Source organism: Ascidiella aspersa, chromosome 7 (genome assembly GCF_963924565.1).
Source record: "Ascidiella aspersa chromosome 7, kaAscAspe10.2, whole genome shotgun sequence".
NCBI classification, from domain to species: Eukaryota; Metazoa; Chordata; class Ascidiacea; order Phlebobranchia; family Ascidiidae; genus Ascidiella; species Ascidiella aspersa.
Window position 1 is genome coordinate 13687120 of NC_139453.1, and position 60948 is coordinate 13748067.

Below are 60948 nucleotides of genomic sequence, written 5' to 3' on the forward strand. Positions count from 1 at the left end.
GAAGGGGAGCGTAACGGCGTGAAAGAAAATCGCGGCAATGATTTGAAGCTGTCAGTTAAAACCGAAAGCCACCTTGGCCGCTATGACCGCACCGTGGTTCCCAAGCTTTGGTGCCATCGGACAACTTGCCTTGCGCCCATTTGAGGTTTGCCTTATTCGGTCAAATCGAGCTCGGTGTCGCCTCGAAAGTCACTCCGTTCTGGCAGTGCGTCACCGCGAAGAAGCGCTTGCGTATTTTGGCACCGCGCGTACGCGTGCTTGACCCCGTTTCTATTGTTTCCCGCGCGGAAATAGAAACACTATTTTTCCCGCACTTAATCTGTCAGGGCCTTTTAGCAACACGTTACGGAGATTTTGAAAATAGTAGTATTGCAAATCATGCTTCTCGCAATATACCATTTCGGAAATACAGGAATCTGAAACTAGGCCTAAACAAACCTGCATGTTGAAAACTACAATTTAACTATTTTTCACTTGCATCTAATGCCAGTAATTTTTTTTTGTGAATAATTTGCGTGAAAACTATATTTTGTGACTAATTCACTTTAAAATTTAAGAGCAATATATAGTATGTATATTGTATATACTCATCGAACAAAAAATAAATAAAATAAACTCTACCGTTTTGGCAATTTGCGCCAAACCACGCTGTCACCTTTACAACAAACTACATGTTTTCCCATGTTTATTGACATTTAAACGCAAATGACTTAGGAGAAAATCACTTCGCAAGTACCAGGCCTGATTGATGACCGCGACTTTGCGCACAAGCCGCTTGTGCTGGAAACTGTTCGATTTTTATCTTTCGGTCAGCGCCGTCTTTGGCGTCTTGGGTGTTCTGGCCGGGGAAATATTTTTAGTCCCTTCGTAATTATTTACAAATCACGTCCGTCAAAAGAGATGCCTTATTTTGAAAGCTGACTCGATCGCTTGAACGTCTCGTTACAGATTGCTATATTAGAATCGGGAAACGTTCGCTGAACATTGTGTCTCGGTTGTATCCCGGTAGCCCTAATTAGTGTGGCTCCGTGGAGTTCGAAATGTTGTATCAGACACCATTATTTAATGCTCTCAGATATGGATCTTAAATTATTTTAAACAAATATCGTAAGAAGTGACCTTCTAAAGATCTCGTTAAACGGCAATATGGTCCTTTGGTATAATCGATGCATTGGCGTAAAAACCTATTTTAAAAATCGCCATAATACATAAGTTGAAAAAAGGGTAAAAATTTACATGTAGAATTCAACTTGTGCCAAGTATTGTAAGTATAATCTAATAAATATTGCATAACACAAATAAAGATGTGTTTTCTCGAGATTGTCCCTTCAATAGGTTTCCTGTTGTGTTTGGATTTAGCCTACAAAATATAACATTTTCATGAACGTGTGACTGCTGAAATTGGCAGTAATCAAGTCTGCGTAAGACGGACATCAAAATCCTTTAAAAAGAGGAATACTTCACCAATGAGCTAACAAAAAAGAACAAATAGGTAAAATAAATTGTAAAATTACATTATCTTCACACAAAATCTTTTCAACCCACATGATCCCGCCAGGATTTTTCGAATCGCAAAATCTCGACGCGGTGCGGCGTGTTTCTCACGGGGCGCGAAGGCGAAGATATTTGCCCATCAACGCATTCGTACACAGGAGCGGTTGCTCGCCTCTGCTTCTAAATGCATTCCTGGCAGCCGCGCGGTCGGTAAGGTTCGGTGCGTTTGGCAGAGATTATCAGGTGCTGTGCAAAACCGAGTCGACTTCGCAAGCCACCTGTGACTGATATTAGCCACACCAGCACGAGCCGATAAGTTTATTGTTGTTTTCAGCAAAATAGAAGCATATCAGCAAATTAGAAGCTGGCATATGGCAAAAAAAGATTTTTATGTATGTGTTCAAGGGGTGAGGTCGCGGGCGGGTGTGCATAAAGAAATGAAGTGCCCCAGTGTGTTGAAGATGGCTCCTTCTGTCTTACTTATTTTGTCTTCATGGGAATTTACTTTGTTTAAGTTTAGGACGTCAAAGAGGTTTTTTGTTTTAGGTAAAGGTGTTTTGTTGTAAATAAAGTTTAAGCTAAAAGACCCTTTGTGAAAATTTAATTGTGGCCTATATGGTTAACTTCATCTTTATCTACTTTGAGGTAACAGCCTCGAAATACAAGTTTAACCGAAATCAAATCTTCAACGCTACTAAAGCGACCAACGTGGCACAACGTTTAACGTCATAGAGTTAAACAACAATCGAAACCTTATATGTTCTTTACAACAGACTGCCGTCTTCTTGCGTATCAGACGAGACGGGTGGTTACGTGCACACGTGGTCTATTGCCAAAATAGTCGTGGTTCCCGTTTGACTGGGTTCAAGGGCAGAGGGTAACGCTCTTTCCCCATCATGGTCGCTTTCTTACGTCAAACGTCCACCGCACAAACGTGTGCAAAAATACGTTCAGCTTATCCCGTCTTCAAATTTAGCAACCGTAAGTAGCGAGGAATATTTTGGCAGATGTGTAATGTTCATCCAAGGACTCAGAAACCAAAATCGTTAAAGATTATTACAAGGGCATTGCCTTTATGAAGAACTATGTCACCGTAACGATGTTAGACAAACCTTAATTAATAGAAAAATACATTCGCTTTTCTTATATAAATACATAATATATTTTAAAGCAAAAAGAAGCTCTTGTTTATTGCTTATCGTGACAAGACTAAAGGACTCGGACTAAGACGAGACTGAACACTCTGCTTTCGTTTGAACAGGTGGGATATTAAATCAAAACTATATCACCGCAAATTATCTCCAGATGCCAATTAAGCAACGGCATGAGTAAGGAATGTTGTCACACTTCGAAACCTAAAGGCTATATAATGGGGGCGTGTTTGGGGTGTTGTGGGCGGGGTGTTACCCTGGCTGAGTAGACCAATCGAGGAAGTGGGCGAGAATGAAATAACTTCGCGATTCGCTGGGCTTACCCAAGTAAGGCGGCACCTTATTCGCGTATTTTGCTGGGGCACTTTTGGTGCGAAGAAATCGGCGCGAATTCACACAAGTGATGGTTTCTTAATGAGTAAGAATGAACAAAACAATTAAATTGGGAGAAAATACCAAGTTAAACAAACTGGTCATATACCGTAAAAAATGACATCCCTAAACGATCATATGTCAAGTAATTTAAACATTTAACTATATTGTTGTTGGTTCACAATAATAAAGCATATTCACCAAAAAATAAATTAAAGGAAGTGCAGATAAGTATTGCACTTCATCAACAAGCTCAGTAGGGTTGTAAAGCTCAACATACCAGTTTAAATGGAGACAAATAAAATACCCCTTATTCAAAATGAAATACAAATGCTTCTCTATGCTAAAATTACGTGGACCGTGATTGTTTTTATATAATACTCATTGTCAGTTATGTACAATTAAATTAAGCTTTTAACTAATTTGATCAGGCCGAAGTGAAAAAAAAACACCGAAAGCGGCTTATTATTTTGGACAAAACTATTTTACGGTGATTCCATTTTCTTTTAACATTGTACCTAGAATAATATTTCTTTAAACCAAGTAATTTTATCGGTGGCCTTGCATGGTAGACTTACTTCGTGTGACATTCAACAAAGCTTGAACTCGACTTAAAAAAACACTAAAAATGAAACGAGGAATTGACCTTTTAATCTTAAAAAACTTATAGCTAAATCCTTATTACTACTACACACCTACATTGATTAAGTACGGACAAAAGAAACCAGGCTTTAAAACGCAAGCGACGGCCGAAAAACGGAACAGCGCCAAGCCAAATTTCGGGCAGTCGGGCCTCCGTCATGCGAACTTGTTTACAGGTGAAATAAGGACTCGCGCTTTAATTGTGTTGTCCATTCCAAAGGCGTGATCGTTTCGTTTACGCCTATTGTTACGAAGGGCATTTTCGGCCTGAAGTCTGCGAGGAATAGCGTTGCTATCTACATTCGCCGACAGTAACATTTACGGGTTCTCTCTACGCAAAGCGACAGAGCTGTGTAAATGCCAAAACGAGTTGACTTCTCGTTTATTACACATCTCCCGCTCGTCGTTGTAACTTTCCAGACTGCAAAACAACCGACGTCTGTGATTGGTAAGTGGTGAATCTTTTACGGCCGTATTGTATCTAAGGGGGATGTTTTGCCGGTGGCTTGGCATTTAATGGTTGACTACCGCAAACGAAATGAAATCGGTTGTCAAAACTTGATTGGTAGAAATGTAATTAAACCAAGCGACAAAATAAAGTCGTTATCTTACACGACCTACTTTAAACTTTGTCCCATTTTTGTATTTCGTACGCAAAATACATCCGAACCAAAATATTGACCAATAACACGTGAAAGTAAGGAATTGTTTTACATAACAAGGCTTAAATTACGATCTGTTTCTCAATTCGGCCATATACACACCAAAAACGGTATATTTTAAGTGTCGAAGGGCAAAAACAAAAACGCATAGTGTTGTACAATGCTCAATGGGTTCCCAGTAATCTCAAGGAAGCCCTTTGTTGTACGGATCTCGGTTTTTCATTGCAAATTTTCCAGCCATAAAATATAACCGGGATGTGAGTCGAAAAATCGGGAAACTATAAAACAAGAAATTGAGTGCTTAATGACCGAATTTTTACACGTTGACTAGAAAAAGGATGCTCCAGCGGTTTAACGTTCACGCTTTCGAATCCCGACGCCATTAATGTTTTTAAAACCGGGATTATTAAAAATTTTAATGCTAGGTCAGGGCATTTAATGTTTTAGCAAAATGACATATACCGGTAATAAGACGTCAATTTATCGTACCAACATGCTGATCTAACTATAGATGACGGTTTACTTTTTACTACTTTACCTGACCGCGTGTAGCCCGTATATAAACAAATAAAAAGAAATAAAGTTGTTTAAGATCTTTTTTAACCTTTGTGGTTCATTTAGATTTAAGCAGAACTGATGATGCCATTTTTTGCCGTAACTGCGGTGATCTGTGTTTTAAATAAGTTGTTTTAGATTTTGTTTAACCTTTGTGATTTTTGTTTAGATACAAAATCTTTTCAAAAACAAACGGAGCTTGACTCGACCGACAAATCGCATAATTCGTCGGTTTATAGGCACTTTTCCTGGTGCACTAATCTGAACTTGTTCAAAATTAAATTCTCAGCACCGGCGCGCTGATCAGTCATCAGACAAAATCACTTAATTGTATCAATTTGATTCAAACGATTTAATTCCCGGAATCAGACCAGTCGAAACACGCAATCACCTAAAAAAGGCACCGGAATATTGAATACAAATATGCGCGCCATACTAGGCCTTGGGCGTGAGGCCCGTGCTCAGAAACCACTTAAAGCTGTCATTTTCGGACTTAACGTTTTGTTTTTTACGTTCGCTCGCATACCCTAATAGGCTGTATCGCAAGACAGCAGCAAACACGTTCATTTTTTATTATTGATGACCAACCAACTAACTAAGTCATCTCCTTTAGGTACGTTTTGTCGTTTTGTCGGGGTGTGACCTTGTAAAGAACTTCGTGCAATGACGCCAACTTTGAAAAAATACCTTACATTACGTGATAGATATGTTATTAGAAATTTTACGATAAGGCATATAGCTACAGGTACAAAACAAAGCTGTATGTGCTTCATTGATTCAGCTAGTTAAGTTCATTCTCCTTGAAAATAAAGCCTTCCTTGTTTAAGTTACCGAAAAGCTTAGGTTATAGACGCTCGGTTTCCTACAATAGGATTAATTGAAACTACAGCACTACACCTGTGTTGTATTCTTTTACAATTGTTACCGCGAGGAGCGATGTCAGTATATATAATTAGTTGTATTGTTTGGTGGTTCCGTGTTCTCGACAACTCATTTTTTTTCCAAACGCTGATGTATTCTCTTGGAGGCCAAAATGTCAAAAAAAGCTCCGTAAAATCGATAAATGCTATTAAGATCAAGGCGATTCTGATAGACTATAACTTAAATTTAGTAAAACAATTTGTAGGAATTTTTGATATCATAATCCGATATCCTAAACCATCTGTGATCTGCTCTTTAAAATATCTGTGTTCTGTTTAGGTTAATTCAAAAATGCAATTTAAAAAAACAATTGAACTTGTTTGTAGCAGATACTAGACGAACGATAGAAAGATATTTTGATGCCAGCTGTGTAAAATTGTATTGTATCAAGTACAATTTGGCAGATTTGGTCGATACCAATCGTCCTTGAATAAACACAACAATTTAGAAGACACTGAAACTGTAAAGGTCCGGTCAAATATTTTTCAAGGCATTATTTAACGCGAAAAATTTGTCAATTTTGGGCAATTTATAGCTCACAAGCTCTATTTATAGCTCGGAAATATATAGGACCTATACCAACGTCTTATAACGGGGTAAAATGCGCATTTTATAGTTATACGAAAAATTCCGTTCTATACCTGGAAATACGCTTTAACCTTATGTAAACACCTATGTCTAAAACGATGCGGACCACTTTCGGTCGAAAGACAGACCAAAAATACCGTTCCACGCAATTGGGTAGCTGCTACGTTATTCTATCGGGATCGCGTATCAGTTGCTTTGCGATACCATCGCACAGGATTATGTGCGCTCCTGGGACGAAAGGATTATATCTACCGGGGTTGATATCCAGCGCCCTAATATTGCCGCGTAAACAGAGTCGATCGAAGGTCGCTGCCAAAACCGCTCGTTCGCACAGCCAGTTACACAGACATGGTTTTAAGCACCAGGTCAAGCCTAGGAAAACCTTGTAGGCTTAAGGTTATACAATCATCATTAAGGCCCGTGTCCCATCATTAGAGCTCTACAAGTGCCATGCGCGGCTTTGGTATTGAGGTGTGAGCTACAAGAGTTTTCGCAGAATAGCGGCAATTTGCGGTGGCGTATCCTTTTAACTTCAGAGTTTAACAAATCAATTTTCGAGGTATCGCCATTGTTTGACGACCTACGTTAACACAAAAGACCAAACATGTCAAGTTTCAAAACGTTTCCTGCCATTTCGGTCCATTAACGGGCAAAATTGAGGCGGGTGCTAGTTGGGATTTGGAAACAAAGTCACTCGTGATGTAATTAGCGAATTACCCTAGAAAGCAAATCTAAATTCGTGACAGAATGTAACTGCTGGTAATTCGGTATGCAAATGACAGACATAATTGCCACACAGGCTGTCGCGTTATTTTTAGTTCCGAAAACAAGCCCATCATGTCCGTAGTTCTGTGAACAGTGTGATGAATTTGATTTATGAAGGTCCTGCACTTGCATTGCATATTACAGTTTCTCTGTCCCTGCTAATGTCTATATTTCTATTTATCAACAAATTGTTTATAACAAATCAACTTTAATACATTAGTAGAAATCGACTGCTGTGTAACGGTTTACATAATAAACAATTTATTAAAGAGACATAAAAATCACGAAATTTAGGTAAACTCTTTTTTTAATCAAACGATAAATAAGTCAGCAACATATCGTTTACGAAATATATCACAGAATTTGTTATTGGACATTTTACAGATTTTACCTCTGTAACATTTTTGCCTAGTAACTTCAGAACAATCTAGTTTATTATTTTTTTTTTATTGAACAACTAAACATTTTAATGTTTCAAACAATATTATTTTTCCCGTTCGGGTATTTCAATGTTGCATGAATTTTACAGTATCAGTCTAAATAAATTTCTCAATTGTCGGCCGGTCAGAGAGAAGGCAAAAACCCGGAAAACGTCGAATTTCATCCACACGTTTTCTGCCAAGAGCGCAGACGGTCGTCAGTAGTTTATTAATACGTGAACTTTTGCACTTAACCGTCAGAGTTGGGACGAATGATCGCTCGATGAGTTTTCTCGACAGGCGGGGTCGTGAACCGTCCAAGGCGGGGGATTAACTTCGCAATCAACGGCGCGAACCGAAAATAGAAAAAAATGGGAGCTAATTGTCTGGCTCTGCTACACAGCCTTAGTCGGTTCCACACCCGAAGTTCGGTAAACTTTAGCTGGGTCATCGTTTAGGGAGTACAGATGATTTGATTTTTGGTATGGTGCTTCGGAGTATGGAGAACGAAGCAATCGCGCTTTGGAAACGCAGCGGAGCTTATGTGGTATGTATAAGCCTGTCATCGGAAGACGGACTGCGGCGACGCCTCACACGAATGCAATCGATCAGCTCGGGCAAAAAGCGACGCGTCAAAACAGTCTCGCTTCGCGGTGTGAACGACCTTTCGCCAGCCGGGAGCCGGGTCGGGCCCGGGCCACATTGCGCCCGCGTCTGCCTCCTCTGAACGGGCTGTTTATTTACGCGGATGTTCTGAAAACCGTCCAGGCTCCAGTCTTGAAAAACGACCATGCTTTCTTTGGTTTTCTTTCACTTTATAACAAGCTTTTGTGCGCCGCAGAAGATTTACGCTTTTCAGCCCACATTTTGTGCCAGTTAAGCACAGAGGGCTCCTTTCACGTGGCATGTAAGCCTGGTCTAACACTCTCAGAGACGTGCCGCGGTCACTTTCTTTCCAGTAAGATGGAGTAAGAACAACCTAAAGCGCTTGACATAGAGGTCATCTACCTCTTCGCGGAATCTCCCTTCTAGAGTTTCTATTCTTTGTAGAGTATTGTATTAAATTTTCATAATCGATGGTTCTACAGAGTTGATTTCATGTTAAAGGTTGTTTTACCAAGACCTGCATTCCCAATTTTAACTGGTAAAAATTTGTGATTACTGTGTAAATATCTATAGGTACCTCTATGCCCCCATTCTCTAACGCCTATGCTCCCATTCTGTAGCAAAAACATCAATCTTTTTTGTGGAAAATTCCGTGAAGGCACGAGGTGTACGCTTCCTCTAATCTCATTATTTTTTTAAAGATGCCAAGTTATCGTTATTTCTGTCGCTTGAAAGCCCGTTGGAGTAGTTCACCAGAGAAGACGCGATCTCTGCGGGAGAGCATTCCTTCGGCTTGGGACGTGGCCTTTGGCACGCGCCGTCTCGAAACAGCGGGGAAACCGATCGAAATGCGCAAAAAACTTGTGCTAAAAACCTCAGTCGACACCCGTGAACGCTGGTGGTGAATTGGGAGAAGGCCACTGGCCATAGTTGCACGCGACACTTTCACTTCATATCGTGCGTGTGTTTTACAAGACTAAACCGCTGCCTGCTCATTCTGCTGACTGACGAAAGGCACTTGCCCGCCTGGTCGACCCGATAACCCGGCCGCCGCCAATGTTTTCCAACTTGGTTGGAATGCGACAAGATGGTGCTTGTGTACAACTCGCGCCCGCAACTGCGCAATCATCATGCCTCGAAGGGACGGGGATTTCTTCGGTCTCTGACTCGTTTTTTGTCAAAAGGCAGATAATAAAAAAACAACGAAAGCAACAACTGTTAGGATGACAATCAAGCGCCAATTATTACTCTATCATTTATTGCGGTATTGCGAACCAGGGTGGTCCAAAATGGAAAACATTGAGCGCCTGAGCTTGCGTGGCGTTCGCGGAACGAGTCCAGTTAAATGTGAAATTGATGCCACAAACACTTCAGTTTATTTGATGATATGACACGAATAAAAAATCGTTCGCCATAACCGAACATTTGAAATAAATTTGCTGTTTAATATACACTTTTTTTATTATTCACTCTAGTGGTAAATTGAATTCCTTTCGAACATTTGTTTAGACCACCCAAGTTCTAAACAATTAAATGAGATTGGATTAGGCCTATTTAATAATTCTTATCAGTGACACCTTAAGATAAACAAAATGATCAACAGACAAACGACTAAAATAGAGACACAATACCATCATATGTGTAGTTAAAAATTTAGAAAAGCTCATTTTTATAGAAGGAAAAAATCGCTCTGAAATATGCAGCGTCAAGTGCTAACAGTTATTCCGACTTGATCTCTTCCCTTGTATTAATCCAAATAGCGCACCCTACAAATATTCCTACGAGTGTCTCGTTGAATTGGATAATCTAAAGGAATTCACTTAAGGAATTTGTACTAAGACCTGTGTAAATACCCATCATAGCACTCAAAACGTAACCCGCGGCGCCAATGGCCGAGAAAATACCAAGACGTATATATACGGCAAACGCGCTCAAAAAAACAAATTGACAGGGTAAATATGCGGCGACCGATAGGTTTCTATATAATCCTTATATGCTAATTGCATGAACGCTATTCCTATCATCACCAGACACCGGGGGCTATCGCTGGTTGCATCTTCGACAGCAACGGAGGCAATACGCCACGTTTTGTCGTGTTTTACAGGCAAGTTCTTGTCGTAAACACCTGCTTGCAGGCGCGATGTTTCAAATCGCGTCTGAAAACAAGCGACGGTCGAAAGGGCAGTCTGCAACAACTGTAGCAAACTTGACCGAACGCCAAAGTCAAGTCGCCACAACGTGTACAGCCGTATAGCCTTTTCTCAATCGCCCTGAAAGCTGCTTTTGCCAGATCGGCGAGTTCGTCGGTCGAGTGCCTTTCTTCTTTTCTCGTTCTCTTTCCTCTCTCGCCGGCTGGCCGCCGTTCGACGTTACATTTTTTGGGCCGGTCGTCTGAGCGCGTGTCTATTGTCAGCGGCCCGGAGCGGTGCATCGCGCATTGGCAACTATTTAAGGCCGGTGCTGCAATGAGCCGTTGCCAGTGAGCGTGCGACTCCCGCGGGTATCGGGTGAACCTGACCGGGAAAACGGCAAGGTGCCCCATAATTAAAGTAGGCGCATTCAGTCAGGACCAGTGTTCGCCCGCAAACCTTTTGTACCTACAGGAAAAATACAATTTACATGTGTTGAGATTAGATATGCTGCCTTGTTTTAAAAAGCTGTGAATATTAGTAGAAGTCCACATCGTACGGCGAGGTCACGTAATTCAGGCACGCGATGTAACAAGCAACAAGGAAATTACCGAAAGGTGCCAGTTCCTTAACAGTGCAGAAGCGCCTGTTTGAGACACGGCTACCGCGTCCAATCGGATACGTATATATGGCGCCTTAATGAACAGACAGCCAGAAATCAAGCAAGTGCCGCTTTGAGTGTGCGCGCGTTCGTTTAAAAGAGAACGGGAGCAACCACGTTTCGGAAATAGTCAAGATCGTAATTAGCGAGGCAATTCGAACGAGGATCGCACTGTAAACACGCGTACAGTCGGAAGGCAAGTTTGGTATTTCGGTAACTTGGGGACGAGCCCTTACGTGCAATCGCTGAAAGACAGGAGCCAGATAGTGGTTTTCAAGACAAAATGCAGCTGCTTTTACTGGCGGGATGTTAAATCGTGCTCGCCCTCCAACCGTAAACTTCCGCGACACGCAGCCGCCTTTATAGCGAGCTGGTGCGGCGAAACCGTGCCGAGACGCAGCATAAACGGTTTGCTAAGCCGCATACCGGTGGCAAAGAGGTTGCTGTTTGCTGCACTCGTTAAAACCGCTTTACGGGAATCGCTGACGGCGCCCTGAGAGCTACCTCTCTGTCTTTCTCAACTGGGCTAGTCACCGCTGCAAAGCCGATCTGATTTGCCCTTTCGTTAATGCGCTGCCTTTGTGTTTGTCTGTGCAGAAATAAGAGCCGTTGCTGAATAGGCCGTTGTCGGAACGCTAAACGAGCTGATTAACCAACTAACTGACAAGCAGCAACAAGGCAACCAAAGATACAGAAAGCAAGATGAACGCAAGATACCAAGCAGCTGCGACCGCTACTATTCTAATCGGTAAGTACACCAGGGTCTAAAATTAGGCAGTGACGCCGTGCGTCTGTTGAAGGTATGTGCGTAATCTGAGAAGGCAACGGCCGTGACAGCGCGATAAGCGTTTTCGGCGGACTTCTGACCTTATAATTCACAAGTTCTTCCTCTTGAGCTCGTTGATGAGAAACGTAACACGTGTAAGAACAATGCATACAGCTGAACAGGACGTGCCTTGCTGAATCACCAGCCTCGTCTGTATTGTCTTTTAAACGAAAAGTGTCCACACGTGTACTTCACTGCCAAGTTCTTATGTATCTAGTCATAGTACGGCCATGGCACTATAATTTTTTGTGTGCCTAAGCTCTGCTCAGTCAACAAAGATCCGTGTTCTGTGAACCGCAAAACTCCAGGCGAAATATCTCCAATTTTAGACACCTTTATAGGCTAAAATCTTACAGAACCTAACTGTTTTACAGGCCTTGTATTTCTGGTCCACCAAACGATGGCGGCCAGGCCGTGCGACGAAAAAGGACAGTGCAAGTACGGCGGCTGGTGCGACAAGAATTCCAACACCTGCCTTTGCAGCTTCCGGTGCTCTAAAGAGCTCTGGGGAAACGAGTGGCACTGCACCACGGCGCAAAAGGTACGCAAACTTTCCAATATTTCTTGAACCGTCAAAACGCTGACTGTGCACGTTGTTGTGTAAAATGTTGAAAAGGGTCTGAAGCGAATTAAGAATAAGGCCCCCGTTTTGACTTTCTATATATGCCATTATTGATGTCCTTCGAGGACAGCAAATGGGAGTGCTCTGGAAACTGTTTGTAACACCGAAATCTGATGTGTGGTGTATATACGGCTTTCAGTCGATGCAAACCGTTTTATAAAAAAGCGATCGTGTGCCTCGCAGTCGCAGGGCACTTTGTTAGATACCACCCAGCTCATTCATAATTCACCATAAGATATGGCTTGTGGTGTTTCTGTTATGTCCAAGAGTGCCGCTTTCGATTTTTCTTACGATTTTCGCGTTTCGCCTTGCAGAACGGCCGCAGGAAATACTTTGCCAACCTGTGTATGGTGCGCGCCCATGCGTGCGAGCGACAGGAAGAAGTGCCGATCATGAAAATCGACTTCACAGACTCGGAATCGAAAAAATGCCGAGGTAAGCGTTAAACCACCTTGTTAGACTTTTGAGAAAAGTTAACAAATTTTTATTGGTTATATTAGGATCTAAGCCTGTTCCAACACTTTCAGTTGTTGTTTTATCTTTTCTCCATATCGTAACTAAGACGTTGAAGGAAACACTATTTGTACGCCATATATTTACAAACTAACAACAAGTATATACTGTACATTCCTGAAGAGTTCCTGAAACATCTAGTGATATTTGATAACGCAATGGAAAACCCAGCAATTTGTTTTGCGAAATACGTGTCAGGGTATTTTAAAACGTTTGGAAACTCGTAGTCAGACAAAATATTCCAAAAACACACTAGTCGGACAAAACACAAAGCTTTATTGCGTTTAGCAGAAGATTTTTATACTTGCGAATGTTCAAAGTTGTTCGGTTCTACAGGAAAAATAGTTTTTTCGTTTAGACGAATCGCAAGATTTAATTTTTTTGAGAAGTCATCCAAAATATAAAGAGCATTTAGAAAAGTGAAAGAATGTATAGAATATAGCGTCAGGGCGTCATTTAAGAAACTACCTGTAGCTTCTATGGCGAAAATAGGTCAAACAAGCACATCTAAAGCTTGAGATTTTTCCAGGAATCAAAGAGGAGCCGATGAGACTTTGTCCTCAAGCTGAGGACTTCCACGGACGTTGCGGAAGCAGCAACGGCAGAGGAGGAAATACAAATGCCGGGATCTGCTTGCAAGATCGATCCACGTTCGCGACTAGCTGCCGGTAAGCAACTCTTTCCCCGACTTTTGAGAGTGTCTGCTGGCGCGTTACATTGTATATCTTACGGGTTGCAGAATATACAAAGCGCAGCGGTTGAAGGCTGTAGTTATTATAGACAGCGAATCAATTGTGTGACTTGCCTTTGTACAGCAAACTTCGGGGTCCGGTTGAGGCGAAGGCATATTAAAATTCATTTAAAACGTTGACACAATGTTTCCTACTTCCGTATTGACTTTTTCCCCGCAATAGCCTGGGCACTTATTTTAGGAAAGTTTTTTTTTAATAAAACGTGTGTTTTTAAGACGTTTGTAAGAAACTAGGCGATTGCCGTGGACCTATCTTTGGATTTTTGTATCATTTTCTAAACTGTACGACGGTTTTAACCAAACACTGCACCCAATCATGTTGTGTGCCGTTAAACCATAATAATTAATTTGTTGCCTAAAGCAGTTTAACATGTTAACCAGGTCGCAAAGCTTAGAAATTTATAAAATAAAATCGATAATTTCCTGAGATCGTTTTTCCTCATCACCTAAAAATTCATATAACGCCAAAAATTAACTCGCGCCATAATAATCACTCGTCGGACAGGACGCTTATGGAGGGTCAGACAAGTCTCTACGCTTAGAGAGGTCTCTGAGTCAGCTCCTAAACCACTACAAATGTCGGCAGTATGGTACACTGAGAGCATATCGAGTTAAAAATTTGGAAGAATATCAAAGCGGCTTTGTCTGTACAAGTCGCTGCTGGGGGCAGCTATAAAACAACATGCCAGTATTTAAATCACGCACCAAATAGCCTGTGTTTAACTTCTAGATAGCTACACCCGTGGTGTCCTGCTTAAATCATAGGTTGTTTCAAACGCCCACTGTCCTATACTATAGAAGATGACTAAAGTAGTATTAGAATAGGGAATGCAAACCATTTTTCTAAAAACTAAAACTCGAAATAACAATTGACCTGATCAAGACAAACAAAACGGTGTTCATTTCTTTGCCATTTAATAGATAAAGTAACTCATACAGACCATAAATTATTACATGCATTTTAAACACTAAACTTAAATTCCGTTAAAATCCTTATTGGAATACCGGCCTTAATCGACCTTCGGTTATCTGTACAGCTGTCCATCGGACACTTTCGGAGTGAACTGCGAACGCCGCAAGATTAGCGTTAGATCTGTGATCGGTGAAAATTCGTCGGGCGAGTTGGGATTGGAAGAGCGGGCGCCACGAGAGGAGGCCCAGGAAGCTTCCAGACAGACCCAGATTGCTGTCTTTGTGGCAACAGCCTGCCTGGCCGCCGTCATCTGCGTCGTTTTGTTTGTGCGCAGGTGGGTTGAAGTTAAAATTTATAATGTGAAACACGATGTCACCCATTATTCGGTTAAAGGTGTCGCTTTATACGAGAACCTTTCGAAACTTGTCAATCTGATGAACAAATTGGCGGCCGTTACCACCGACAAATTCATGTTAAAAATAGCAGTAAAAACGTTGTTTCACTTCGTGTATTTATTTGCTACAAAGGTTGGCATCTAGTGAGAAATCAGCAAAGAAAAACAAAAAAGTTTTTGCTGTAATATTTTTTATGCGCTATTAGCTCTCTACGGGTTTGTCACCAAATTCACCAAATAACAAACTATTGCTCGAAAACGCAAGCCCGCCAATCATCCAAAAAAAGTTCTTACACAATTTAAAACAATTTTTATCAATTAAGACGAATTGCACCACGTAAAAAGATACCTTGGCATTTTTTAAACCTTATCTTTCGGTGATTTACGGCCGGTTGACATTCTTGCTTTCTTAATCAGGCGCAAGGGCAACAAGCAGCATCCGCTCAGTGACGAAACAATCGACAACGAAATTCAAACCACAACAAGAATGGCGGCCAAGGCAAGAACTGTGCCTTATTCGGACTCGGCGGTTCGAGTGGAACCGGAAAAGGACTCTTCGCCAACTCAGCAGCGACGTCTGGCGGCCGAAATAAGGGACGCCAAACCTGTGACGTCATCGATTAATTCGCGTTCGGACAATTACTTGCAGTTGCGGCGGTTCGAAATCGAGGAAGCGAATACAAACAATAACAACAACACAAGTTCCATTACGACGCCACAAGACGCCAGTTTTGTGTTTGTCGAAAGTAATCTCGAAAAGAAAAAACTTAGAAGGGGAGCTGTCAGTTCGTGATTTTACCTTCAAAGCGCGCATTTCTTTTTTATCTTCAAAGTTCTTTTGTTTCCACGATTATTTCATGACTGTGCTTTCGCGCTTGCGTCTCTACCGTATACACATTTATTTATTTAAACAGTTCGTTCCTATTTTTTATTTATTTCGGTTATTGCAAGAGTTTATTATCGTTGTGCGACTTCAGCATTATATTTATTCTGGTGCTTTCTTCTGCTCGGACTGGGTTGCAATCCTATCCCCACTGCCAAGGCTATTTATTATCTGTGAAGAGCCTAAAGAACTTCATACGTACAGTGCAACTAACCATGGATTCCGGTAAACGAATTATCCTTTCAGATATTAATTACATGGTTCTATTATTTAAAATATTCTCAAGTTTTGGCAGTTTTCTTTCCGGCTGATAAGACTACGACTAACTATTTTAGTCGAATACCTGCTTGGCGCCTTGAAACAACTTAAAATTTAACGAATTAACGTTTTAAAATAATGATTCTATACAAGCTTTTAACTAATAACTGTTCTGTCTACTGATTTTTTATAGTTTTGGTGCTTATTTGCCGTATCAGTGTTTTCGTTATTTTACGCGCTGAATAAGAAGTATTAAAATGGAAACACCGACTTCATTTTTAAAGAGAAACCATCTATAAGCACAATAACAGAGAAATGTGGACAATAGAGAGATAAATAATGTTCGCGTTTAACATAGAAATGTAAAAACTACTTTGTAGAGCAACCCACGTATGGAGGGGTGGTCGGAATGCAATGGTACATGTAAAGATAGACACAAACTTAAACATATGTAAGGATAGACACAAACGGAAGCTCAGCACACATTTATGCTATAGGTTGAAATACAATGAGATTTTACGAAGATAACATATAGTTACGTTGAAATAAAACTATAATAAAATGAAACCACACGCAGGACGCTAAAGTTTCAAAAGCTATTCAACCATCCAAATAATTCTGCTAAATTTGTATGCATCTGACCATAGAACAGTAAGATAAACTACACCATAGCTAAGTATATCATAACTTCTATTTATAAATTATAACTGATGCATGCGGTCATATCTGATAAAGTGTATGGTCGACGAAATACCGATGCACTTATTTAATGAAAGGCTAAAACGTTACCGCAGCCCAAAGGTGGCCTAAAATTTTAACGGTTCTCAACGCAATGCCTTTCTCTAAATGCCATTCTGGAAACGCCATTACACGTTATTTTATCAAGTAGATGAAAAGAACTTTCGGATTAGGCTCATTTGCGACACCTACCGATTAATATATGTTATTAAGAAATAATCAAATTGCGATTTCTAAAAACACACTGGGAATTTCGCTAAAAAATATATTGCACCTTTTAATAAATTAAGTTGTTTTTAACCTAATTTATTTTGTAAGGGATCTAGCCTCCAGAAATCTCCCCAGCGTAGAACTTATATTGGGATTGAAATCGCCTTTAATTTTCTAAATTAATTTTTAAACCGAGTTTCTAGTGACAGCTAACGTGGCGTACTAATAAAAACATAATAAAAAACCACAAGTAAATGCATGGCTACAAAGAGCAAATCATATGACACCGAGATATCTAAAAATAATCCCAATGATTATTCGCCAGAAAAAAAACATTTTCTCCGTTGGCAAAAAACAGACACATTGAATGACGAATACGAATAAATGTAAAAACTGGAAAATTTGACGAACAACTTAATAAAACTTTAAACATGGTTTAAATGAATTAACACTAACAGATATAACTAATATCACAGAACATAACTTTGTTAAAACAAGAAAAATAGTATTGTAAAATATTTTTAATAGCATGGTACAGACCAGGAGAGCGCAAACAGCGTTTGTTATGTTTACATTTTTTTGGCTATGCTTGCGAGCATTACACATTTACAAATAAGGTAGCTTTGAGTAACACGACATTTAAAATAACACTGTAATAGTTACTTGAACGTAAAGTATGGTATTTCGATCGCAACGTGGGCAAACGTTTACGTATGACGCAAAGCGTGGTTGCAATCATGACGTTATCGTCGTGCCAGGATTTCCCATGCGTGTCCATGACGCAAAGGTCTGTACTTGTTATAAACTCGAAATATATCAACTGATTGGAAATTCCCTTGTTTTGTTTTTCATTGCTACAGGCACACTTGAATTTAACAAACCGCGTTTTCGATAATAATAACACAACTTCGAAATACACCTGGGTTGCACAATATTGAATTTCGCGTATTACAAACTAGTGATTATTGTCGTTTGCCGTAAAGCGTTAAAAGCATTAATTATACAAGACAGTCGCATACCAACAATATAGATTGCGCCAAACAAACAGGATTCACTATGAAAGATTTGTAATTTTTTTCGCACCTTATCTTTGTAAACGATGCTTTATGTAATAATAAATTTTCTACAATTGAAAATTAAATACAACACAAGAGAACAAATAATATATATGGGTGTCTGACAATTATTTCTTGTGCCGATACCAAATTACGTCACTACTATACGCTCAAAAATAATAAAAAGATGAAATTCAAACTACAAGACAGTCGCATACCAACATTATAGATTGCGCCAAACAAACAGGATTCACTATGAAAGATTTGTAATTTTTTTCGCACCTTATCTTTGTAAACGATGCTTTATGTAATGCCTCACAATGCCAAAAACCAAGACTGCCTATACGCCCTCCGGGTTGTCTAATTCGTCTGCTTAACAAAATGAGAATGTTCCCTCAGGAAACAAACGCGCAAACAATGAGTGATTACTAGAGGAAACGTAAAAGTGGAGAGGCAAAAACAAGCTGAGATGTAGGAAAGTCAAATCAAAGAAAATTCAGAAAGATAGCCAAAGCAAATAAAGACAACGATTCAATGCATAATAAGTTTGTGCAACATAACCACTCAACTTTAGGCAGCATATCACTCTAAACAACATTTAGCAGCTTTTAATTTGAAACACATTAATGCTGAACTCCACAATACTGCATGGGAAAATTAAAAATGTCGAAACAAAAAACTAATCAGCCTAAGTAAATCTAAAATACAATAAGTTGCCTAATCTCAGATGTACGATTCTAACAACTTAAAGATTACCTGACAGCTAATTAGATTCGTTTCCACACGTTAAATCAACTGGAAACAACATATAAGTAGCTGTCCGTAATATGAAGTTATTTCTTTAAAGTGAAAAAAACTCGTATTGTCTGCATCTAATTTTTGTAAAATATATGCACTTCTGATGGCAAGGTACAACCACAGTCTACAGATGTACCTATAAGCGAATGGTGTAATAGTATAGCATGTAACTTTGGTGCTTGTATCCGTGAAAAATACAGCAACTTTTATATATATTTTCTGAATTCAGTGAAAGACTCGAAAATTTTGCAATCAAACACACAAGGGATACATTTTAATGGGTAGCGTGTTGGAAAAGAAGTGGTTTGAATGCAATTTAACACACGGTTACCAATTGAGACTTGAAGTCTTTAAAGGAGCGCTTGGATGAGTGCCCCGTCGAGCAATTACTGGGCGATTCTTCCCTGCTTAGTAAGTCACAGTCCGTCGCCACGTTTTTTTTCTTACTTAAGCACCAAAATGGAAAGACGGACGAGAAATAAAAAATAGCACCTGTCAAGAAGCGACAGGTTGGGCTAAAGGCCAACCCACTTAACTTTATGTATTGCAAGATTATCAGAATTTAAGCACAGATATACTCCGAGTGTTTTAGCAACTTTATCATAAAAATAAGCATAGAAAGCGTCGATAATGTCTTTGCATACTTACAACGATATATAACGAACCAAGCATATAAACAAGCGGACTTGAATTGGTCCGCGGAAACGCGCGCCAGCAGCAGAGCCATTCAGGCAACCAGCGACCGGCGGAAATGCCCCCTGACGTCAAAATCCAACAACTTCTGGTCGAAGGCGCGCGAAGTTGAATCGTTTCGCAGCTACTTGCGACGCGCGATGGGGTGCAATTGTTGTTGACTGCTCGTGTGACGCACGCTCCCCCCTTGTATTGGCGAATGCGTTTTGTGAGCGGCATGCTTCGGTCATTTGGAACGCGTCAGGTAAAATGCCCAGGGATTTTTGCCTGACCATCCCGATAGTGTGTCCGCAGAATTCTGTACAGTGGGAAAAAATAAGCAGGTGTAGGTAAAACTCGTCGGGAAACTGTGTTTTGTCAGACGCGTTATCTCATCGTGTGAAAGATGGTCAACAATTTAGAGCAGTTAAGGCGAACAGGTCGCTTGATTTAAACAGTGGCTCCAAACTGGGATTCTGCGACGTCCTGGGGGTGTTTCAAATGCTCAAGGGGTACAAGATCTTATTTTGGCGTTATGTCTAAACGTTATGGCAAATTTGTCTGTGAACGATTAGAGTGGAATAAATGTGAGAAATAGTAGCCTACTTAGTGCACAGTTAATGTGTGATTTTCGACTCTTCCATTGTGTGTTTGCAGTATACCACTAGTAGAACAGCTAGTAAGGTTTTTTTCTTATCTTTTCTATGTGGTACCGTAAGCCTAAAAGGTTGGGGACCACTGATTGAAACACTGCGTCACTCGAAGAATTGTTTTTCGCAGGTTTTGTCACGAAAAAAGGTCCTTTTAACGCCAGACAAACTGACCGTTTGCAAAGGTAATAAAAGCTTCAAGGGATATAAGTTGCCCCTTGTAAAATGTAAGTGAACTAGAGAAAAGAAACAGGACCAACAGCGTTAAGTTTATATACTGTTGTTTGGTGGCGCAGGTGATTGTTTGGGTTTGATAGACGAAACGCTTTTAGAATATTGCTCCAAACGTAGTTCTTTAATAAATGCAAGATATTTAGACTGCAAAGGTAAAACAGGAATAATATTATAAAACAGAAATAACATTTTTCGCGTACAAAAAGATGCTCTCAGTTGCTGTACAAAAAACAAACATGCAGAAAAATTGGTTAAAATGTAAAATAAGTGAAAACTCATATTTGCATTGTCTGCGGGAGGTTTCTTGTAGACGAAAGTGTTTCAGCAAAGTAAATATAAATATACTTGCGAGTGTTTAAATATTAAACAAAACGCATGAGAAACGCTTAATATCTAATTGAAGTGTAGGTTGTAAATTAACTCTGTGCAGTTTAGAAAAATGAAAAATGTCAAAAAATTGCGTAAAACGGCGAAGGATCGTAAACACTCCGTGCAACCAGACGTTACGTATTCATTTGCCAAGGAGTAAGAATACGTCAAACGACACAGAGTTGACGTAATGTAGTGCAATTGTGTTTTTCTGCCTCCGCACGTGACCCAACATGGCGCATCGGCTGGTATTTAATCAAATCCGCCGAGCCATAAAGGGATAATATTAAACTGTGGCTGAGTTAACTTGTGATATTATAGTAAAACGTATTAGCGTTATTTGAGATCTAGCATTTGGTTGAGGTATAGACTGAAATCGTCGCACTAATAAAAATAAGTGCGTTTGGTGAGGGTTAATTTTTTTAAAACAGCCCCTCAGGTTAATTTTTTTTAAAGCAGATTACTTTAATTGAAAAATAAAACTGCGTTTTTAACTTTTTTTGACCTATGAAACAATTGATTTAGGTCTATAAGTGTCACTCTACTTTTATAGTGCACTGTTAATTTTTTAAATCGGAGCAAAGTGGTTAAATTCCTACGTTTGTTTTACAGCAAGTGAATCAATTCCTTATTTTATTCATTTAAAAACTATACGTGAAAGGCAAACATGCATCTGCTCTGGATTTTTTCCCTCTTGGCTTTGCATTTTCTTGTTGTGGATGCGATCGAACAATATCAACGTAAGTTGCAATTATTTGAACTTTTTTTTATTAGGTCCTATTCATTGCGTACCGCGAATGGCAAACTTAACCTTAGGGACTTTTCCGATAAACGAGTTAGATTTTTACCTATTCACGACTATGTATAAATATATCCCATTTTAGTTAACCGTATAGGCAAGACAATTATGTCAACCTTTGCACTTCCAGAAGCAATTTTTTAAATGTCAAGACAACCTAAATTGAGTGAATAAAATACAACCGCGAACACAAACTATGCGCGATATAAAGAAGTGGTTCGTAAACTGGGATTTGTGAGGTGGTTTGAAGTGGTCCGGGCAACCTCTCTTATTTGGCTGAAAAGTTTTATAAGCTGGGAGAATATATTTCATGTTTAAATTTAATTACAGTTTATGAAAAAAAATATAACAACTAATCCTGAAAGTATAGTTATATTTCGAGTACCAATGTTTTTGTTAAAGTAATTATTATAGGCCTATACCGAGCAATTGCAAGTTGCAACCTTCACTGTTTCGAACATTGAAGCGATCCTCTTTTATTTTTAAGAATCATAAAGGGCCCGCAAGGTAAACGTTTGAAAACCACTGCTATAAAGAAACTATATCTACAGAATAAAGAAGCCCGTTGTTGGTGTTAGGGGTAGGAAATGGGTGGGGTAAAACTTGGGCTACGGGGAAAATAATTTTGAAGGGAAGGGTTGTGGGGGAATTAGAAAATGGGCTTTTTAAGTTTTATTGCAGTTTAGATTATTTTCTAGTGTATTTTCTGTTCCGAATTTTAGTTTATGTATTTTTTGTTTTAATTCCGGATAGGTTTGTTCCGACGTTTATGGTATTTTATTTCTGTATGATTGCTCTAGTCCATAAACATTCTAATAGCTTTATAACGAGGTATTTTTTCTTAGTTATTTCATGATAGTTCATTTAAGTGCTTTACAATCGTGTTAAACTCAACGAAGTATACAGAAGCATGCAAAAAATTTATTGGCGTAAATATCATCTCAGATTTTTTTGATTAGGTATGTTTTTGGTATTATTATGTAAATGACAGGCGCAGAAGAAACACAAAGCTTACAGCGTTTGCTTTTTCCCACGACACGCTGTGACGTAATGCCGTAGGGATATGACATCACACCACGAGTACTAGTTTGGGGTTTTAGCAATAATATGCTAGACAAAAAAGTAAAAGAAACAATATGCAAATGTAAGATAAACGACGTGTGAGAGTCCCTTTAAATACCAAACCGTCGACAAATTAGACGACCAATATTTCGAGCCCGGTTGCGCAGATGTTTGCACGAAGTTCCGTTTTGAAATAAGATTAACCGATCCCGCACGATTCGGTCTGAGTAACGCCTTCGATGAGGTAACATCACTGGCTTTTTTTCGCTCGGTCAACGAGAGAGAAAAGTCACGAAATTTAACCAGTCGATGTGGGCCTCCGGTTTGTGCGTGTCAGGAAAAAGACATGACTGGCCGGTAGCATTAGGCGGCTCAAGTCACAACTCCTAGAGACGCCGGGCACGTTTTTTCCCGCGCCTTTTCAAGCTTGCTGTACGAGCGCCTGCTGCGCGTGAAGGGAGCAACGCCCTGAGCTTCTTTAGGGCGTTTCTCTGGAAGTTCCCGACCCCTTCGGACAGGAGTCGCTGGCGTTCTGCGTTTCGAAATGCAGCGCTTGTCCGACACGCGTGTTTAGCTTTTGGCACGACCTCAAACTTTATATACTATAACAGTGTGGTACAGTGTAGTGTGGAAAGTATGTTGACTATACACATCTAAATTGAAAAAAAACACAACAAACTTAAAAATTATACGGATTTATTTCAAACGCAACGTTCACTTTTTCTGTACAGACCCGTTGCCGTTATTTCGATTTTTGTCAGATAAAAATTAAGATATATTTAATACGATAATTTACGATTTGTTTTAACAGTGCAATGAGTGCATATCTTAAATACAAATCTTAAATTATCTTAGTGCGGTAAAAATATATCGGCTTGCTCGCTTCAGACGTAGCGCACATTACGTCCTTTAGGTCTAGATCAGTGGTTTTCACCCGGGGTCGCCCCAGGTGTCCACAGAAATATTTTGTTTCGTCAGATTTGTATGCCTAAAATCACCAGAAAATGATAAAAAATAAATTATCCACGTGCGTATAGTTTAGTTGGCTCAAGATCAAAGTTCAATGCAATTTAAAAACTATTGATAGTATAAGATAGAGCATGAAAAAAACATGTCGACTTAAAGCAATTTTGCAAATGACTTTAGTAAAAACATTTTGCCAAGAAGATTACCTCAAAAGTTTTACACGTAAAACGCTTTCCTGACTTATGTTTAGTTCATTTATGCTCCCCTTGCAAACCAAAGAGTTTGGAATCTTTAGGTATTTATTGTTGTTTGATGCAAGTGACTTGACTTGCTATTTGTTGAAAACGACTTGACTGGATTTAAGTTATTAAGCAGATGACCTGACTTGGACTTGGGATAAAGGTCATTTATTAGAAATATTTTCATATTACTGGATTATTTTCTCTTCTATAAAAATTGCTTACCTATAAACAGCAATCTTATTTCGCTTTGTTGGTTCTTGAAACCTGTTTTGAGTTTTTTTATAACAAACTATACCTGTACAATAGCATTTTTCGAAAAAGTTTTACCTATTTATTCTATTTAATTGGACATTTCAACGTTGTTTTCTGTGGTTTAAATATAAAGATTAAAAATTTAAGCCGTAGCCTATATATATATTGCTAATATTGGCGCGTGAAATTTTTAAAATGCTTATGAAGAAGTCTAATTTGTACAGCTATTGTGCCATTTTTAGAGCTTCGCGCAAACTTTAGCTTATATTCAGTTTAATATTTAACTCAAGTTTTACAGACAATATGGACTTTCCTAAGGGTTTATGCTTAATTCCATGTTATGACGCAAATTTGTGACGTCATTCTTGAACTATTACATGCCCCCCAAACAAAATCTTGCAGTTTAACTTGTTTCGTTAACAGACCAACTTCTTTCAGTCTAGCCATGAAATAAGTTCATCATACTAAAAAGGGTTGGCAACCACTGGTCTAAACTCTAAAGGGCTTATGTTTGTTTCAACTTTCAAGGCTCAAATTAACCACAGTTACTTGCGCTTTTTCAGGCCACATTTTTCTCAGACTGAACAGGTCGATAGAGACGGGTGATTTTATCGTGCTCCAAGGGCAGTTCGGCAAACGTCCGATGATGACTCGCTTCTTCAGCAGTTCGAAAACGTGCAGCAGGGACCTACCTCGCTCAGTTATACCCGAGTCCCGCTGCCAACCGCTTACTTTAAAGTTCAAGCCCTTTCGACATGCGGTATGTGCTGCAAACCTCGTAATTTTCTGAGGAATTTTATACAGTGAACGTAAACTGAGGTTCCATATCAAGGCACATCCTGTTTTTTAGAGAAGTGTATTCTGTTAAGCGTTTTGTAGAACGTATTTTTGTACTGTTTTAATCGTTTTGTCTTTCGTCACATTTTGCACCTTTGTAAAATGTCGTGGTATTTTCTCTAAAGACATATATAAGTAACGTTTTATGAAGCTCTTGGATGTTGGATTCTGACAGTTATGCGTTACATGCCACCTTTAGGCTACTACGTTATCAGAAAAAATTGTTTCACTCGTTTCCCAGATTGGTTACTAAATTTTCAGACTTTATACATGAACAAAATTGCATTTGCTCCCAATTGAAAAATTCCAATTTTCCAAGGAAAGCAAATTCAAAATTTGCGCTGAAAAAAGCTTGATTACTTACGTTTTTAATAACCTTTCAAAACCTTTGTAAAATCGGATCATGCTGCTGAACTACGTTTACAATACATAATAGGTTAAAGAATTGAATTGAATAAATCATGATACAGCAAATTAAAAGCTACTGAGTTGACGGTTAAACGGTTTTTTTTCTTTATAGGTGTCGGCCATGTACAAAAGCGCCGACAACAAGTACCGTGACACACTACTTGGTGAAATTCGAAACGACATGATTGGCACATGGAAAAAATTTGTTCTCACAGTTGTTGGTATGAATGTTGCGGTAGTCGTGCGATAAAATAAAAAATCGTGTTTTGCTATTATTACTCAACCCTGTAACTTTTGCCACACAGTTCAACCGAAAGGGTACATCATCAAACTTAACGGGGAGAGACTTATGGAAGTTGAGGACCACGTCGGTCACGAGGAAATCAATTTAATCCGTGCCTACAGCGGATACTTCACAGAATACTTTGTCTCTCCACACGACACGGAACAAGACCTACGATGTAAGAATTTCCATGTTTGTTCTGTAAAAGTTTTAAAATCTATCGTCCAAACACTTTAAGTGAATACTTTCCAATTAATACGAGCAACATAAACCAAACTTAAAATTCTGCTTGAATTTGTTTTTTCTTCGGAGATTTATACTCCAAATGTCTTTTACCCGTCAACATTTTAAACTTTTTGTTGATCAGAGAACTCGAATAATCCCTGTTACAAATGTATTCTTTGCATAACATACAAAAAACAATTGTGACAGAAAATATTACGAAAGTTAGCCCACTATTAATTAAGGTGATGTTGGTATTACAAAGAAAGCAGAAATATTTAGAAACACGCCCAGATATATTAATCTAAAATATCCTGTCGCTTAACCTTACTTACATAGTTGTACCTGATAAAGATTCCTTTGAAACTGTTTTAACAAGATCATGTGTATACTATGCAAACCACAATTCCTATTTCGGCTATAGTTATGCCAAAATGAGGCACACAGTATTACAAACTTGTAAGATCTAACGATGGTTCTTTCTCAACATGGGAAAATATATTGACAATTCATGGTGTTTCAACATAAACAGATCATAAAAAAAACAATATTAAAAACATTACAACTTGAAACTATTTTTTTTTATTTCGTTACAGCAACGTGCGGCCTTCGCCCGGCTTTGACGGACATTTCCGTTCGAATTGTGGGCGGCAGCAACGCCAGGACCGGAGAATTTCCTTGGCAGGTATGCCATTCACTAATTGTGCGTCCGTAAGAATAGTAGCGCGTTCTTCATATCGGCATTTAGTAGTAACTAGAGGACTTTCTTTGCAACGAATTTGCCAGGAAAGGAAAATTTTGGTTGATTTTGCTAAATGGCACCGAAAGTTTCCCAGCAATGTTGTATCGCCTTTTCCACATTTGACCGTCTTTAACTATAATCCGTCAAACGCAACTGGTTTTCCGTTTGTCGAGTGTAAATTGAAACCTTGCATAATCGTGTTGTCAAAATTGAAATTGCAAGGAAGAAATAAATATGGAAATAAATAATAAATCCAATAATAATACTTGATTCACCCAATTTAAACGCTAACTTGCATCGTAACCCAAATAATGTTAGGAACATAACGCCCCCCTCCCCCCCGGTAAACTGCAACATGTGGTAGGATTCTAGACCGCCTTCTTGAACTCTAAGTACATTATCAGTCGCAAGGTTGACCGTGTTGAACGCACGTTTTAAGCAATGTGCCTTTTCTCAATTTTAGGAAAGTGCCTTTTCTCATTGCAGGCCGCACTCCGGCGCACGACCACGCGGGTTTGGGCCCGGTTTAAGCATCTGTGCGGGGGAACCATTATCCATCGCTCCTGGATACTGACGGCTGCTCATTGTATGACCCAAATGTAAGTGCAAAGTGAACACGTAGTAGTATAAACAGGGTTATCATATGATAAGACCAAAAACTAATCACGCTACTAATAACTCAGGGAGTATCCAGGATTTTTTGGGGGGAGACTTGACGCTCAGGGTTTAACCGCCTTACACATGGACGCCCAAATCGTTGAGTGAAAAATATTTTTTTCGACAGAAATTAAAAAAAAAAAGTTTATAGTTCGTAATCCGTTTTGAAACTTCTTATGGCAATGGAATTTTGTGATGACTTTCGCTTGTAAATCTGTTGCCAATCAAAGTTTCGTCATGCTTTTCAGTCAAGGAAGAAAAGACAGCTACGTTTTCCGGGTTGGCGACTACGACAACAGTGACGACAATACTGCCTACGAGTATGCTGAAGATCAACAGGTAAGAGTGCATATGCATTATGCAGTATATATCATGCACTCAAAACGAACACAAAATATATTTAGGACCAAGAAGTTTTTCTACTAGTTTTTCAAAATTATGGTTAGGCTTGATTTTGTGGAAAATAATCAGCAGAGTCGGGCGATCGTTTTAAATGTTAACTTGGTCGGGACTAAAGCGTACTTTTTTTAAATGGGTGGCAAGTTTGTTTTTATATGTGCACATATTTCAGAAAACATGCACTTCTTAATATATAGTACAGATCACGTATACAGAGACTATCAATTACAGAGACGCCCTTTTAGACGAGGCCAGGGCGTTTTAAACTTTTCAGTTTGTGTACCTCTCAAATCTATAAAAAATTTGCCATACCATTTTGATTGATGAGTTAGACTCATATTTAGCTTACACCTACACCTGTCCTACACACATGTTAAACTATTGTAAAAGACGTTTTTGTTTTAAAGAGTCTGATATTTAAACTTTAACATTAAAAAAATTACAGTTCTTTAGATGGCACGGTTTTCGTGCAATAGATGGTGCGCAGTTCGCGATCTCCAGTTTAGAATGCTCTGTAATTTCATTATAAAAATTCAATGTTTATTGGCAGCGAAAGTATGCAAAAAATCTTTAATACAAATTCAAAGTATTATAGTTCAGTAACTGAAGTATTCATTTTACTTTGCTGTTAATAGCAAGTAGTTCATCTCATATTATACATTCAAAGTTGCCCAAACCATCCACTTCTTGAGCTTTGACCGGTTACCACATCTGTAAAATGCGCTTGTTTTATATATTTATACTAGACGAAATGCCTGGCGTTGCCCAGGTTAAAAAGAATATTTACCGATTATTCGTAAGATCTTCGTAAATAACATAAATAATGCAAACATATTTTTTTAAATGTCATAACAAATTTCCTTATGCCTAATCGTTTAAACTGAGTGTCACTAAATAGAAATTTCAAATCATTTGATGTGAAGTCGGTTAACTATAGCGCACAACACTTGGCTAAGCATGCAATACATCTTTTAAGTAACGAAAACCCGTGACATTTGTCAAGTGAGAATAACTCCCAAACGTAAAACTTTAGGTTGCAGCACCAATTGCTTAGACTTGCTTGATAGCGTCATGTTTAAGCAAATACGCAATCCCGGTGCTAAACTGCGTCAAACGTGAGAAAAATCCTCATTGAAAAATCGCATTGAGTGTGACGTAACATTTCCATTGTGATGTAACACAAATATATTATAAAATGACTGGGCGAACATCTTGCCACACGCACGCACGCACGCACGCACGCACGCACGCACGCACGCACGCACGCACGCACGCACACACACACACACACACACACACCTCACAAACTTTCTCTTTTATTATGTAGATATATATATATTATTTCGTTTCATTTTAGGGTAGCCTATGTTAACATAAATATTCAAAAATAAATGTCGCACAGAATAATCAAGGTTACTCTTCGAATTACTTTTACTGGTGTTGTCGAATAGCCATCTACAAAAAAACAAGTTTAACTACAAATGTGATGCTGGTATTTTATACTATATGCCCAGTAATTAAAACGCACCAATGTAGCCTATTAACCTTTTTTGTGGCACAAAAGCAAGGGGGGAAGTATATCTATAAGATCGCCTTGTGATGCACACCGTTTTCGTGGTAACGACTCCCATTTTCATCGAGTTGACCGTTTTGCTGTTTTCCAGGACCTCAGAATAGCACAGATCATCGTAAACCAGCAATACAGCGCATCACCGACTCCGCGTAACGATATAGCGCTTGCTAAAGTGTGGGGCCCGGATGGCACCAGCTACATGCAGTTCAGGTAATTCGACTTGATTTAGTTTTCATTTCAAAAGAAAATACATCTATCTGTCGTTCATCTGGTAAACATAGAAACAAACGTTTCTTTACAAAGTCATTTACAAAGCACAAATGAGTTGTTAACGTTTAATGCTTTTAAACATGCTTTTTAAGGAACTAATCTACACCCCAAACCCTGAACAATATTTTGGTATAAACGTTTTTTTTACTCTTCTTACAGTGACTTGGTTCGACCGATTTGTTTACCAATGCCTGACGAAAGCTACAAGGCTGGAGTGGAATGCTCTATTTCGGGATGGGGCGCTCTGAACTGGACCGACAGTAAGTATTAGCATTTATTGAAAATCATAGTCCAAAAATTAGATATTAGGCCGCTCTTCGTACCAAGGATACATCGAAAAGCGATCGCTGACTTACCGAATCTTTCCATCAATGATGCAAGCAAGGTAGGTAAGAAAAACAACTAGCCTGCTGTGAGGTTCGAACTTACGACCTCCGGTCATACCACGAACTCTGATCATACGAGTATGACCGGAGGACCGTAGGTCGTGAGTTCGAACCTTACTGCAGGCTAATTGTTTTTCAAGCCTGCCTTGCTTACATCATTAATCGACAGATTCGGTGAGCCATAGCTTTTGGTAGACTATAATGACACGGAAGCTACAATCGTTGGTCATAAGGCAAAGGCCTAGATCACAGTTGTTATTAAAGACATATGTGTGGACGTGTCCTTCACTCGTATACCAATGGGTCTCAAAGTGAAAAGGAAAAGAGGATTCATACTTCGCTAATATAAACTGTGTAGCTTGAAAATGAATTGCAAAGCCAAAAAGGTAGAGTATAGATGGACACCATCTTGATTAGGACGTTTCTATACAAGCTTGTTAATGTTCAGTTAATTTGTTAAAACTTCAAACGTTTTTGGCTTTGCAATTCATTATCAAGCTAAATTTTAGATCCGTGCATGGTGTACCCAAAAACTATGTATTCTTCCATACTTCGTTAAGTGAATCTCTAAATTTAACTAACTTTTATAGAAGTCAATTAATATAATAGTGTCGTATCAGTCTGAATTAACCCCTTTCAATGTTTGATGCTGTTGGACATCAGGATATTTGTAGCGTTGAATGGGATAAATTTTTATAATATTAAATTGAAGAAAATACTTTGAAGACATTATTAATGCTCCAATTGAGAAAAAACAAATTTTTGACCGTGTATTTATGTTCAAGGTCCCTCGCAATTCCCGTACATTTTGCAAAAGGCCAAGGTCACCATTAAGGATCACGCAAAATGCGCGACAAACTACGGTTTGGACAGGACCTCCGATCCCCGACCGAAGGTGGTCAACAAAACGGTGTGCGCGGCGGTAAGTGCATAAAGAAAGGCCGACTATCATTTAGTTAAATAATTGGATCAATTAACTAAAGTCTTTATCAGTGTACAGCAGTGGTAGTCAGCCGCAACGGCCTGTAAAACAATTGCTGCCGGAACGGAGTTCCGCTAAATATTTTTTTAACGAACGCCGTACCAGTAACAACTTATTCTTGTTTGCCCAGCCCATGGTCCTTTTTCCCTCAGGTCAATCCAATTCGCCAAAGTCATAAAACTAAGATTTAGCTGCATATTTGTACGTTACATCTAACGATAACTTCAGTTTTCTTAAGACTAAGTTACTTGTTTGTTTGTATTCTACGTTTGCCCCTGGTGTGCCGTAAGTACTATACTTAGTGCCTAATTTAAGCGGTTTTGAAATTGATTATAAACGCACGCAAAAAGCAATTTAACTTAGGGTAAAGATGTCCATACTTTTAGGTTATTGTGCCAAAATTTATTTGGTGTTAAAAATCGAAGTTACTTTCGACGGTTTATTAACTTCATTTTCTGATTTAATCGTTTGGAAGGTATAACGTTGCGCTGGATCGCAATCGAGGAGTGAATACACAAATATGTTTGGGTAACGGCTCGGCAACCACTCTAGTATCGTCTTAGAACCGATATTACCACGAGTAAATGTAATCAGTTATGATCCGATATTATCGAACATTAAAGTACAATATCAAGATATTACGCGTGCTTAGTGACATTCGACCTTGACCCTCTGCTTAATTACAAAAAAAATCTTTAAATACTTACACCGAAACAGTTGAAGATTTATACGAGAAACTTGTAACATGGTGCTGGATGAATCGGTATTAAAATATATTTTAGTATGTTGTGCGGTTGTAACTATTGTGCAACGCATTCCTATTTAATTAAACGACCTTTACATTAACGGAAATTTTGCAAAAAGCTTCAGGATTGCGCAACCGTGTAACTTTTTTATTTCAAAATTGTAAACACATTTATATAAAATTGGTCTTGTACCACCCGTGTTTTAGAAAACCTTAAAGAAAACTATTTATCCTACGAAATACTTTATTTTGCATCTACTTTGTAACTGCGACAAAAAATATAAGTCCATGCATTTAAAAAACCTCGTTTGCCCAGCTGTTTAATAAAATCACTTTGGAATTAAGCTATACAGACAAAAAAATATATTTTGCAGCAACTTGGTGTTTTATAAAATGGGGAGGGAATAACACCTTAGAGAAAAACAAGATAGTGATGAATAACAGAGAAGAACAAAGCGAAATTAAAAAAACACGGCTGTTTTTTAATGCTTGCGTTTACGCTTTCCAATTTGCAATTTGTCCAGGGTGTTGGGATCGATTCCTGCCAAGGCGACAGTGGTGGTCCGCTAGCCTGCAAGCACACGGGTGCAGGGGCGGGTACCCACTTCACGCTTTGGGGGGTCACAAGTTGGGGCGAAAGCTGTGCGAAGAAAGACAGGCCTGGAATATACACCAAAGTCATCGACTTCATGCCCTGGATACGCCAGGAGACGGGCGTAAACTTTTAACGGAATCAGGCCGGCAAAGAAAAGGATTTTGACAAAAAATGGATGGATTTTTTTATACTTTTATCTTCCGCCAGATGGAACTGTACTGTCTAAGTTGTTTTTCTACACGAATCAAACGCTGTTATTCTTTGATTACTGCCGCCAAGTTTTATATACCATTTGTTTTTCCGCCTCGTGTAAACCTGACTTTGACTTTTGGGGAATTTTTCCACTTGTGCCACTGTAAATATTGCTTCGTTGCGTTTTGTTTTCTTGGGCAAAGGTCGTGTCGAGAAAACTCTTCGCCGTTACTCTTCAAGTTTTGCTCGTTGCATAGTGTTTACATTTGTTCAAAACTAGTAATACCTAATGCATGCCGAACCTTGTTTTATTTGGTTTATAACTAACTACATCGTCGTCCATAAGACTGAAGCAACTGCATTAAAAACAAATAAATACTTTTAAAACAGCAGGGAATGGAATCTAAATGCAATAAATTGCCAAACAAAACTTTCTCTCTCTTTGTGGTATGATTAGAAAGCACAACAGTAACAAAGCAATATTAATATGCCAATTTCTTTAACTGTTTCACGTTTTTTACTGCAAATATGTAATACAATGCTATTGCCATGTGTTTCTGCAGCTGTATATATATATATACGCATTGTTTCACACAGGTCCGCAACATTCAAGTGATGGAAAATTGGTTTGTTTCACTGACGAACTTGGTGTCCAAGGCGACCATGTTTTATTTTGTGTAAATAGATGACGCGCCCTGTTAAGCCCACACCATTGTAGGAAAATAGCATTTTTCTGTGTCTAACGACCGATGGAAGGACTTATACCACTCTGTAGGCGTCCGTAAGAAGGGTGTCACTTGTACACTTTTCTGGGGATTACGCGACGAGAATTAAACCTTGTATTTTAGTTTACTTATATTAATTGTACACAGTGTTATTTATTGCCTTTCTTCAAGCTTTTTGTGAAACTCGTTTTGGTGAATTTTAATTTTTTTAACTGGAGTTTTGTTGTCAAATACATTTCAGTACACCTCGATCAATTTATTTATATTATAGTCCATCCCGGATAATTTTATTCGCTGTTTTATACCTGGGAGTATTTTCAACCGCGGACAATCAAATGTAGTCCACATGTACGTTCGCCAGTTACAACCTACAGTCTTTCTTTTTTTTCTTGGTCATTGTTCCGTTCTTATTACTTTAATTTAACCTCGCCCCTCAATACCACGAATTTCAAAACAATTCCGGGCAGAACTATAGTTGCCAGTCTTATAACTGAAATACTGCTGCTACCGTGTGCGTGCGAGTATAAGTGTAAATATTCCACCGCTTTTTTTGTATCGACGAAGTGGTGCGGCCGCCAATAAACTTACGACAAATCCTAACCAGACTGTTTTGTAAGTTACCGGAACTTGAGTGTCGGGCCACCCACGGGGTCGCGATTGGATTTGTTTTGGTGCATTTACGGAAACCGAGCGAGCAGGTCAGGCAGGTATTGGCATAGTTAATGTTTGTCTAACGCTGGGATAAAGCCCCCTGGTCGAACGTCATCATCGCACAGTTATCAGTCGTGTGGCTTGGCTGATGGAGTCGTGAACAAGCGGGAGTTCGGTTGGACAGAGGCCTGGTGTTTTCGTGCCATAAGTGGTTGCATACTGTGTCTATGTAATAGGCGCGTTTTGTATCCGGTCGTCATGAAACTTTCATTGAATTTCGAATGCATAAAAGGCAACAGCCAATTTGTGGCAGCTGTATGTGACTTATGTAACAATGAGTTGGGCTCGTGTCAGGTCCAAATGCAATGCGGTAGAATAGGAATCTGTAGATCTGCAGTCACTCAAGTCAATCGGATAAAACTGTCTGTCAGCCCTTGGAATGCCGGTTTGTTATTTCAAGGAACCTTCTGTTTCCTAAAGCTCGCCAAAGTGCCGTTTTGTTGTGAAAGACCGAAAAGGAAGACCATTGGCATAGCGCAGGGTAACACTAAATTAGCGAATACAAATGATGACGATAAGGCAAATCGATATTGAAAATTCGTTAGCGATGGATAGCAGGTGTTGATGGCAGTGTACGGTTACGCACAACTCATTAAATACAAAAAACACGAAATTATTTGTGCCCTCCTTGCCTTGTAAAGCCTTGAAGTGTGGCATTGCAGATACTTAGTCTCTGAAATTGTTCACCATATTGTGCACGAATATGCGTATGGTGGGTTTGCGGCGTGCATGTAAGTTTAGTTAGTTTACTTTAAAACCATTCGCCATCGATGATATTTTAAATGAGTTTTAGTGATATTTTAACTGAGTCATACCCTTTTGCGACAACAATACGGTACTGACGATTGCTTGTACAATAAGTTAATTCAGCGTGGTTCATATTTAACTTTGTTCGAGCTCGCAAATATGCAAAGGCATTAATGATTCTTACAATCGATCCGATTACTGTTGATTTTCCGTTGTCAACGAAGACATATAACAGACGTTTCAGCAACATCTGCCCCACTATAGACAGAGTTAATAAGAATTAAATCCGACAGACTATAGCTGACCTCGCAATAATTAATAATTAAAATTGACTTGTTGACCCCGAGCAACATCGCAATTAATTAATACAATAATATATCGGCTCGTGTGGTAAAATAATTTGCTACCTTTATTATTCTCTTGTGTGTCGTAATGAAATAATAGATGTTTTTTATAGTTAGATACAAGAGTAGAAAGTTCTATTACTATATAACATTGAAAGAAAATTTTAAATGTTTTGCATTGTAACGCTATCAAAGTATATGATATACATACAATAGTCGCGTACACAACAATGAATAAAACATGTTTTATCAATTAGCATGGTTTCTGGTGGTATAGCTGAACTCTATGCTATCACAAAACACAGCAAGCGTCTTGCACTATAAGGTTTTATAACGGTACGAGAGTTTGAATGCCAGGGTTATGTCTGCCTAACGGCAACGAATTTTGGTGTTTGACTTTGTTTTCCCCAAAGGATTTGTTTGGCGAGACGCGAGCGCGTGACTTTGGGTAAACCCCGCGGCCGTAAAGAGGAAAAAGGGACTGGTGTGTTTTAACTCGAAAAACGGGGTATGCGCGTACCTTGTGCAATTCGCTAGCATACCTGTACGGGTGGTGCGCAAAACTATTTCTTCGCTTAGCTGCTCGCAGTTTCGGCCGCCCTTCTATTGTACTTTAAACTGCCTAAAGCGGTCGCGCTATTCCGGGAAATCAAGCGGTTTAGGTCTGCGGTAGTATAGCTGCCTTAGACAAAAATCGATTAGCCTTAGATTATGGTGTCGCACTATTGTGCATCTAACATCAATTGTTAGATAGCAACAGCGGATTGTTTTCTACCGTACAAGAGCAGATGTTCGTAGGCCCAACATCAACACTTAAACCAGGGTGCTTTTCTAGTTTAATTAGGGTCAAAATCCTGAATAGCCACTTCAGATAGGTTCAGCAACAAGAAATGAAAACTAAAAAAACGACACTATATGTCGACGCTATCGCAAATTAGAGATAACACTTCAAGTTGACACAGGTTATTGTAGAAAAGCAAGGAAATTTTCGCAGTTTATAAACGATTTTTAGTGTTTTATAAAGCCATAAAAACGTTTGATCAAAATCCATGGTTGAGGACAATGTTATAAAGCTACCAAAGCCTGGTCACCTACAATTTCTCTCCGACTGTTGTAACGACAAATGCCCATGTTTACGTATGTCGTATGGCAATCAAAATTTTTTAACAACGTTAGACGTATAGAATGAATATCGATGCCCATGATGAAATATGAGGTGCATATTTAAAATGTTTCGCATAATTCTTTATTCATTTTCAATATAATAAACAAAGCTCTGATCAAATGCCTATATACTGCTAATAAGGAGTTCATATAGAAGCGAAATAATGAAATCACTTATCAAAACAGGTGTAGTCATAAAAAGCATGCCGAGATAAACATGTAAGTCGCTGTTACTAGATAAGGACCACGTTGTTATACAACGACAGCCTTTCTTAACCTTAGGGTAAATTTACCACAGGGTGTAAGTTTTCTTCGTTTTGGGGGGTAAATGAGTTATCAATCAAAATATCCACATCAGTTGAGGGGAGAAAAAACATTGTGCCAGATGTAGGTATTGGTAGCTTTCTTTCCTAGTTGAGATTAACCGGTATTTGAAGCTAGCCTAGTAGCCCATTGATTCTTTATCGTCTAGTGTCGGTAACGTCATGCTTTGCTAATTGATACGTTTTTTTTTAATTTATTGGTAACATCCTTATCTCTTAGTTACTTCATTGTTATGTCTTTGGTGTTTGAATTCATCAGCTTTTTGTCATGGCATTGATTTCGGTAACGTGTCTGCAAGCAGACAGTTTGTTTTATATTTAATATTTGTGTAGTTTAGGCCTAGAAAGTTCAGCGATAGCGGGTTTTAAATGATTTATCAATCAGTACAGATAACTGTAAGGTTTGGTACACCTTTTGAAATGTAAGTGCTGGTTAATGGTTATGCAGGTGATTGTGATGCCTACCTTTGTCACAATATTTTCAAAATTTAAAAAATATAGACCGGTCTTAAGACGCTGGCAAAATTTTTTTGGTAAAAATTATACGTAAATATGTTTATTTTGGCGTTGAAATAATCTGCCAGAAGTTATTTGCTGACTAGTTTTTGGTCTTTTCTCACAGACCCAGTTATTATCTACGACTTGACCAGACATTGAACAACTCGTTGCTAAAAAGCAAGGACAGCCGTCGCATTGAATATAACTGATGTAATTTGTTACTTACGTTTTTTAATAAATGAACACCGTTTTATATAATGGGGGTGAATCTGATGTTCGTCTTTGGTAAAATGGGTAAAACGTACAAAACAGGTTGAGAATTCCTGCACAACTAAGACCCATCTATATTTCGTTGTTATTAATGAAAGGAAAATATCCACTTTGTTGTAAACACGTTTATTTTGACGTGTGAGACAAATTGTTACTTGTTAGCTATACATACAGCCTTTAACTTTAACATATACTTGATGCAGTTGTGTAATGTACAGTGGCGCTCATGTAGTTGCGATGATCATTTTTTCGGCCTAATTGTAAATTGTCAAGCGTGCAACTGGTCATCACAATGTTTACTGCTATTTAGACGTCACCGGCTGCACGACAGCACTAGAATGCCCGTAGATCTTGTCACTTTTTTAACTGATTTCTGCTGTACGAAAAGAACTGCAAATGGCCTTCCAATCCATGTCGGCCCACTTTGACAGAGTTACCCGGAAACCTTCTGTCCACCCAAGCCACGATGTTCAAGGTAAACGAAAGATTGCCAGTTTATCATGCTTTGGGCTGTAAGTTTAAAATAGGAGTGGATAAAGTGTGTAAGTTAGGAATTGGATATAGTACAACACAGTGTTGTAATGACTTAAGGCAATGGCTTGACTTAAGTGTAATTAAATCACTGTTTACAAATAACTTGACTTGACTCAAGTCGTTTTGGTAAAGTTACTTGACTTGACCTAAGTCTTTTAGACAAATGACTTGACTTAAACTTAAGTCATTGAGTCAAATAGACTTGGGTTCAAATTAAGGGTTTTCATTTACCATTTTATTATAAAAGTGATCTATTTATTGCAAGTTTTGAACACAAAACGATTAGATTGCTACATGTTGTTTTTTGTTTTGTCATTTTTTTAGTTGAATTATGGCTTATATTTGGAGGAGTTTGCCTATTGTAATGGTTTATCGTTTTATAATTATATTAGTGGTTTGACTTGTAGATGACTTGCTGTAAAAATGACTTGACTGGGACTTGACTTGGGCAACTGATGACTTGGACTGAGACTTGACTTGTTATTTTTAAAAAGACTTGACTTGGACTTAAGGTATGTCACAAATGACTTGACTGGGACTTGATTCATTTCAAAATAACTTGTTTACAACACTGGTACAACACTAAGCAATGTGTTCGTGATTCGAATATGTACATTGTACACTTTTACTAACGTTCAAAAAGAAAGCGCATGGTATTTGCTATAGTTATTTCTAGCTTGCAACTTCCCAAACTTCAAATGTTACAAATGGAATTTACAATGATATTCTCTGTGCTATGCTATGGTTTTGAAGCTGTATTTCTGAGTTAATTTTATAGAAATGGGTGTTATCCGATTTTCTGTAGTTCTGGCTCTTAATTTGGTTAAAACACACGTTCTATGTTTTACATTGTCAAAAATCAAAAGCATATAATTTGCGTTTCTCAATGGTGTCCAGTTAGATATGGGTTTGTGGGTTTTCAAGTCAAAGTTTTCTGGAAAAAGTTAAAGATGGGCGACAGTCTTTGGCCTTGTAGTAAAATCGCCCAAGGCTTACTGTATGTTATTTAATTTTAAGCGAACGACAGATGTCCTGCTACTAACGCTTTTCGATTTTATGGAATAACAGATTTAGCGGCTAACAAGCTGAAAGTCGCATTGTGCTAGCTAGTATAAGTTCGCAATCGACTTGCTGCCCAACACTGCCTGATGGTTACGTCATACAACTGTTACGTGAAGACTGTGCGAGCCCGTTTAACCTCACCCGTTTTGTGGCGTGTATAGAATGACGCAACTAACTAACGCGACACTTTACGACTAATTGATTCGACGCCGCCGCAACCTCGCTTGTGGTGAACTGTGGCGCGCCATGACTGAGCATAAATTGCGATATCGTTGCCGAGCCATGCGCAAGGCCTCGTGTAAGATTCGTCACTGTTTGTTGTTATTTTCAGGCTGTCGCCTATAGTTCGTTTACAATTGCTCTTGGGCTGGAAAATCGGCGACAATTGGCACTTTATACATGCTAAATACCATCCGATACACTTGATTTGCATCTTCACATTTCGACTTATCATGTGTTAGTCGCGCAATAGGATTTTTTTGCGCCCTTTTTGCAACGGTCTTACATTACATTTAAATACTGCGTGGTCTTGAAGCAATAAATTACGAAGCTTAATGGTATTATTTCGTGTATATGACTCCCTATTCCACGGTTTATTATTGTTGTTTTTATTCCAAGTAGGAATAAGACAGTGCGCAATAAACGAAAACATTTGTCCGAGAAGTTAGTTTTTGCTTCGTAATTTTAACGTACATAACAATGACATAAATTGCAATTTTCCACTTTTTTATTTTTAATAACATGATTTTGTATGCTCGATACGCGGATACCAATACCTTTTATTTTAGTGTAAAAGTACAGGCATCCAATCTTTGCTATAAATAAAAAAAAGAAACATGGTACACAATGAAACTGGTAAAACTAATGCTTTCAGGCTATTAGGCAAGAATTTATCTTAAATTTAGGGAGTTTGGGTTATTTTGGTTGTAAATTTACTGTTCTGTGAGAAATATACTTATATTTAACTTTAACTATATGGAAAATTAAACGTTGGATCGCAAATCATGGTTAAAATGAATAGTATTTTGGTATCTGATCGATGAAGTGTTACAATAATTCCTAGTAATGTCATTTGTGCATTAACTTAGTTCGAAATCAAGTCTTTTTAAAAAATAGCAAGGCAAGGCCAAGTCATCAGTTGCCCGAGTAAAGTTCCAGTCAAATCATTATTAGAGCAAGTCAACTCCAAGTCAAATAACTGGTATAAAAGTAAAACGAGAAAGTATTAAAATTGATCAACTTGTTCGATTATGTCCGATAACTTAACTATAGAGTAATCATAAAACAACATGTAGCAATCTAAACTTTCAACCTGCAAAAAATAACATAAACAGCTCAACTTCATAATAAAATGGTAGATAAAACACTTAAATTTCAACCCAAGTAAGTCCAGTCACTGACTTAGTCAAGTCATTGACATAAATCATTACAACACTGGATGGGTGCCGACAATATCTTATAGTTTTAAAACACCACCGGTACGACCACTTGGCTTTACGTATTAGCCCCGAGCCGAAAAATCAAATATCTCCCCCCTAGCTTTTCTGCATTACTAAAAAGTATCTTTTAACTAACGGCTAACGGTACCTTAAAGATAAAAAAGATGGTGCTGTACCGAAAGGTTTTTCCACGCAGCTATCAGCAACATCGACGGCAACCTGCCCCCGCCGGAGGACGGTACTTCCCCGGCGCCGAGCGCGCGCGACGTCGAAAGCGGAGAGACGCCGACAAGGTGGCGCGAAGACGAGATCGGCGTCACGTTGGACTATGAGCCGCAGAATCCGGACGGTATAGTCCACGAGTCAGCTACGCCCGGAAGCACATCAGGAAACGAGGAAGCAAACGGCGGGGATTCGAGCCGTCGGCGCCGGCAGAGCGAGTCTCCGGAGTCCGAGCAGCAGGGAAGAAGGCGCTCCGGCTTCATTCGCTTCTACTCGCAGCACTGGCTGGGTCAGTTCATGTCGGGCATCTTCACCGGCCTTATCTTCTTCACGATCGGTATCGTCTTCATCGTCTACTTCACCTACCTGCCCACCTACATCGGCGTGCTCTTCCTACTAGTCAGCTTCCCTCCCTGCTGCATGGCAATAAACAGGTAACTATACTATACACTGATTTTATACGCGTTTGTCGAAATCTGCTAACTTTTTTTTTTCAATTTCCTTATTAAATTAAGCAAAAATTCAGGAGGCGTAACTTTGAAATGACTACTGTAAAAAAATCGTGCAGTGTTTTCGGAGATAAAAGGTGGACATCAGCAATCTTATCATAGAGATGTCATATAACTCACCCACACACAATACGTGGTTGGAAAATTGGCACCATGTGCTATTTCACCTTTACAATTTACAGTTTGGGACCTTAACAGGTCGGAATTTGGTACTGCGCATGCGCAAGTCGGACTCTGGACTTGGGTAGTCCTTGGTTGTAGTACCGAGTCCCAAGTCCGACTTCATCCAAACAGGTCCCGAGTTCGACTACGCAGCTCTGACAGAAAGGATTCAGAGCCTAATATTTTTGCATTTCAGTTTCACACTTTTTCGACCGCAAACAGCAGGTTTCTTAGTTTACTTGTTTTATGACATCAATTTACAACGTGATATCTACAAATTTCAACGCAAACCAAAATTATTTTTCAGGGATCCACGTTTCAAAAAGGTATCCCGAATTTATAGTCTCCCAATACCGCGAGGAGAAAAAGTGCTATGATTTAAATTTGAACAGCAGGCGACCGTATTCGACGCGAAAATTGCCTTCACGCGTCGCGCCTGCTGATTTTAACCGGGTTTCTGTCGCTTAGATGGCGATACGCCCGGCTGCAGCACCAGCAGCGGGTCACCCAGATGGAACGTCTCAACGCAATAAGGCGACACCAGCGACAGCGGCGAGCTACAACGAGAGACGACGGCACACCTTTGCCTTTCTCGGAAAACCCGCCCTCCTACAACAACTTGGCGTTTGTCGGTTAGTAGACTCAACAATAGACGAGGTTTGCCAAACCTCAAATATGCCAATTTGGGACTGCGATGACTTGGACAAATAGTTCAAATAATTACCCAGTTAGGATCTTTGCTTTTCTGTATTTTTTCGTTTCTTTTCTCTTTATCCAGTTATTTGTAGACAACAATGGCCTATAGTCAAACCTTTGGTATTTACTTATCGCTACGCCCCCAGACCTTGGTTATTGCCTTTGACGTAACTTTACCTTGTTTTTTAAAGCATGATCGCAATCCTGTCAGAAAATAAGAAAACAGCTTTTTTTTTGCTTCTCGGTTCTGGTAAAATATAGCCATTGAGCTTGTCGGTTGAGTGCGTTTTATATAAACCTGTACTTGAGATAAAAGAGGCACTTTTCAACTTAACTAGCGCCAAATCCATTCAACCCTAAAATATTCTCATTTTCACCGGTTTAACTTAGCCTGCTTGAGATTAGGTTGAGACCCTTCAGCTTGCTTTTATATAGCCGCAATATTCCAACTTTATAAGCCAGAAACTGTCAACGTTGCAAGTATAGCGCCAAACAAACTTTGGTGTGCATTGGTTTGATTCAGTGATTCTCAATCTTTTATGGCTTACGGCTAAAGAAATAAGAAATAGATTTTCGGCACCTCCACTGGACTTTATGTTAAGTGTTTCACTGAAATATCACTATAAATGGAACTGGAGCAACACAATCAATTTGAAACATGTAGGGAAATGTAATTTAACATAATGGTCCTAATCGTAATCGTACACAAATATTGTATCAAGAAGCTTACTAACTGAGCAAAAATGAGATTCTTAAAAATTCTCAAATACTTTTTGACACCATTAATCATTAGAAATTGCACACAAGGGCGCCGCGGCACTTCGGTTGAGAACCACTGGTTTAATTTAACGCGTGGTCCTTGTAATGTTAGGTGCTTCAACTTGTTGTAATCATGTATATTGGAAGTGTGTATAATTTTTTTATTTTTTTATTTTGACGTGTAACTTAGAAGTCAACCAGAAAAACCTTTGTCGGGAATTTCTGCTATGATCATTTCCCGACGTTACCAAAACACAAAGCACTTTAGAAGATATAACTAGTTGTACGATTGGCTAAACCTCGAACAAAGAATATTATTGTCCCTCTAGCCTTCTAGGTATTAATAATATGCTTTTTCTAGTAGACAAAAAACAAAACTATAATTGCCAGATATAAATTCAATAAGGGATTGACAGGGCTTGAGCAATCAGCAGTAGGCTACTGTATTAATTTGTCGGAACTGAAAACGCTGATTGAACTGTTTTTAGCAGGCGAACAACCAGTCGGACTTTACGCACATTCGAATGGAGGAAACAGTTCCGTGTCACTCTGTACAGACATCATATCGCCACCGACCTACGACGACGTGGTTAAACTTAAGGAAATGCTGGAAGAAGAACGTAAGTGTTGTGGCCAGAGATATTTTCATACTAAGCAAAGTTTGTTTTACTCAGCTTAAATATCTTACCGCTGAGTTAACAGAGTTCTGAATGATTGACATACTTCGTGAATTAGTATAGAATCATTAAAACAATTAAGCACACATCTTTCTTGTTTTTAGTGTTTGCTGGTTTTAACTTTTTTATTTATCCAAAAATGCACGACCGAATTGACAAAATGTCGATTATTTTCTATCGAGGTTTTAGGTCATTTTGTCATATGATAGAGGTAGAAAAACGTAGGTTAACAGTTCCAGTTGACACAATGAACGGCGCTACACTATGACTGGTTATTTGCGGTGATAAATATGGGTGACTTGTTTCCAGTTATGTTTATCTAACCGATCTTTGGTATACACATAAACTAGGAAGTTAGTATAAAATTTTATCAAAACATAAACAAAGTCCTCGTTCAATTCACATAGCTTGCCCTTGTTTTGAGCTTTTCCATGTTATTGTTTGTACACTTTGTCAATTGACAGCTGAATCTTAATAGACAGTTGAATTTACAAAGTGCCTGAAAAGCAAATTTTATTGCTTAGCTGGTTTATTATTGCCAGCAAAACATTGGCTGTAACAAAAAGGCCAGGTAAATCTTAGTGCGAAAGCAACCTATAAAGCGAAAGTTATTTTTCTTGTCTTTAGTGTATCACCTTTTTAGTGAGGTGCTTTCTTTTTATCACACAAATAGTAATTCGTTGTACAGTAACAAGAAAATCGACCCCATTAAAAACGCAGAATAGCTGTGAACACTCTAGCTTAAATAATTTACTAGGCTACTAATAGTAAAACTGTACTCGACATCGGCCAACTATTTTAATAACGAAAAAGGTTATAAACATTCTTAAGATCCATATGGTTGTCGAAATCTCCGCAAGTTGCATTCAACTATTACATTGGTAACATTGGTTGAAAACGGTAAATCACAAGAATCAGTAAACCCGAAGCAACTGTTAAAACCCAAAAAGCTCATATACTCGCCGAGTCCGTGATATTTTATTTGCGTGACCTTTGACTTAAAAGCTGTCTCTCGTTCCACATTGTTCGTGGCGCAGATGGCGCTTCTATCATTCGTTTTGATATTTAATCGGCCGCTTTGAGTAAACATTTACGCCTCTGGCCGTGCATTAACCATTGATAGAGTCACCGGGTAAATATTATTCCGAGGTCAGTTAACGTTGTTTAGTCAGTTTTATCGCCCATTAAAGACCAGTTTACATGACCCTCCGGGCCTCCGTATAGGGGTGGGTTATTTGTTAAATCAGTGTTGTAATGACTTTAGTCAATGACTTGACTTAAGTGTACTTAAGTCACCGTTTTCATATGACTTAACTTGACATGACGCAAGTCTTTTTAAAAAATGACTTGACTTAAAGTCTTAACTTGGGTTTAAATAAAATGTTTTCATTTGATATTTTTTTCATAGAAGTGAGCAATTTATTTAAATTTTTGCACATAAACAATTTGCATGCTATATGTTGCGCTTTTTCTATTTTTTAGTTCAGTTATTTTCTCGTACGAGTTTAAAAATTCTAATAGCTTAACGTTGTATTTTTATGACAAAGACGTGACTTGAAGTTGACTTGCTTTAATTGTGACTTGACTTGGACTTTAATATGAGAACTTGTTTTAATTTTAGAGTAATGGCTGGTGGTTGTAGTTGCGTAAAATGAATATCGAACCGATATAGGTAAAATAAATAAGGATTTATTCGAACAGTTCACAAATTGCTATATATAGGTCTGTATGGGCTTCGATATTCGTTCTATGCTCCTGTTCTGTTTAGCATTAACAACCAAAAGATCTTTTATTGATCGAAAAATGCACGACCAAATTGACAAAACATAGGGTTATTTTCTATCGCGTATCTGCGCCATTTTGTCAAATTAAAGAGGTGGACAAACGGAGGTTAACATTTCCAGTTGACAATATAAACTGAGTTACACACTATGAAGTTTTCGGCGTATTTTCGGCTTTTTTTTTTTTTTTTTTTTTTTCGGCGATAAATATATAGGTGACTAGTTTCCAGTTTGTCAATCGAACTGATTTATGCTCAATAATACTTGGAAAGTAGAGGCTAGTAACACTCGAAACCATATGTGGTCTTACATTCTATAGCTTTCGTTAGACCTTTTGATAGAGCGCATGGGTAGGCCGTCATGAAATAACGGTTGCCTTAATGTGTGTCCAAAAACACCTATATGTGTATGTAATTCGGCTCTTATATTACTCCTGTTGTTGTCAATTATTATGGTTTTAAAGCCACTTCGAACAGCAATCATGCCAATTTGCTCTCTTCCTAAACAAACAAAATACATGATACGTAAGACAATCTCTCGTTGAATTTTCGGCGCAATGACGTAAAGAACTCTGTTACGCAACATCGTAAAGTATACGGCATCATGAAATAATAAACATTGATTTTATTTGACTATTCGGGAATTTTTAATGGTTCAAGGCAGGTTTTCAAAACCTTGGTTCGCGAACCACCAGGGGTACAACGGAAGATTTTCAGGCGTAGTATGTTTGAACTTGAGTTCTTATTAGTTTGTATCACATTCTGTTTATTTTTCATATTTATATTTTGTTGTGCTGGCAACTGTTAGTCAATGTGCAAAAACTTATTTTAAGACAATCTTCTTGGGTTTTGTGCTGATGTTTATAAACAGGGCGAAACTAAGAAAACAACGATTTCAACAACTCTTTTCAGGTTTTAACACAAACAAACACAAACAAGCACATAATCCAATGTCCCTGTATAAGCTTTCGTTATGACATTCTGCGTAAAAACGCTGAAGTTTTTTTAAAAAAATAATTGAAAAAATACATTCTATTGTAAGGTTCGTGTAAATTTATTATTTTTAGCCCGCAGTCAGTATCAGCTTACAAAGACCGTCTTTTTAGTATTTCCCTGTACTTTACGAGCGTTAAACCGCTCAAATGCTGGAGCTGACGTTTTTACAACGCAATCAAACAAGAACTGCGTCAAGATGACAAGGCAGTGTTGCAATGACTTGAATCTAAGTCAAATCATTTGCCCCAAAAGACTCAAGTCAAGTCACGCCTATTTTTCAAAACCACTTAGGACAAGTCACTTGAAAACAAAGTTTATTTAAGTTAAGTCATTGCATCACTGTAACAAGGCATTTTATATTGTTACAACAGGGCTGCGCGAAGAAAGCAGATCGGCCGTCGTTCCCGAAGAACCGCCGGGGACCGTTAGACAGACCCAGGATCCGGTTCCAAACGAGCCCGGGTCGTCGGAAACTCCTTGATGCCTTTTATGCGATGCCACAAGACGGATGGATGGTCCGCTTGCAACGCTCCTGGCCAATTGCGCAAACTGCTCGCCAACAGCGCTTCATGAATGATTGATGCCGTTGCCGTTTGGTCGCCCACCTCGCACCACAGAGGTGCATTGCGCAGCTGCGGGATAACAACCGTCGCGTTGCGGTTTAGATGTGCTTGTAATACCCGGCGACGATTTCTTCCCTTCAAGAAAGCTTTTTAGTTTTCGCGTTATGCTTAAAAAGGCGAGGTGCTCAAGTGTCTCATAAATTAGCGACGTTTATTTCACAAAATGTGCAAACCATGACTTTTATCGCTAAAAACCTCACAAGGCACACGTCTGCGGTCAATTAAAAATTATCGAAACTAGCCTCGATGCATTTTATTCCAAAGGCGATACCCGATAGTCTGGGCAAAAAGTACTCCAGGGCCGTCGATCTGATACGAAATACCTCTACCATGGTCAAATTTATAAAATTTAGTACATTAAGTTGTCCAAAGTTTGTACTTTTGGCCAGTAGTTCTTCTGATTGTTAATTTGTGAAAAAGTTACCTCTGATTGTTAATTTATGAAAAAGATAAATACTAACCTTTATCGTTATGAGAAAATACTATCCTTAAACTTTAACAGCCTGCTTGTATATTTAAACCATGGTTAAAGGCACAAATTAACTGGGTATCGGATTGACTACCACCCTATATCGATGGACAACAAATATTGCTGCTTTGGGTATCGCCTCCAAATCGATTTTATAGGACAAAGATAAAAGTTTGTACAAATCCCACTTAAAGTCTGGCAAGTGTGCTGAAGGCACAGGCTGCCCATTTTCAATTTATTGCATACTGCAAGTTCCGAGACGAACATATGGATGCAAGAATCGTGTGCCATTGTAGTTCCGCGTGTATCATCTCCTATGCAATGTTTGTTCGTATTTCAATGTCGCAGTAAGCGTGTTTATACCTTTTCAGTTTATGATTTTTTGAGTGATTTTTTTTATTTTGTTTTCATCCAGCAGCCGCCGCCTAAACCACCTGGGTAAATGTAAACAACTATAACGGTACCCAAAAACTGTACAGCGGAATGGTAAAAATCTACTTGTGGACAAACGCAAGGTTTGTGTTTCCACGTTTTTATTCGTGAACATGTATAACCGCCTATCTCTAGCAACTTTTACCAGCAAAAATGTTTAATTTTTGTACTGCTTATTAGACAGAAAGACAACCTTCCGTACGGCGTTACCATTACATTTCCTCACTGTGCTTTGTATAACTTTCGTATTTACTATTTGAGCAGCCCGTGTTACGACTGGGCTGCCTATTTTACAACTTAGAATCTCTTCTCGCAAATGCCTTGCAGTGCAAACAATATTGACGTTTCAGTATTATAACCTGAGACAAAGTAAAATTTTGGTTGAAGATATTTTTTAAGTAAGTACAGTAAGTGCTTTTAGTGAATTTTACAACTAAACAGCGCATATAACGTTTGATTTTAAATGTACAAACAGCAAAAGATTGCACTTCTGTTAGCCAAACTAAAGCCCAGTTGCAAAAGCTAATATTTACAAACCTTTTTATTTTGGGCCTTTTGTTGGTTTTAAAGAACGTTATTGATTATTAACTTCGCCATTGTACGACTTACATAACCCAATTTATATTTGTTTACGTTTCTTCAAACCAACTGGTTATGTAGAGTCGTAGACCATTATTGTTTCTTAGTTCAGTTTCATATCTCTTTAGTTAAACCAATCCATTAGCGCACAAAGATCTAATGAATGAATTTGTTGTAAAAAGGTCTTATTGGTTTATGGTTTGTATTTCGACTGAAATAATTTGGTGCCAAATTGTTAAGAAGTCATTGCAATCAAACTTAAGCAGTCTCAACGACGATACACCTAATAGCAATTAATGGTTATGTTTAAGTCCATGTTCCAGTGTATATATAAAATATTTTTGTATATATTTTGCTTTTGCTTTTTTTAGCATTTCTTTGTTTTCCCTTTGTTTATGATCGTATTATCTCTGCATTTTATTTTTTGAGGTCATAGTATAAATCTATTTTGCGAAATTGCTTTTCTATTTGCTTTTTAAACGGATAGCCTACTTCTTTCTGTTATTTCCAACTTTGGCACCTATATTCTTCAAGCAAAGTTTTTTTTAGCAAACCAATAAAAAATTGTATTCGAAAATCTACTGAAACTAAGGGGAATGCAGCAGTTGCAGTATAAGTGATGAACCGTCTTCTTTAAAAGAGAGGGAGTTTATCAACTAACATTTGCTTATAGGACATTTTGTGAAGTCTTATTCAAGGCACAGGCTTTTTATAAGATGCAATAGTAGGACAGGGGTCTCGGGTAGCACAGACTATTATTTAAAGATATTTTAACAACTTTCTATTGAAAGGCAGCACGCGAAGCTTATTAGCAACTTTTTCTTCGAATGATGTTATAAAACTATATTATAGCGTAATATTGGTTTTAATATATCAGAACTAAGGAGACAATTTAATAGTTCTAAGCTACCCATTTGCTGCTTTCTGTATTTGGAAGACATTTTAAAGAAATTATCAAGCTTACAATCAAAGGTACATTTTCATATTCAGTGTTTTATTTCAATTATCAGGCATAGCCTATAAGCAATACACAACCTTGGCGCTGATTAACACTTTAAGTTGCAGGACAGAAGTTTCAGCGCAGGCCAGCAGTGTACAGGTATAGTACAGGGCCTAAACTTTGCTGTCACATGTGGTTAAGTCAAAGTTACATTTCATCTCCAGCTAAAACGACACGATGTTATTGAACCCAGTATGTCCAGACACATGTTCACTCGTACAACTGCTGACTAGACAGGTTTTTGGTTCCGTTTTTTACTCTCTTCAGTCTTGCTCGTCAACAAACTGTGTAGGCTTACCACCCGCAACATGTACGCCCTCAGTCCTCGACTCCTCGTATCGATTGTGATGCCTGGTTTCACACCGGGCATTGTAATAAATAAAAGTTATTAGTTGGTAATTTTCGTATGAACTGTATTGTGTGGGTCGAAATCATTCAAAGCACAGGTAATGGGTATTCCAACAAAGTTAGCCTACTATAAGCACTAAATACCTTTTTCAAAAACAATTTTAACATGTCTCAGAAAACCTATCTAAGTTTGGCTTAACAATCATTTGCTGAACAATATTTATTTATTTAACAAAACCGTTGAACATGCATGAGTTTAACACAAGTAATTTTTCAACATTAACAGCAAACCGTATGCAAAATTTTTGACTCCTTTTTTTTTAACTCCTGGACACTAAGCCACAATGTTTTTCCAACCCTGTTACTTTAACATAGTCAGTATTTTATGACAGCATAAATTTCGGGAATAGTTTTCATGTAATTCCTGCATGATGTACGACCGGAGTTTAAATTTTCGTTTGGAGACAGGCAAAAATTTCAGTAATTACATCCCTAATCTACGTCATAGCATGACGTCATGATATGAGTAACCTTAGGAAACGTCTTGTTCCCGTTCAAAGTCTTTACAAATGTGGAATTGAAATTGGTTGCGAGACATTGACACAACAGCGGTAGAAAAACTACACCGAAAGTTGCAAAAAGTGCAAATAAACATACAATGCGTTCTATCGTGTTCAACTTTCAAGTTGAAGAGGTCTTGTATACGATATAATGGCGATATTGCCAAGACGTTGTACACTGCCGCAAGGTAATTGGAATTATAAAGATTCAGCCACGAAATAATCCCTTTCTGAAAAGCTCGCCAATCTCCTTTATAGTTATGTTTTGTTAATTTTTTAATAGTTTGGGGAGGGGAAGAAAGATCCCTCGTGAATTCCTGGTTACCCCTCATTGCCCTATTATGTGTGTTTTGTCTCAATAAAGCAGGGCAGGGAAATTTTGTAGGAAGAAAGCTTTACCACACAGGTTATAATGTTGAACTAAGCAAACAGTCCCACCAGCCAACAGATAACAAACGTTTTGTCTATAGGCATTTCTTTTGTTTGCAAGCCTTCATGAAAGGAAACGAATGTATTGCGTTCAGCCTATGTTCGGCCATACAAAGCAGTTGACAAAAAGTGGCTGGCTCCTTGTTAAGTCAACTAGGTCGGTATTTTTGTTGGTGTTTGCAAGCCACAAACATATCCCAACGTATTGGCATGTTGTCCTTCTAAGCACCAAACGGTTTACGAAAACAAGTTGTAGGTCTTCCGAAACTCATAAAACAGATTTTTACGCAAGAGTACGTCATATGGGGAACGCTTATTTGAATATTTAGTAGCTTTTATGCGTTAATGTAGTCGTCGTTAAACTTACAAAGAGAATGTTTTTTTGAAAACATTTGGTTGATAAGCGGAAAATTGTAGAAATTTAAACGCTTGTGTTAAATATTTCATTGCATATGGGCTTGGTAAAATTTGTCATTAAAAAGGCATTGCTGCAGATTGCCAAATAATAAGAAAGAAATTTAAACAAAAATCTCTTTGATCATACCAAAGCTGCAAAATGCCAAGTAACTTTATTGTTTCTGAAATGTTGTATTACAATTTCCTACACTCTACAAATTAAGGCTTGGCTTTTCCTAAAATGCTTGCCCGGTTAAATTCAACGAAACAAATTCACTTCAAAGCATTATTACGGAAACTTGGTCTCGTAAAACTTCGCACGCGAGAACTTTTTATGAGAAATGGGTTTTAACAATTGAGATTTAACTGTAAATATTAACTACGCGGCTGGATATTAACTACGCGGCTGGCCGTGAACGCATTCGAACTTTGCCAAGGGCAAACACTATTTCTAATCAGAAGAATTTGGAAAGTTTTCCAGTTTGTTTTCACGAGTGTTATGTTAACGTTTAACGTGATTTGTACACTCATCTTTCTGTTTGTAATATTCAAATATAAGGGAGCCTTATTTGTGGACTGTATTTCTACTTATAATACTATTACTAACAGTATTATTATACTCTCGATGTTCTGTTTATTTTTTAAGTTGGGGGAGGGGTAGCGCCTCGTGCCTTCCTGGTTCTGCCCTTATTGTCCCATAAAACATGAAAATTTTGTAGAAAGAAGGCCACTTTACCACACAACACACAGGTTATTTGCATGAAGATCTCAGCAAACAGTCCCATCAGCCAACAGATAACAAGCGCCTATGCTTATTATAGTTGAAATGAAACTTTTCACTCAAACTTGCGCGCCTGGCCTGTGTTGGGTCACGTCTATTTTGCAAAAATTCGTCTGATTAATAGTTTTGAAGCACTTTTTGTGAATTGAGACGCGGTATGAGTGATAACCCCAACTTCAAGATCCCGCCCGTTGTTTGCCGAATTGCGACGGCCCACTTTGGACTTTATTTGCTAACCTTCATGAAAAGAAACGAATGTATTGCGCTCAGGTTGTGTTCGGCCATAGTTGACAACGGTCGCATTGCTTCGTTCTAAGCACCAAACGGTTTACGAAAACAAGTTGTAGGTCTTCCGAAACTCATAAAACAGATTTTACGCGTGTGTACGTCATATGGAGAAACGCCCATTTGAAGATTTATTAGCTTTTGGACGTTAATGCAATCGTCGTTAAACTTATTTTTGACAAAACATTGGTTGTTTTAAGCGGAGAATTGTACAAATTTAAACGCTTGTCTTAAATATTTAATTGCATAGAGACTTGGTAAAATTTATCATTAAAGAGTCGTTACTGCAGATAGCCAGAACTAAACCAAAAATATATAAACAAAAATCTCTTTGATCATACCCAAGCTGCCAAATTTCTTGTAACTTTATTGTTTCTAAAATGTTGTATTACAATGTCGTGCACTCTACAAATTAAGGCTTGGTTTTGCCTGAAATGCCAACCTGGTGAAATTCAACGAAACAAATTTACTTCAAAACATTCCTCACGGAAACTTGGTCCAGGAAAGGTTCGCACGCGACAGCTTTTTATGAGAAATTGGTATTAACAATTGAGATTTAAACGTAAATATTAACTTCGCGGCTGGTCGTGAACGCATTCGACTTTGCCAAGGGCAAACACTATTTCGAATCAGAAAAAATTGGAAAGTTTTCCAGTTTGTTTTCACGAGTGTTTCGTTTAACGTGTTTTGTACACTCCTGTGTCGGTTTGTAATATTCAATCTAAAGAAGCCTTATTTGTTGTTTTAATACTGTTTCTATCAAAAACAGTATCAACAAAAATCAAAACATGTCTTATAAAAAATATATTTTTCTTCCTGTTTTTTTGACGTTGCTGTTTTCCCTTGTTTTTTAAACGTAAGTGTGTTATGAGGGTTCGTATCACTCACCCTGATAAAGGCGTATTTAACAGGACGTCGAAATGTCGGAGATGAACATTATTTTACCAGGGCAGTATTTGTGGTTAATATTTCTGTTTTGGTTTTAGTGGTATTTGTGGTTAATCTCACTTTTTTGTAATAGAAAAGAAAAACAAAGGCGAAGAAAAGAAGACTTGTTTTACTTTATTTGAGCCGAATTCGTTGCATTAGAGCCCAGACAATCAAACTTATGACCAGAGTCCTATTGAAATTCCACCCCTCAGAAGTATCAAGCGTAAGCAGAGTAATAACATAACTAGAATGGGGACGCACAATTGTATGACATGTATATGACATTCTAGCGACTTCGCAAAAAGCCGCAATGCAAAGTCAAGAAAGGCCAATCACCAACTTAAAACATAGAACCAGATATAGTCACTTGCAGTGCCCGCGTTATACCTTTGTATGTTTGCTCTTTAACGCCATCTAACGATTATATCACATATCTACTATGGCCAAATAAACAAGATTGGTCGATGACAATATACAATGATAACGAAACCACTGAAAGCCCATATGCGTGAAAACTCTCTATCTTGTGCTAAATATAAAGCCCGTGTGGCTTTTAAAGATAAAGCCTAAAAATCTAGAAAACAAAATAGGATTGTATAACTTATCTATACAAACTCATAAATGGTACCTATAAAACTGGCCAAATATGATTTCAACGTTAAATATTTGATCGTTAAGCCTGTTTAATAATGATAAATTGGCATTTTCATTGCAAAAAAATCAGAATAGAATAACTACATGCATCAGCCGTAGCGTAAAAATGAGAAAACTAGACCACGCATATCAGCTGATGATTATTATCCTAGTCTTTTTTCAAATAGCGATAAGCTTTTATGTTATATTCTTAAGCGGAACTGATGACTTCAGCACGATGACATATATGCCCAACTATTTAAAGCAACGAAGTAGGTAGTAAATAAAAAAGCTGTAAACTGAACAATTGACACGATCCTTAATAGGCCATAACGCTTTGCATCGTCTTGTAGTTGTCCCGATGCACTTCCCTGAGAAAGAAAATAACAAATTGTATATCGTAACTGTTTTTCGGTAAAAAAAGTAGGTCATTGATTACTGCTAAGGAAGTAGGTCATTGATTACTGTGTGCCGTGACACACTATAGCGTGCCTCGATCGATTCTGTATAGTGGAAATTTCGTTTTCACAAAAATTTTTTTTTTTTATTTGTATTAAAAATATGCATGCAATAAGCATGCGACACTTGAATTTACGCTATCCATAATCTAATAATAATAAAAAGATCTGTTACTAATAAAGAATATACCTATATTGACTGGTCATATATCAAGAGATATTTTAAAGGTAAGAAATTGCGGATTGGAAAAAGTGTTCCGGGCATGTATTTTTTTTTTTTTTTGACGGATGCTAAAATCTTCAGCACTGCTCTATACTAACAATAGCGTTGATTTGGCACTAGTGCGAAAAAAATAGGTCGAGTTAGTTTAAAAAAACCTATGGATTGAAAATGAGATTTGTTAGATAGAAATAAAACTTGAAGGGCATAATTAATCCTTGGTGGTAATCCATTAAAACACAGCAGTAAAAATAAAAAACACTGCCGTTGAACACATATTCTTGAACAACAACAAAAATGTTGATCTATAAATATTCCCAGTTATTGAATTATATAAATTTGTCGTCCTTTTTTCCTTTCGATATGTAAACGACATGACTAATTTACAGCAAGGTCTTTTAATTACAAAATAATTTAACTATAACGCGCACCGAGCAAAAAATGACACTGCTAAACCTAAAGGGTCTCGAAAAGTTACAATAAATAAAAAGGGATTGCACACTGAAATTTTTGGGAGGTCTTGACGTAGACCAATAAAGGCAGCATACGTCGTTAACCCTAAAGTTAACTAAGGCTTTTAGTCATTTGGGCCTTGTTCCGATGATTTTAGGATGTATTCCGACAGGTTTAGGTCTTATTCAGACGATTCCGATGGTATACTGTACTGGAGATCACTGCCTATTTGGCTTTATTATGCCGTTGGTCTTAATACTATGGTTTTATAGATTTTCTGCTTTAGGTATATTGTCGCTTTTTTCCGAATAATAAATAAAAAACTAACTATAATAATATTTAAGTATAAAAAATCTAGGTATGGTCACTTTTTAAGTCTTATTGTGTGTTCCCATACAAAGCTTGAAACAAAGTGGTTTCCGTACGTGGTATATTCCACACACACACAAAACGGCACCGACCTGATAACGTTCTGGGCCATGATCGACTTGGTGGGCCGCGACTTGACGCCAGGCGAAGGGTGGAACAGTTTTCCCTCCTTGTTTGTGGTTGCAACCTTCTTGGCCTTCACCGTGTACGGGTCGTTCGAGTGCGACGGGTACGGGTCGAAGGTACCCGCCTTCGCGCCGCCGATCTGAGTAGAACGAGTATAGGTGAAAGGGTCCATACATGACTCGTGTTTTTAGCTGCAGGTTATTTATGCTGTCAACTGTTTATCACTACGTAACTTATGGCTTGGCTGTTTTGCAATTAGTCTTGTAATCAAAACTATTTATCTCGGCTTTTGTACTCAAACGTTGTGATTGCATCCCTATATGCCGATTCGCTAAAATATAACCACATTAGCTAATTAGATTAGGCAAAATTGCATTTTTATTCGGCGTCTTTACTTTCCCAATTCGCGTATACAAAACGGAAATCCCATTTTCTGTTTTTTTAGGATGATCAGAATATCTTTCTCATCAAGTTCGTATTGCGCGTTATTCGCCAAGTGTTTAAAAAAGTTGCTTTGGTATCGTTCAAGTTTTCAATTTTTCGTTTAAAATTTCAGCTGTGTACAACCGCACGACATCAACATCATTGCAGTAAGTGCGGAGATCTTGTATTATATTTTAAGATACTGTGCTAAACTAAGACTTACCCTCTCGACTATTATCAAAGGTTTGTACGCACGAAAGTTTGACCGTACCTTGTACCACGCTTAGGCAAGTTACGTTTACACCATAATAAAATAGTAGCAACCTTTTAATTACCTAAAATTTAGTGGACAAACAGGCAGAATATTACCTATTCCTTCCTTGATGTTATTAATATTTGTCACAAGCCATCATTTGTGAATTTCATAGCAAAATTGGAAAAGCCGGTGAAACGATACTAAAAGTTTAAGAACTGCTGGCCAACACTATGTGTAGGCTAGTTTCACTAACTTGAACTTACTACAGTCCAAACCACTATTCATGCGATTGCAAAGGTCTTAGGACAAACTACAACGACATAACAATAAATATATTTTAGGGGTAGCCTACTCTCTTGGGAGGAGAGCTTGGCTTGAAGGGCTTCACTGCGGGGAGCTTGGGTGAAGAACGTCTGCCGGCCCCAGGGGCGCGATCCGATCTGTATGGGTTGTTGTCGAAGTAGGACGATGGGTGTAGGTTCAGCTTAAAGGGGCCGCCCTTTAGCGAGCCCTTGTGGGCCTGTTGGTCTTTCTGCGGGTAAAATATGGGAAATGTGACAAATATGTAATAATCGGTCTTCTTATGAAGGATATGCGCAAAACCTGAATTGTGGTGTATGTGGTCATGTTTAAGTGTTTTGCAAGGCGTTAGTAAATATTGGAAATGGTTCGTCAAGCGTTCCAGGCGCTAATTTTTTTATGAAAGACAGATAATAAAAATCGCAGTGTGCAAAAAATATACGCATCTACATTTTCCATTATTTAGTTTTGTCTGTTTGAGGCACTCTCGTGAAGTCCCTTGAAAATATATTCTGTAATGTTTTAGCAAGTCTTACATTTTACGAACAGAAACAGCGCACACTTTTTTGTAAATTCAAACAACCAAAGCTATAATCGATTGCTCCCAGGCATAGTTATATTAAACAAAAACAGCTCCTCTGGTAATTGTAATTGTTATTAAACAAAAAACAACTCCTCTGGTAATTTGTAAACGTGTAGCAACCTTATCTTTTTTATCAATCAAAAGCGCAAAAATGAAATCGATGCCACATACTTCACATATCAAGGTAAAAACCGTGCCTCGAAAGTTGATTGACAAACTTTACAAAATCAAAACTGTCATCGCTGCTTTAGAGACTGCCTTTGTAAAATTAATATCAGCAGAATTATTTATTGACAATACTTTTTTCGGATACAGTTATAACACGTTGATCACGTGTGATATGCTTTTTTATCTGGTTTTGTTGAATGACATTCTTTGAAAATATTCAACAAAAAAGCCAGCAAGATTTTCATATTACTAACCAAGTGGTTCTCAACCGAGGTGCCGCGGACTCAAGGGTGACATTTTTAACGCTCAAGGGTGCCGAGAGATATTTCAAATTATTTATTTAAGTTTTTGCTCTATTGGTAAGCTTCTTGGCACAATTGTTGTGTACCATTAAAGTGCCAAAATTTAAAAAGGTGTTTTCAATCTTGTTGATAAGTTAATATGCTGTTTTATTCTCATTTATTGTAACGTTCACGTTAACCACTCAGCGAAAATACGAGCAAGGGGCCGCGAACTATTTATAATTTCTGTGGGGTGCTGCAAGCAAAAAAGGTTGCTCACTTTCAGTAGCCTTTATTTAAAACAATTATTTCGACTATCATCAAAACATGTAGAACGCGCAGCATTTAAATTAGAAATATTCTTATATTTTTTCTGAGACTACAATTGAGTCTAATGTCACATTTCAACATCCATCGAACACTTGACATCCAGCATTGTTAAGCAAGATGTGCGTTTTTACGGACCGCTTTAAGGAAATATATCACCATAAAGATGTCGTACGATGGCATGATACGGCATGTAAACTCAATTTTTTGCGCTTCGCACTAACCCGTCGAATATCCTTGGCGCGATCGAAAGCTTCCACGGCGTGCTCCTGGTATTTTCCCAAGGTCACGTTCATATAGCTGGAGAAACGGAGAGAAGTTATAGCAAAGTGGCACAATCATATTTGCTTACTCGCTCGTAAAAAATTGCTTGCAATATTCAAAACAGATATAACCAATAAACTAAGTTAGTTTTGTTTTCACTTGTAAAACCTCAAAACGAAAAACTTGTGATTTAAAAAAACGTAAAGACAATTTAAACAGAAAGCGATTAGTATTTAAATACCACAAAAATCTAAATAAATAAAAGCCTAAAACACAGTGAAAACTTCCCTGTGACACAAGTAATTTGTGAAAAAAGACAAAAATTCTGTTCATATTTTTAAAACGCTTAAAGGGCAGTGAACGGTAAGTATAGTAAAAAAAACTACTGTATGAGAAGGTGCATAGTAAATTTCTGTTTACAATAAACGAAAACTGCTAACACTCGGTTTGGCTTACTTACCCATAACCCGTTCCCTTTTTGCCGGGGTTGGTGGTAAAATTCCGGCCAGGTGCCGTGTAGGGTTTGCGTTGTCGTGACACGGGACTGAAAGCACCGATGGCACCTGAAAATGTCCCATAGTGGTTTCCCAAACCGCATCTGCAACAAAGTGCCTTAGGTTAAATACACATGGGGAGAAGAGTAATTTATCAAAAAAATCGCAAAGATCGAACAAAAATCCACACACTATTGATTTGAGGTCAATGTTACAAAATAATACTGAGACACCATTTAATCTTGTTAAATTTAAACCGAAATCATAAATTGGGGAAACAGAAGTACACTCCATTCGTTAGTCAAGACTCTCGAAATCACCATACTTAACATCAAAATTTAAATGCTTTCAAAAGCCAAAGCGCTTATAAGAGTAAAAGGCAATTGGTCATACGGCAATTTTTCTCCATTATTGGGAAGGAAGGCTTTGCCTATGTTCTTCTGGCCCTGCTTGAGTCGGTCCTGTCTCCTCAGTTTGATTGGATCATCATAGGCTTCCTTTTCCATTATGCGCTTAAACTGGTTGTCAAAGTAGCCAGCCTGCAGTAAAATTTGCCATTAGGTTGTTTATAGACAATTGCAAACAATTTATCTTATGATTCTCCACCAACTTACGTGAATAAGCGTTTTACCATTTTGCATTGCGATAAGGTGTAGTTTTCTAGTTGTGCAGCCATTTGCACTATGCTTTTTTCCTAGTGTTGCAGTTGCAGGTATTTACAATTAGGTTTTCAAGTAATTGACAAACATAATTTTGGATTTTGGTGCTTTTTGGTATTAATTGATAATCAATGAATATAAACCATTATTTAACATTGATGTTATATACTTGGTCTACAAAAAAACTATTTTACAAAAAAAATAAAAAAAAAAAAACAAGTTAGTTCCCTGTAATAACTTTTTAATTTATTGCATGGTTTGAAAGCAGTACTTGTTGTACGCAAATTGTAAATTAAAATGCATATCGATTTTTAAATAGCTAAAGGTAAATCACACAATTTATTAGGACATTGGTTCAACACAATTGGTCTTATATTGAATTTTGATAAAAATATACCAGAAATATTTTTAAAGTTTTCAGGTGGGCAGCAACTCTTACAAAACACACGCTTTTAGTGCATGTTGTCAAAATAAACAGGGAAGTCAACAGACATTGTGCGACAATACAACAATGATGTAATACAATATTTAGGTTGTGCTCCTAAATTGGTAGAATTACATATGCCATTGTTCAGTTGTTGATTCAACAGATTCATAAAAATTGAAAATGTATAAAATAATTCAAAGAATCAAATTATTAAAATATTGTAGAGCTTTGTGGTTGAATAAAATGTAACTTGTCAGTATATAATTATTAATTAATTTTTGAAAATAAGTGGTTCCAATTTCATTATTAATGTTGACTTCAAATTACACCTTCACACATTAAATTAACATATTTAAAATCTACTATACTGTAGGTATGTTTTGTCCTTTTTAAAGATCAGTGTGCATTACTATAAAAGGATTATTTCTTTCCAATTCTTCAGTTATGTAAGTTTCTAAAAAACAGCAATGTGCTCTCAAACAAAACGAGCTGCATTTCAGTGAGTATTTTGCCTTACCTGTAATGCTGATCTTGTCTTGCTGCCACCCGGAAGCATATGCTTGCCCTTATAAGCTGAATCATTAAACGGCACTGCAAATAGAAAAAGTAAATGTTACATACCAAATTTGTATTGGCAAATTGTGTCAGCCAGACAATAACTACACTTTTTAGAGTAGTGGTTCTAAAACTATGATAGGCGGGGTATACTGGCCATATAAAAAGCTCTTTACTTATAGTCAAGTGGCTTTTAGGTATTACACTGTTTATAAATTGTAAGATTACAACTGTTTTTTGTTAATGTTTTTTTTTGTTGAAACTTTTTTTTGTTTCCATTAGAAATAGAAAGTTATGTTTATCCATTATACATTAAATTAAGTCAATCAGTACAACAACACTGAAGATATGTTTCGAGCAATGAAAATTATTCAGAATCATGCTGAGGCCATCATAAAGCCTAATCACAGCACAAAAAGGTACACATTTAAACAGAAATTATTATATCAATCTTAGAATAACTGTGTTTGGCCAAGTTAGCTTCACACTAAATTTACCAGCGATATGTCATTTGACCAACATTGGGGACAAGAGTAAAATTTGTTATGTTATATTCCAAAGAAAAACTAACATAAAAGTAGTTCACATAAGAATTGTTATTGGGTTGTGGTACTTACAGCTGCTAACATGAACTTTTGGATACTTGTCGCCTATCGTTGTGTATCCAACTTCGCTGAAAAGTCCAATCCTCTCCATGTCCAGTTTACCACCTCCACCTGACATCTTGCTTGTTTTGGGTTTTACAAGATAGGAAAACTACTTTTTGGTAAAATTTCTGTATAGTTTTAAGAATTAATTAAAGGGGAATACTTTAATTGCTAGGGTAATCCTGCGAAATAAAGTAGTTTTAACTCAGTGGCTATGAAAATCTTTGAGGTGTACTAATATTTTTTTGTAAAATTGGTTTTAACATTTGTATTAGTTTTAAGTCAGTCCTAACAGTATTGACTTGGCATCTATTATTATACTATTTTATCAACAATCATCACTTTAAGTGTTGTTAACTCAAAGCAGGGCTGATAAGTCAGGTCAGAACAAC

General features: G+C 38.0%; 4 protein-coding genes across 5 annotated transcripts; 3 read left to right on the forward strand and 1 right to left on the reverse strand.

Annotated features, from left to right (window-relative positions):
- Window positions 1–11569: 11569 nt before the first annotated feature.
- On the forward strand, window positions 11570–16107 carry LOC146137946 (uncharacterized). The gene is made up of 6 exons (XM_083394224.1): window positions 11570–11713; window positions 12166–12332; window positions 12728–12848; window positions 13456–13594; window positions 14715–14924; window positions 15402–16107. Exons 1-6 carry the CDS (start codon window positions 11668–11670, stop codon window positions 15775–15777), a joined length of 1059 nt encoding a protein of 352 aa, XP_083250350.1. The 5' UTR covers window positions 11570–11667; the 3' UTR covers window positions 15778–16107.
- Window positions 16108–21442: 5335 nt separating this feature from the next.
- On the forward strand, window positions 21443–33507 carry LOC146137947 (chymotrypsinogen B-like). The gene is made up of 11 exons (XM_083393547.1): window positions 21443–21591; window positions 24736–24932; window positions 25530–25638; window positions 25723–25878; window positions 26519–26607; window positions 27151–27263; window positions 27570–27660; window positions 29385–29503; window positions 29723–29823; window positions 30735–30871; window positions 32201–33507. Exons 1-11 carry the CDS (start codon window positions 21519–21521, stop codon window positions 32402–32404), a joined length of 1389 nt encoding a protein of 462 aa, XP_083249673.1. The 5' UTR covers window positions 21443–21518; the 3' UTR covers window positions 32405–33507.
- A 4071-nt stretch (window positions 33508–37578) lies between these two features.
- LOC146137948 (uncharacterized) lies at window positions 37579–48733 on the forward strand. Of its 2 annotated transcripts, none has more exons than XM_083393986.1 (5): window positions 37579–37720; window positions 40477–40936; window positions 41642–41805; window positions 43117–43248; window positions 46453–48733. In XM_083393986.1, exons 1-5 carry the CDS (start codon window positions 37642–37644, stop codon window positions 46560–46562), a joined length of 945 nt encoding a protein of 314 aa, XP_083250112.1. In that variant the 5' UTR covers window positions 37579–37641; the 3' UTR covers window positions 46563–48733. The 2 variants fall into 2 exon arrangements, with proteins under 2 accessions (XP_083250112.1, XP_083250113.1); XM_083393987.1 differs by having other exon boundaries at window positions 43120–43248.
- Window positions 48734–53034: 4301 nt separating this feature from the next.
- Window positions 53035–60733, reverse strand: LOC146137949 (cilia-and flagella-associated protein 96-like). The gene is made up of 8 exons (XM_083393844.1): window positions 60527–60733; window positions 59872–59945; window positions 58662–58807; window positions 58235–58372; window positions 57735–57810; window positions 56204–56383; window positions 55139–55311; window positions 53035–53917 (listed from the first exon to the last, which is right to left on the reverse strand). The coding sequence occupies exons 1-8, from the start codon at window positions 60630–60632 to the stop codon at window positions 53866–53868; spliced, it is 945 nt and encodes a 314-aa protein (XP_083249970.1). The 5' UTR covers window positions 60633–60733; the 3' UTR covers window positions 53035–53865.
- Window positions 60734–60948: the final 215 nt, after the last annotated feature.

Coding starts and splice junctions, on each gene's coding strand:
- LOC146137946 (XM_083394224.1), top strand. CDS start 11,668: ATGAACGCAAGATACCAAGCAGCTGCGACCGCTACTATTCTAATCG. Junction 11,714..12,165: donor GACCGCTACTATTCTAATCG/GTAAGTACACCA, acceptor ACTGTTTTACAG/GCCTTGTATTTCTGGTCCAC. Junction 12,333..12,727: donor ACTGCACCACGGCGCAAAAG/GTACGCAAACTT, acceptor TTCGCCTTGCAG/AACGGCCGCAGGAAATACTT.
- LOC146137947 (XM_083393547.1), top strand. CDS start 21,519: ATGCATCTGCTCTGGATTTTTTCCCTCTTGGCTTTGCATTTTCTTGTT. Junction 24,933..25,529: donor TCAAGCCCTTTCGACATGCG/GTATGTGCTGCA, acceptor TTTTCTTTATAG/GTGTCGGCCATGTACAAAAG. Junction 25,639..25,722: donor ATTTGTTCTCACAGTTGTTG/GTATGAATGTTG, acceptor TTTGCCACACAG/TTCAACCGAAAGGGTACATC.
- LOC146137948 (XM_083393986.1), top strand. CDS start 37,642: ATGGCCTTCCAATCCATGTCGGCCCACTTTGACAGAGTTACCCGGAAA. Junction 37,721..40,476: donor CCCAAGCCACGATGTTCAAG/GTAAACGAAAGA, acceptor TTTTCCACGCAG/CTATCAGCAACATCGACGGC. Junction 41,806..43,116: donor CAACAACTTGGCGTTTGTCG/GTTAGTAGACTC, acceptor AACTGTTTTTAG/CAGGCGAACAACCAGTCGGA.
- LOC146137949 (XM_083393844.1), bottom strand. CDS start 60,632: ATGTCAGGTGGAGGTGGTAAACTGGACATGGAGAGGATTGGACTTTTC. Junction 59,946..60,526: donor AAAAGTTCATGTTAGCAGCT/GTAAGTACCACA, acceptor TTCTATTTGCAG/TGCCGTTTAATGATTCAGCT. Junction 58,808..59,871: donor AGACAAGATCAGCATTACAG/GTAAGGCAAAAT, acceptor ATTTTACTGCAG/GCTGGCTACTTTGACAACCA.